Source organism: Sus scrofa, chromosome 6, assembly GCF_054392235.1.
Source record: "Sus scrofa isolate SSC_HxYL_T2T_F1_AM1 chromosome 6, Sscrofa_HxYL_maternal_Yorkshire_Landrace_v2.0, whole genome shotgun sequence".
In the NCBI taxonomy this organism is placed as follows: Eukaryota; Metazoa; Chordata; class Mammalia; order Artiodactyla; family Suidae; genus Sus; species Sus scrofa.
In genome coordinates this window covers 137,638,554-137,710,642 of record NC_139388.1, presented here as the reverse complement: position 1 = coordinate 137,710,642, position 72,089 = coordinate 137,638,554, and the positions used below count along the sequence as shown (strand labels likewise).

Sequence of the window (72,089 nt, the reverse complement as noted above, 5' to 3'; positions counted from 1 at the left end):
TAGTTAAAATTTGGTGGATAAATAAATGAGTACATGGACAAAACCTTTAAGGAGTTCCCATTGTAGCCCAGTGGTAATGAACCTGACTAGTACCCATGAGGACATAGGTCCAATCCCTGACCTTAACCTTACTCAGTGGGTTAAGTATCTGGCATTGCTGTGGCTGTGGTGTAGACTGGTGGCTACAGCTCTGATTTAACCCCTAGCCTGGGAATTTCCACAGGCCACAGGTGTGGCCAGAAAAAACAAAACAAAACAAAACAAAAAAAAACTGCATATAAATAAAATCACGTGTTTTCCTTTTATTATCTGATTGTAACATAAGTGGTTCTTCCTGCTCTCTTGAACCAGTCAGCATTGGAGTTCCACAACATTTGGTCCTGGAGAGTGTCCAGGAAATATATTTATTATTAATTTATTTATAGTCTTTCTGAAATTAAAAAACTATCTATGAGGTCCATAGCAGAGTGTGTTATATGAAAAAAATTATATATTTTCAAAACTTTCTATAAAGCTACATTTTTCTTATATTGACAAAATAAGGACTAAATCATTAAAAATATTTAATGGTAATAGGCAATTTAATAAGCTTAAAGTTTTCAATTTACTTTAGTCATAAAATATCTTAAACATTTTTCAAAATTCAGTTGTTTAGAATTTAGAGATTGAATTGACATTTCTTCTTTGCAGTAGACAGCATTAAAAGAGGCTTGCAAAAGACGTGAACCATGGAAACAAAAACCCAAGGGACACATCTATGTATTTCTTTTTAAACAAAGCAGCTCCAAGTACTGTAAAAACCACAATTAACAAAACTTCAATCTTCCCGACGACTCAGTTGTTAGGAATTGCGATTGCTATTTTTATTTTGCCTTTTTAGCACCAACTTCTAGAAGAAAGAGGCAAATGACAAAAATACCCCTGGGCAATTTTTGGAACTCAGAAAAATATCTTCTAGACTATACTATGCTGTCAAAACACATTCTTAACCGTTCTCCACTTTCTGCATCTCCATTTATACAACTGTGCAAAGACCACCAGTATTTCAAAAAGCATAGAGATCCTAGGTTTCATTAAGATCATTGGCCTCAACTAATTTAGGAGGAAATATGAAACACTGAGTTTAGAATTATTTTCTCATATTTTGGAAATTAAACTACATTTTCCAAAAGATTCAATCAGTGAGTATATACTCAATTTCGACAGCTGCCATTAAAATTTTTCTCTAGTCTATGCATTTCCCTTTCAATATACAAAATATGCAGTAATGACAGTTAACTATTATGCTTGGAAGACTATCTGATTTCTTAATAAAATGATTTGTCTGAAAAGTAACTCACATGGCAAGCAAAAGTTAACACTTCTCAGAGTATTTATATAAAAATACAATCTATAACAATAGACCAACACTAAATATTTATGATCATTTGCAAGACCCCTCAAGAATTAGAAGTCTTATTTCAAAAAGTTATCATGATAGAACCATTTTTTTGTTTGATTGTTTGTTTTAAGCATTTTTTTTTCATATATTGTCTCTTGAGTCTCACAGTCACCCTCCCCTGTAAGGTGTGTAGGGTGGATGATAATTATAATAGTGTATCAGTACAAGAATGTGTACTTTTAATTTAGTCCTGGTACTCTGGGTCAAATAATGTATTGAGTATTTTATTAATTTATTTTTATGATTTTCATTTCCATTATAATTGATTTACCATGTTCTGTCAATTTCTACTGTATAGCAAGGTGACCCAGTCATACATATATATATTCTTTTTCTCTTATTATCCTCCATCATGTTCCATCACAAGCGACTAGATACAGTTCCCCTGTGCTATACAGTAGGATCCCACTGCTTATTCAGATAGAACCATATATAAGGAAGCCTTAATAAATTATACTGAGAAGAAGAAAAAGTGTCTAGGAGTTCCTGTCATGGCACAGTGGTTAACGAATCCATATGCCGTAGGTGCAGCCCTAGAAAAGACAAAAACAAAACAAAACAGTATCTACTGGAATATCTAACAGGCAATGTTTTATTAATATACTTTCAAGTTTTGCCATGGGCTTGATATCATTGTAAAGTGAGAATCTCCTTGAATTAGTATAGTATACTGTATACATCCTCCCAAGTCTAAATTAATGAAGATTTGTTTTGTGTAGACTATTAGAGTGATCTACATAGTACCTACCTCATGGGCTTGTATACAGTAAATGAAAGAGTAGTTTGAAGAGTACAAGGCACAATAGTAATTACTTAACCAATGTTAAGTTATCAGCATTACAATCATTCCTACTATTACTCTCTGTGAGCCTATTTGATATTAAGGCATTTTTATTTGTACTTTTTTTAGAAGTCTTAATAAAGGATATATATTCAAATTAAAAAAATTATTTTCAAAATCTATTGAAATAAATTTATTTTTCTTTACCTTTTTAGATATTCATAATTTAATTTGCCTAGAGTTTTTTTAAAATTACTTTATCCAGGTTTTTGCATTAATGTCATGCTTTCTTTACGGAAAGCTGTGGTAGGTTTCTTTTTCTTTCTCTAGCAAACGTTTCCGAGCATTAGATATATACTTATCTATGGACATTTCTTAACATTCCCTCTGGATTCTTTTGGGACTTTACTTTGTGCCTGGCATTTTTGTAATAATTTTCCCATTTTTTCCCATATCACTTAGGTCAGTATAGGTATTCTACTGCTTTGGTAAATAATTATGGGAATTTGTATTTTCTTAGATACTTATTTCTCACAGTTTATGAAGTCAATTTTATTTACATGGGGCTGAGTTAAATTGTTATTCTTTTAATTTTTTTTCTGACTTTTCATCCCTTTTGTTTCTATATTCATATATGTTCTCTTCCTGTTTCAGAGCATCATTCTCAACAAATTATTCTGAGTTCTCTGCAATTTTGTTTTTCTCTTTGAGGACCGCAGAGATCTGGATGGCTCTCAGTGAACTCTCTTCCTCCCACCCCACCTCCACCCCCCTTGCAACTAGAAGATATTTCTGTGCTCATGCACAATTTTGTGACTCATACCAAGGACACTGATGATCTGGACAGGGGATTTGTCACCCCTTTTATGTCTCTAATTTCAGAATACAGCACTTAAGATTTGTAGAGTCTCTTTTTGCTACCTGAACCTGTCCTTAGTTTGGCCTTTTACAGTATTTGGCAGCTCTTTCATAGGTTTACGGTTGTGACTGACTAGCTACTGATTTCATTGTTGATGATGTGACTTTTAAAAAATTTTCTTCTTGTTGGAGTTCCCATCATGGCGCAGCAGAAACGAATACAACTAGAAACGATGAGGTTGCAGATTTGATCCCTGGCCTCTCTCAGTGGGTTAAGGATCCAGCTGTGGTGTAGGTCACAGACACGGCTTGGATCCCACATTGCTGTGGCTGTGGTGTAGGCCAGTAGCTGTAGTTCCGATTGGCCCCCTAGGCTGGGTAGCTCTATATGCCATGGGTGCGGCCCTCAAAAAATTTTTTTTTCTTCTTGTTAATTTTCTTATTGATATTTTTAGTGTTACAGAAGGAAGTAAAATAGAATGATTTTATTAAATCATATTCAACTGTCTTATTTTTTCATTCTTAAATTTAATCCATTATTTAAGGAAATTTTCTAAAATTTTACTAGAAAAGATCTTCTTTAAATTCTTATCTTATTTCTCCATACCTTTCTATTTATCTCTCCTTTCTTTTGATTTTCTTCTTTGCTTGTCTTTCCCCCAGAGTTGCTAAACTGAGAGATCAGGGACCCAGTCAGTCTTCATGATTGCATCCCTAAAACAGTACCTAGCATATACGAGGCTCTTAATAAATATTTATTGAATGACTACTTTCTCCCACAGTTGTTTTTTATTTCTGTTGTTGTTTAGCAAATTATTTTTAGTATAATAGTACTTGATTTTTTTTTTTTCAGTCATAATATTCTGAGTTCAGAATATAGAAGCCAACTGGCCATTTTTTCAACACAATATTGCCACTAACTGGCTCTATGAACTTAGGCAATTTATTTAACCTCTCTAAACCTTAGATTATTCATTTATAATATAGTTACAGTAGTATTCCTAATTCATGGGGTTGGAATTACATATAACATACTAAATGCTAAAGTCCAGGAAAGTCTAAGTGCAAAATAAATGTTTTTAGCAGCAATTGTGTATTTAAATGATAGCAAACTAAGAAAAAGTTTCTCAAAAAAGAATTAGATCATCACTAGGTTTAGGGGAGAAAAGGTGATTTGATCAGAAAAGTGAAGGAATTTATACCTTATGCCAAGGACTGACCCTGTTAGAACAAAATAAGTAGGACAAAAGTAATGGCCTCCAGCAATCTTGAGATCCTGTTCCCTTCTCACACTTCTGAAGTTCTAGTTTTTTTAAAACAATCATAACCTTAACCTTTCTTAATATTGCATTAAAACCATTTACTATGCCATGATTTTTTAATGCAAACTTCAAAATGTGCAGAAGGGAAATATACAGCTATAGAAGGTTAGATCATAAGAAAAGACATTGCAGGACATGAAATGGTTTTTGCAGCAGCCAGGAAAATTCCTTTGTCATGGGCTTCTCAGAGCAATCCCTTAGGCTATTTTCAAATTCATTCCTATGACTTCCATATGTTTTCATTCAAACAACTATCACTTAATCACAAAGTGAATGATCATCCAGGTTTTGTATCTTCCTTCTTCATCCTGTAATCTATTTGAAATCCTATGAATTACAGAGTTAGGTGATCTTCCTATCAGAACAAGGGAGAATAACACAAACTTATAAAATGGTCGATATCATCATTTTATCTCTATAGACTGAAACAAAATAACAACAAAAAGATTGAAGCAGAGATTAATTCTATAGGTTTAACCAAAAACCTGATATTGATTTATCCATTAATTTCTTCCACTGCCCAAATAATATGTCAGTGTCTCAGCAGTATAGCATCGTACCAGAATCAACAATTAGTTAGAGCAACTCCAATGGCAAAGGGTCTTATAAGTGTATTAAAGCCTCAGGTAACTCTCTAGCAAGGATATAGTTAATGACTGATGAATGAAATGGACTAAAGCAGATTTAGGAAGTGAAGGTATGGGAAAAGAGGTTACCTGTATAATTTTTGATGTGCAGGTATTTATCAAATCCTTCTCTTCTCCTAACACAGTAAACTGTCTAAACAGCTCATTTTATCCTATCAGTTCTGCTTGCCCAGTTCTGCTTACATATTTGAAAACAAAAACATTATATTTTATTAGATGCTATACATTTAGAGAAAACACAGGCACTAATGGTAATGGGAATTACTAGTAGTTATTCTACAACTCAATTTATTTATCTTTTCTCTTTGAATGAATATTTGATTTGTTTCCAGTGTAGAGTTATAAATGATTCTCCTTGTGCATGTATCTTCTGGTGAACATGTGTACTAATATCCTTGGTAAATGTACTTAGGAGTATTAGTGGTGGGTCATAGGTTAGGAACATATTTAACTTCAAAAGGCAATACCAAATAGTTTTCCACACTAACTTACCATTTCCTTAACAGTGTATGAGAGTTCCAGTTACAGTGCTTCTTCTCCAATAGATGGCATTGACAGTCTTTTTAAATTTTGTCTAGCATGACAAGTGTATACACAAAGAACATCCTTATGGTTTTACATCATATTCCCTCATTAAGTAAAGATGTCAAGCCCTTTTCATGTTGCTAGTAGGCTGTTTGAATAGTCTCTTTTGAGAAGTGTCTGCTCAAATATTTGGCCGATTTTTTCATTGGGTTATTTGTCTTTTTCTTATTGATTATAATAATTCTTTATATATTGTAGGTCATTTTTCAGTTCTAGGTATTGTGAAAATCTTCTTTCAGACCATGACTTGTTTATTTCTTAATTGTGTATATTTGGTAAACATAGATCTTAATTTTAAGTAAATCCAAGTTACTGTCTTTAATAATCAATGTTTTTTCCTGTCCATTTAAAGAAATATTTGCTTACTCCAAGGTAACAAACACACTATCCATTCCATTCTAGATGTTTTATTCTTTTTCTTTCTCTCACATTTAGTTCTATAAGCAAATGAATAAACATTGTGGTTTCATCATAGGTGTAATATTGTACAGTAATAAAAATTACTCATGTGTACAACAACATGATTGGATCTCATAGACTTCATGTTGAGCAAAGGAGTCTGGAAATGAAGAGTATATATGGTGTGTTTCCATTTGTATACAATTTAAGAATGGGCAAAGCTGATCTGTGATTAAAGAAGTCAGAATTGTGGCTATTGACTGGAAAGAGATACAAAGAAACTTTCTGGAATGGTGGAAATGTTCTGTATTTTCATTTGGGAGTGTAATATTTACACATGTAAATATTTGTTAAGCTATACACTTAAGAGTTTTACACTTTATATGTAAATTACACCTCAATTTAAAAAAATGAGTGCCTAAATTAAAACATGCAGGTGCTTTCTTAGATCAACTGATTTACTTTTCAAACTCTTCCTTCAAGTTAAGTATTTTTATGTCTGGTTTTATACCTCAAGCTGAAGGACATTGCTTAACACCACATCACAAACACAACCACCTTCCTAAGGCGCTCTGAGTATAAAGTTTGATTTTTCAAAATACTTTGCAAAAAAGAGACTATAAAGAAGAAACTGAAGCTTTTCTATTTGCAAGTGTATCTTCAGGTGTAGCTTTTGATAACTCATAATTGATTCTTCTCAGGATGAATTTTTTACATCTTAAATATTACCCACTTAGTTTATTTTGTTATCAGAGCCAGCATTTTAATTAACGACTTTTTTTTTTTTTTTTTTTTTTTTTTTTGTCTTTTTGGGGCTGCACCTGAGGCATATGGAGATTCCTAGGCTAGGGGTTGAATCGGAGCTGTAGCCGCTGGCCTACACCATAGCCGCAGCAATGCCAGATCCAAGCCATGTCTGCGACCTACACCACAGCTCATGGCAATGCCAGATCCTTAACCCACTGAGCGAGGCCAGGGATCGAACTTGTGTCCTCATGGATGCTAGTCAGATTCATTTCCACTGAGCCATGACGGTCATTCCCAATGATTATTTTTAAAAGATTAATATTTATTTACAAAATATTCATGTTTCTGAGTTGTGACAGACTAGCAAGACTTCACAAGAATAGAAAAACTTGGGAAAATTCTGTATTATTGGTGAATATCTTCAATTTTATGTTCTTCAATTAAAAAGAGAACCACAAGACTGGAGACATGGTGTGTTAGTTTGCAAGGGCTGTGGTTACAAAGTATTACAAACTAGCTAGCTTTATGTAAGAGAAATTTGTCTCATAGTTCCAGAAGGTAAAAGTCCTAGTTAAACTGTGGCAGGTTGGATGCTTCTCAAGACAGAGAGAGATTTGATCTAACTCTCTTTTCTTTGGCTTGTAGATGGACTTTATGTTCATATCAGGTTTTTCCTATATATACACTGTGTCTGAACATCTGTGAGAAGGACATCAGTCATGTTGGATTAGGTACCTCCCCCTACTTCAGTATAACCTCATTTTGAAAAAAAATTACTATAATTGATTTACAATGTTCTGTCAATTTCTGCTGTAAGTATAACCTCATTTTAACTTAACCAAGTACATTTTCAATGATTCTATTTTCAGAAGATCATATACTGAGGTATTGGTGGTTAGGGTTTCAACATATGAGTTTTGGCAGAAGCAAAACTCAACCCCTCATAAAATCCAATTCAGAGAAACCATAGTGCATTTTGAGAGAGATTTTGTTTGTTTTTGTCTTTTTCTCTCTTTAGAGCCTCACCCATGGCATGTGGATGTTCCCAGGCTAGGGGTCAAATTGGAGCTGTAGCTGCCAGCCTATGCCAGAGCCACAGCAATGCACCATCTGAGCCGCGTCTGCAACCTACACCACAGCTCACAGCAGTGCCTGATCCTTAACCCACTGAGCAAGGCTAGGAATTGAACCTGCCTCCTCATGTATGCTAGTTGGGTTCTTTAACCACTGAGCCATGACAGGAACTCCTGAGAGAGAGATTTTATATTAATGTAATATTAATCTTAATTTTTTATGAAAAAGAAATTGCTTAGATATATTTGAAAACTTTTGCAAAGATGCATCTTAAAATATGCAAAAGAGTAATTTATCAGTTTTCTAATTATGAATCATTATCTATATAGTTCAAATGTCCTTGCATTTTTCAAGTAACTACACTGAATCGAGTTTTTTCTGACCTTTGATTAAAATATTTGCATTTTAAAATTTTTCCATATATCTCACATATGAAATTAAGCAGAGATATCTGATTTACCCAGCTAACTAAAGAGCTCTTATATCCCTAATGGTTTAATCCCATGAATAAATACCTAATGTTAAAATTTGATTTTGGCATAGGAGTACATAAAAATTTATATTCCCTTTATATTCCATTCCTTCCTATATTTTTTACAATAAAATTATTGCTCAATGCTTTTAGAATTTACTGTGAATTAGATCTTAAGACTTTAAACTTATCCATAATCATAGACACATCATAGTGTTTTACATAGTGAGAATTACTTCCTTCAGCAGAATAAATTTCTCACTTTACCTCCTCATAGTTTATCTATTCAAGAACAAAAACATTACCACATACAGTACTGTAATAGTCATGTTATTATTCATTTGTATAAAGTCATAAATGCATAACTAGAAATAATTCAACTCACTTATGTATGCAACCAGAAAGTCTATGTTTGTCCAAACCAATAACAAGTTTTAGAGGTTTTTTTAAATCTGTTATCTCACAAAATGGAACTTTTTGCAATAGTTTTTTTCAGATTTTTCTCAGATTCATGTCTGTCAAATAACTAAGATGTATCCAATGTGTTTTTTTGTTTTGTTTTATTTATGGCCGCATCCATGGCATATAGAACTTCCCCAGGCCAGGGATCTAATCTGAGCTGCAACTGTGACCTATGCCATTGCTGCAGCAATTCTGGATCCTTTAACCCACTGTGCTAGGCCAGGAATCAAACTGGTGTCTCTGCAGCAACCAGAGTCACTGTAGTCGGATTCTTAACCCCACTGAAGCAGGGACTCCATATCCATAGTTCTTATGGTCAACATTTACCAAAATCCACATTTTCTTACTGTAGAAATTTGTTTTGGTGTGCTAGAATTTCTTTAGGGCCATTTTTGTATCTTCTTTGTATACTGGTAATTGGTACTTCACTTTTTTTTCTGTGAGACACATATCAAGGATTGTATTTACCTCAGTTATCTTGGAGCAAAAGGAACCAGCAGAATACAACCATGTAATAGACAAATATAAATACAGACTAGTAATAAATGGTTGCATTAAAATAAAGAGGTAAAAGTCCTAAAACAAGTCACCTGATTGACCCAATGGTCCTTCCTTTCTCCCCTGCCACACACACACATTCACTCTCTATCTTTGATTGCCTAGGTGATAGTCCCCATGTGATACTGACCTTGGGATTTTGTGCCATTTTTATATGCTGAATCATTAGTGCCTAAAATTCATTTGTTGAAGCCCTAAACTTCAGGATCTTAGAATGTGACTATAGTGAGAGACAGGGCCTTCAAAGAGATAATTAATGTAAAATAAGGTCATATGTGCAAACCCTATTCCAAAATAATTACTGTTATATTAGAGGTTAGGAGGCAGACCAGGGGATAACTGTAAGCACAGAGAGATGGCCATCCCTAAGCCAAGGAGAGAGGCTTTTGGAAGAAACCAGACCTACTGACATCTTGATCTTGAACTTCTAGCCTCTTGCACTGTGAAAAAATTAATTTCTGTTGTTTAAACCACACAGTCTCAGTTATCTTGGAGCAAAAGGAACCAGCAGAATACAACCATGTAATAGACAAATATAAATACAGACTAGTAATAAATGGTTGCATTAAAATAGTAGTTTATTATGGCAGCCCTAGCAAACTAATACACCACCAACTCTTTTTTTTCCCTAAGCAGAAGCCGCTCATGGATTCTTGTTAATTTGCATTGGTGGAAAAGACATTAGTAAAACCATCCTCTGTTTTTTCTGAAAGCACGTGCTTACCGTTAAGTTATAACTGAAGTTTAATAGCACTGTCCCTTGCAATTCTCCATACAATAATTAGATGTATGTAGCACTTTCCTTCCTGCAGAGTTATAGCTCTTTCAAGGGAACTCACAGCATCTTACTGATAGGGAAACAGAGTGGCTAGATAATTTCCCCAGTCACAGAGCATCTGACACACATAAGATTAAGATTAAAACAAAAAACAAAAACCAAAAAACCCTGTATTCAGAATTGTTCCTTAATGACACTAGCTTTTATTTATTCTTGGAAATCGATGTTTAGAAAGGTTACATAATTTACAGGAGTGAGATAGTGAGGCTCCTAAACTAGAGCTACAGATTCCAAAGCAGGTTTTCTGTATACTGCCCTAATTCACACTGACTAATGCTCAGACATGACCATTTGTATTTTCAGGTCATTACTACCTCCACAGCAGAAGCCAGTGTAATTTATGCTTTATAAGTCTTCAGGAGAAATCCTCATTGAATATTTGTTGATGCTTTGGGGACTCTATATGCTGTTCTGTTTATTTTTCAGCTCTAAACATCTTACAAATATATCAACACAAGGTAAAACTATAATAAAGCAAACGTCTCAAAGCAGTCCATATCAAACTTTTTTAATAAAGGATTATGGATAGTAATATATCTAGAAAAAGAAAAATGTTGAAAGAACAATAAATAAGTGATTGGCACATGTAAATAAGAGCAAAATGTGTTGCCTTTTTAAATTTAAGGGGCATTGTTTATCAAAAGAAATCATCTGGGAGTTCCCATTGTGGCTCAGTGTTAACGAGTCCAACTAGTATCCATGAGGACTCAGTTTTGATCCCTGGCCTTGTTCGGTGGGTTAAAGGATCCAGTGTTGCCGTGAGCTGTGGTGTAGGTTGCCAATAGAGCTGAGATCTGGCATTGCTGTGGCTGTGGTGTAGGCTGGCGGCTGTAGCTCCAATTTGACCCCTAGCCTAGAACTTCTATATGCTGCACATGCGGCCCTTAAAAAAATTAAAAAAAAAAAAAAAGGCATTTATCTCAGATGGATATAATTCCTTTGCGGCTGATAAAGGCAAATTCCAGAGCATTTCAGATTGAACAACACATCATTCAGAATTGGGAGAAACAAAAGTTTTGGGTTAACTGAGGTTTTTCTGATAGTGACTACAAAGCACCTTAGAATGTATTGTATTAAACAAAAGCCAAACAAAAATGAAAGCATCTGGCTGGTAAGAGTTTACCCTCCTAAAATGTAGAACCGCTTTATAGATCTGCTTGCTTCCTCCCTTAATAATATGCCTGAATTGGAATGTTGGTTTATTTATTGGTTCTGTTCTGTTTAATGGTATTTCAGTTAAGTAGTGTTTTATAAAAATAGTACAATATTTATCCAAGCATCCAATCTTTGTTTAAATCTAAGAAATAAAAGGGCTTCTTGTAAATTCTCAATTTGATTTATGGGGCACTTCATCAAGTAAAACTCTTGTTATAAATATGGGGCAATCATGGGGATAACTTGGGTGGGTAGCAACAATGGAATGAGAATGTCATTCCTGATCTTTGTAGGCTTTCACAGCTGGACTCCCCACCCTATAAAATAAAGTGGAGGGAGGTAAAGTCTCATAGCTATAAACTAGAGAGGGAGGGAGAATCATTTCCCATGACCCAGTGTGAGCAGAGCATTTATAGAAGCAATATTACTAAGTAGACTATTTCTACTAAGTAGAAATAGTTACTAACAGTTGTGTAGGATTTTATCATTTAAAAAATTATTTCAAAATATTACTCATTTCACTTCCACAAATACACTGTAGTATACATACATTTATTTGCATGGTGCAGATAGAGAGATGTGATTTATCTAAAATATGTTACTTAGGAAGTTACCTGGTAAGTGGAAGACTCTAGGATGGAATATACTTCACCAGGCTGGTCACACCCAATAACATGGACAGGTCGAGGGTCTGTTCGTAATATGTTACCAAATTTTTTCTGGCTGCCACATTGACTAATGATACCTGGACAACAACCAAGAGGACACCCTTCTCCATTACAAAGTTGGATGAAATGGAAAGAAAAAGAAAAAAAACGTAAGAATACCTTTCCCTTAAAAGCAGAAAGCTTTATTTTTTATTTCCATTTCTTATCATTGAATTTAGTTTTTCTGTCCTTAAACTATATAATGTTTAGAGTGAAAATATAAAGAAAAATTGAAGCTAAGACCATATAAAAATCTAATTTTTACATATAAAATGTTCTCATTTAGAGTAAATTAACATATAAAATCACCTTTAATATTTTACATAACTAAAAATATAAAAATGAAGTGGAATTTGATCATAGAACAAATGAAGATTTCTAGAGATGATAGAATTTTTCCTTTTTTCTTTAGCACCTTTGGTTATGCTGAATTAGTGAACTGTTACTCAACTTCTCTTTTCTCTGGGTTTTGTGTGGCATGCAGACTTCTCATAAACATATATAATATGTGATACAGATTATCTACTTTAATGACTTCACAGTTGGAACTACCAAGATTCTTAATATGACTATGGTGAGCCTGCACTGACTTTGTTAGACATTTATATAGACTCAAACTTTGTGGTGACACAACTACACTCTGAAATTCAAACAACATATTTCCATTTTAAATACTTAACTTTAACCAATTGTTTATGAACTAAAAAGACTGCAATGCAATCCAATGAAAAGTTGCCTTCTTTGGAAATTCTCATTTGTATACCATATGCTTTCAAAGAGTAAAATATTTATAATTTAATAAAATAATTCCAAACCAAAACCCATCCATTGCAGATGGAGTTGTTTCTCTATTTAGAATGGTTAATTTAAATTTTTGTTGAAGAGGAGATAATTCAGGAAGAAGCCAAACTTCTCCCAGTAAGACCACTTTTCTTCTGCATGTTGAAGGTAATTTTATAGCACTCCATTAATGGAAAGATCTAAGCAAAATTAACAGGCTTCTCCAGGTCCCTCCCACAGCCCAGCATGCACTGAAGTACTTTAAAGAAACTGTTTGCATTGGAATTCTCCCATGCCTTAGCACTTAAAGCTTTAAAATATCTTTGAAGCCCATCTGCTGCAGAGCTTTATTTTTAATAAAAATGGAAAGGGGCAGTCATAACTGCCTCTGATATAATATGTCTCTTTCTATAATTCTAATTTGTTGTACCTCAGAGGAGATTTTTGGATCAGAATTACTTTCATTCCTAAGACAGTGAATCCATTGTAACCAACTAGTAATACTAAAAATCATAGTAAATGGAACTATGATATCCCATAAATAGTCCCTTTTCCATCACTTTAGAGTTGTATTCTGTAATGTAGAATACATTAGTTTGTTGTCATTCTCAAATTGATACAGCTATCTGTAAATACAGTGTCCAGCTGTATTTTCATACTCAAATGTATTAAGTTGTACATTATGGAAAGAGACAGTTAATGATATAAAACATAAAAAAGAATAAAACATTTGTGAATCATTTCCCAATATAAATTTTTGGATATAAAGATAAAAATTTTAGTTTTGATCACTGCAAGTTTCCAACAAAAATTGTTCTCCTTGATTCTCCTCTCTAGAGTGGTCTGTTCTGGTTTTGCAAACAAGAAAAAACTTCTCACTTTTGAGGCAGTGAGATAATGGATAATGTTTGAGCTTTGAAAGTAATCCAGTCACCCTACTATCTTATGAGGCTTGGTTAAGTTACTACCTTCTCTGAGGCTTAGTTTCAACCTCTGTAAAATAAGAATAAGAGATCTAGTTCAGAGAGTTGCTGGGAGCTTTAGACATGTTAATATAAGTAGAAAGCTTGCAACATAAATAATCCTCAATACATGTTATATATAATACAGTTACAGAAATTTATTTCCCACAATTTTCTTTTTCCCATGGCTAGTTGGACACACCTACTCCTGTGCATTAACCTGGATAGAGATTACAGAGAGTGGTGCCACAGAATTAGTCCGTAGGGCAAGAGCAACCTTTTTTTTTTGGTCTTTTTGCCTTTTCTAGGGCCACTCCCACAGCATATGGAGGTTCCCAGGCTAGGGAGCTGTTGCCACCGGCCCATGCCAGAGCCTGAGCAATACAGGATCCAAGCCACATCTGCGACCTACACCACAGCTCACAGCAACACCAGATCCTTAACCCACTGAGCAAGGTCAGGGATCGAACCCGCAACCTCATGGTTCCTAGTTGGATTCGTTAACCACTGCGCCACAACAGGAACTCCAAGAGCAAATTTTTTAATAGTCACATTTCTCTGACTTCAGGCTTATGTAGGTGCTCTACATTTCCTTCACTTTTTTTCCCCCCATATGGCCACACCCATGGCATATGGAAGTTCCCAGGTCAGTTATTGAATTTGAGCTGCAGCCGTGAACTATCCTGCAGCTGCAGCAACACCAGATCCTTTTAACCCACTGTACCAGAGTCAGGGATCAAACCACACCTCCATAGACACCAGAGCTGCTGCAGTCAGATTCTCTACCCACTTCACCACTGTAGGAACGCCATGCCTTTCCTTTACTTTCATTAGCATCAGGAAATAGATAATAAAAGAAAAAGCACAGGGTTTCCCTTCATAAAAAACTGGTATGTTTCCAGAATCTTCTTCATAGCAACGGTGTAGATTGGGAAGTATCTTCAATTCATAAAAATGGAAAAGATTACATAAATTTCAAAATTTATTGTAAATGGCATATGATTCAGTAGGAATACAACAAATACTTTTTCATATGGTTTTTGTTTTTTTTAAAGAAAACTGGTTCAAGAACTTATACTTTCAGAAAGTTTAAAGGAGCTTGTGCTGACAAGCAACTAAAAACAAGCGAGGTAGAATGCAAAAATCATTGTTGCTGAAAATGATAAAGATTACAGGGCCACGATCCCTAGGAGAGGAGAACTGAAGGAATTAAGTTTCTGTAGCTGCATTTTCCTCTGGGAAATTGCCAAATCTGAGGGTAGGGAATAAATCTGCGAACACAAATTTTGCCTGAGAGACAGAAGAAACAGCAGTTAATGGTGATCTTTGGGGACTGAAAATACAAAATTGGCCAAGATGCCAGAGAGGATGATTGGGCAGAAAGTATCTTGACACACAGGCAACTTTGTCCCAGCACATCCTCAAAGAACGTCCAAAACTTGACCTACAACAGGCCAAGAAACTAATCTGAAAAACCTCTTTCTTTTCTAAAGAGATTCAAATTAGAATCTCTAGGTGGGGAGCTCTAGTGAACACAAGACATTCTCATTAGAATGCTTTGAATGACTGGGATCTGGAAATATATGTTAAACAGATCAAGAAGGAGCCTTGGTGAAATCAAAACCATTAACCTGGTCTTACCTCAGCTTGGTCTTTGGATTCAGAGATGATTTAGAAAATGTTTTGTTGGGGAAATATTTATGAAAACCCTGGGAAGGGCCTGGTTCCTTTGCTTCTTGGGAAACTGTAAATCCTTCACTTGTGGACCTCTCTCTGCTCCACTTTCCTGGAAGTGGCGTTAAGTCTGTCCATGATGCTGCCTGAGCCATGCACCTGGGTAGAACACGTGGCTGGCTTCTGTGGCATCTGGGTATGGTTGCATTTTCTCAGGACCTTGTGTGCTGGAGAGGGGGTGCTCAAGATGGGTGGAGGCTGCCCCTCTCTGTACACCTAGTGTTGCATGCCCTGCTTGTGTTTGAGGTCATGTATGTCAAAAATAAACCTGTTAGAAACTGAATAAAAAAAAAATCTGTCTAGCTGTAGAAAGGGTAGAAACTCTCTAGAGGACATTGATATCTTCTGGATCCTCTGTAGTTTTTAATATATAATATTCATGTTGGTATGGGTCACAGATGTGGCTCAGATCCCACATTGCTATGTCTGTGGTGTAGGACAGTAGCTGCAGCTCCAATTTGAGCCCTAGCCTAGGAACTTGCATATGCTGTGGGTGCAGCCCTTAAAAAAAAAAAAAATTTGCCACAAAAGCCAGGAGACAGAACCATAAAAGTATCATGCATGTGTATGAAAAGAGTAAAAAATATAAAAAATTAATAAGAAAATAGTATCTGAAAAAAAGTGAGAATTCTAGATCTAAGAATAATAATTTAATAACTCAAAAAGGAAAAGATTTAACAGCATATGGGTCATAGTAGAATATAAGATAGGCATACTGGAAGATAGATCAAAAAGGAATAGAAAAACTGATGCAAAGAGGATAAAAATAATTTTAAAAGATAAGAATTTTGAAATAGTAAGAGCATAAGTGACAAATGGGACAGCTACCAAAAGTCTAATCAATGAACAATTGATCAGACTGGAACAATATTCAAATAATGCCCATAAGTTTCAAAAACCAATGAAGGACAGAAATTTAGTTTGTAGAAGCTCTGTAAACCTGGAAAATTATAAATACAGAATAAAATAAGCCCTAGACATAGATACAAAACTGTTTAAAGAAGAAAAAGAAGTAGGACATGAAGAAGAAGGATAAGAAGAACAAGAACATTAAAAGCAGAAAAAGGAGGAACATATTCCATATTACCTTGAAAGGAGCAACAATATGATTAGCAGAAGACTTCTCAACAAAAATAAAGTCAGAAAATAACGGAATGGGTTCTGTGAATGTTTAAAGAAAATAATTGCCAACCAAGACTAATACACCCAACAAAAATATTCTTTAAGATAAATGCAAAATAAAAAATTAGATCAACAAAATAGAGCAAATGTGCCACTAACTCACCTTCAATAATAATAATAATAATAATAATAATAAGGTCATTATTCAGTCAGAAGGAAAATAATACTGTCTGTAGAATTCAAGATATATTCAGAATTTCAATGTAGTTTCTGTTTTGCCTGAGTAGTAATTCTTTGCTTCTTTTTGTTATTATTTGTCTGCCAACTATTTTTTCCATCTTATAGGTAGTGTCTCTTATAGGTAGCATGTAACTGGATTTGATTTTTGATTGTGTTTGCAATTGATTATCCCCCTTACCCACCATATACATTTCAAGAGTCTCAGTCATTTTAAGTTAGTATTTTTCTCCTCACATTTTTTGGCATTGACAATATAATTAATTAGGATTCATCCCTTCTTTTCTTAGTATTTATTCATGTATACTTTATTTCAGTATAAAGTGTGAAATGTGTGTATTGTATATATGTGAGCTATGCATATTATTTCTTCCTTTAATGATTATCCTTTAATATTTAACACAGTGATTTAAAAATATTTTTGCCACTGTTTTGTCTAGTTTTTAATAACACTAGACATATTTTGAAAACAGCTTCCAGTTTATGTTTTTCTTTCTTGTTCCAATACTTCCATGTTGATATTATCTGGTGTTTCAGTTTCATGTTGCTTCAGTATTTTAATATTTTGTGGCAAAAACTGTTAGATTTAACAATAAGTTTACCATGGTCCTCCATTCACCAATATTTATCTGTGTGTTATTTCAGATTCATTTTTTTTCATTTTCTTGGGTTATAATCTTCAGCATTTCTTTTTGTAGTTTAAGATTGTATCCTTTTTGTGTAGGAAAACCTATTTGAGTGTGTCTGGGGATGCTAACTCTGCTGCTATTTTACTTTCAGACATGGGGAAGGATTCAAGGTATGTGATGATGTTAGCAAATTATCTTGCTCTAAAACTGAGATAATGTGTAGATATTCCCAAAGCATAAAAGAGAAAATCAAGTTAATATTGAAACAATATTGCCATTATAGGATATGTCATTAAAAATAGTATTTATCAGGCCACGAATTTACATTGATATTTTTCGGCTAGCAGAAAACATAGAGTAAATAAAACAATGCTGTGGGCATTATTTTGTCCATATTAATTATTCTCTTCTATGGTCTTTCTACTTACTGTCCATTAGGGAGTTTAATTTATACATATCTCTTGCACATATATCTTTTTAACTTTTGAAAATTTGAAATAGTTTAAGTCATAATTTTGTTATTCCTCCATTGCCTGGCAAATATTGGTTTAAATGAATTTAATATCAAGTATTTAAAGTTATACTTAAAGGAGTTCCCATCGTGGCACAGTGGAAACGAATCTGACTAGGATCTATGAGGACACAGGTTCGATCCCTGGCCTCACTCTAGTGGGTTAAGGATCTGGCATTGCCATGAGCTGTGGCATAGATTGCTGATGCCGCTCAGATCTGGCTTTGCTATGGCTGTGGTATAAGCCAGTGGCTACAGCTCTGATTTAACCCCTAGCCTGGGAAGCTCCATATGCCACAGGTGCAGTTCTAAAAAAAATAATAATAATAAAGCTATATCTAAAGATCTTTTCACACAAACAGATCAATTTTTTTTTCTTTTTCAGGTTGAGCAGTATGATTGGTTTCTTAAAAATTATTTCTAGCTGCCAGCAACAAAGCATCACTATTTTTTTCTTCTCACTACTCTCATGTTTTCTGTCTATTCCAAATGCCATATTTTTTAACTCTCTGTTTGAATCCTTTGTGATTTTCCCACATCCTTCCACTTGACATACTACTTCTGAAAGACATTCAGCTGTAGTGCTCAAGATAAACCTCCATCCATAAGTCAACATCCTTCAATATTTGCAAAAGCTTCATGTTGAATCTGCAGATGTCTGGGAGCTGCATTAGACAGACTGGTAAAGAGACGAAGGATAATGCAGACAAATACTCTTAGGCTAAAATGAAATAAATTAAACCTTTTCAGATATGAGTGACCTTGTTTGAGATTTAATTCATTAATTTTTTTTTTTCTTTTTAGGGCCACACCCACAGCACATGGAGGTTCCCAAGCTAGGGGTCAAATCAGAGCTATAGCTGCTGGCCTCCACCACAGCCACAGCAATGCTAGATCTGAGCCACATCTGCAATCTACACCATAGCTCACAGCAACACCAGATCCTTAACCCACTAGAGTGAGGCCAGGGATCAAACCTGTGTCCTCCTGGATCCTAGTCAGATTCATCAACCAATGAGCCATGACAGAACTCCTAATTCATTAATATTGATCCATACTTCCTAAGATGTACCCAACTAAGGGTTGGTAAAGTAAGATATATGGATAAGAAATTTGAGTGGCAGCAGACAGTAGGAAGAAATTCAAAGCCAGCAACAAAGGAGCTAAGGGGATGTCCAAGGCCCAGGGAGATAATATGGCAGAGGAAAGACCCTATTTTATGCATAACAGTTATTCAGAATTTAATAGTAATTTGCCTATGATGATGAAGGTTTCTAGCTCTGAGGTCTCTAGACCTGAGTTAAAAATCCCCACTCCACAATTTAAGAGTTGTATTTTTGAAAGCTTTTGTTTTTTCATCTATAAAATGAGGGTAGTAATAAAATCTGGTTTAGAGTCATTATGAGGATTAAATGTGATTAATTAAATGTTACTTATTAGCTATTATCATGATAACCCATCTAAGCCTGAAAAGATAAGAATAAAATGTGAACAAGTAAGCTTAGACAGTGGCAGATTAGGACAGTTGATACTAATTGGGAATAAAAACAAGAGAATTAGTAAGCAAGTTCACAAAGAAGCCCAAACTACTATATTTCAGACTTCTAGAGAAAATCATTCACATCAGAGTTAATTTGAAAGGCACCTAATGGATTAGAACAGTGAACATTTTGCATAGTTATACCTAGTATCCCTAGTACAAAATGCAAATATTAACATAAGTTATATATCTAGGTAATTAAAAACAAAGGCATTTACACAAAACATTTGGTCATCCATTTGTATGTTCAGTATGATGAGACTAAAAATTTCTTCTAATCCAAAATATGTTGATGCATTATGTCATAATAAGAAATGCGGTCTCTGGAAATGTATCATGCACTGAGAACAACTATATTCCCCAAGAGAAGAAAGAAGCCCTTAAGTATGAGAAAGAATATCTTCTCAGAGTGTTGTCCCTTAGTATCTGGGACAACCCTTGTCGAATTCAGAATAGGATGAGCACCAGTGGGAAACCTGGCCCTTACAATTAATATTACGCGGAGTAAGGTCTTGATTCTTGCACTCAGGCCTAACTATCTCTAACTATAAATTATCTTTAAAAGAATGCTTTTGCTATGTCTTTCGCTAATTCACCACTTGAACTTCAGCCCTCTTAAGAATACCTTGGTGGCAAGCTTGGACTTAGGGCGTTTGACACATGGCACAGAATTGACTAGAAGTTTGGTTGTTAAATTCAACTTGCAAATGCAAGAGGAAGCTTGCTACAGAAGGCAGTTTTATTCTTTCTACTGTCCTTAATATAGGTGAAGGGAATCAGTGTCTCTTAGGCAACCATGATGAATGTTTGCCATAAATTAGCTAAAAGCTCAATGTGTAATTTATTCTAGGTTGGAATTTTCTCCCAAGTAGTTTATGCTATATACTGCACAGACATACATACAAGGAGAAAAGAGAAAAAAAAAAAGTCGAGTCATAATTACATTCACATGTTGGCTAATTGGGCCCTTCGGGGCCTTCTTCCTAATTATAAGAGGGCATACAAAGAAGAAATATCACTAAAAGCGAGTACGTATAGAATGAATATGAGTTTAAATGGGTTGTGCTGGCTATATAAAAGCTGTAAAACTTGATAGAGAAGGAATGCTATTACTTGCCAAACATCTCCTACATATTAAAAAAAAAAAAAAAATCAGGCCCACAGCACTGTCATTGACAGAATAGAAGATGAGAAAAAAATTATGCTGTTAGCTTTAAAGAGAACGCATTGAAAAAGGAAAGCTCTTAATCTAAAATCTAGATGTATGTTTTTTAGATCTATTTTAGAAATGCAGACAAATTATGATCTTATGATAACACTTGAAATAAAAAGTATATATTTTTTTGGCAAATTCAGTATCTGTAATATTTTTGTAAGACTTCTGAAAATAAAATTACATAGATGCATTACATAAATATAAGCTTGAAAATATTCATAGAATTTATTCATTTGTAATGTGTAAACGTTGATGATATTTTTATAGTAAAAGCAAAGGTGGATTTTAATCCCCGACATTGGAAAACTATACGTTATTGCTCTGATAACTCTTAAAGGAAAATTTACAGTTTTTTCTCTCAGATTCTCTTGGGGATTTAAGATGGCAGAAAGGGTGGAGAAAGAGTGTACCCATGTTAGAGTAAATCATGGAACTTTTTACAAGGTTGTAATTCATTTTATTTTACATCAAGTGGTACCCTTTCGACATGTCTATAAAAGTCTGAATGTTTATAGTAGATGTGTATATAATATTGCATTACACCTCATAACCAAGATAAACTGGCAAGAACCCTAAAGCTCAATAGGAACAAGATTGCCTTTATCTCTTAAAACTGTCATTTTAATTTTCTACACTAGACAATGCTATAGACGCAGGATGACTTAAGATCCTGGTGGCTGTTAGACCACAATCTTGTACTGTTTTGAATTTAGTACCTAATCAAATTGCTTTGCTTTTAGTATTCTTATCTTGATTTATGTGAATTGGTATAGGGTACCCTCCGTAGTATACCCGAAGGAACAGTGTATTTTACAGCATTCTAAATGCAAATCCTGCTCCCAGATTTACGCCATGGACAATGCAACCGCACGATTAAAAAATAATTTAAAATGAAACCCAGAAAAATTGAAATGACACTTTCAAGTCAAACAGTCTTTAGTGGCTGGCGCTGATGCACTATGGGCTGCCCATACTGAGCCAGAGTGCTGAGCAGGGTACAGTCCACAGCCTGCAATTTCAAAGTTACCTTCTGTGGAGCTGAAATTAAATGCCCAGTTAATACAAAGGAAAATTTCCCTCGTGCAAAATCTAATCAAATGTAATATGTCTACATTATAACTACCATTTCTATGACTATTATAATTCAAGTTCCTAATTATGAGTTCAGTTCATAAAAAGAAAATTGGCTTTCATTTGAACAGCATTTTCAGTCAGAAATGGGCAACACACATTTAAGTACACAGGTTTTCAATTCATTATTCTTTTCATTTTATTTCAATACCCATTATGGGCCCAATTCTACCCTCAAATACTGATATTCAATTCCCTATGCAGTCAGGTTTATACACAAATCTTGGGCTCAGCATAAGTAGGAAAAGTACAGAAATGATTCCCGAGGAAAAGATGAGGGAGAAATTAAACTATTCAGATGGTAGATTTGAAACAAAACAAAACAAAAAAACCTCCAAAACAAGACTAAATATACCAGATTCAATAATCTCAAACTAAGTATGTATGAGAAAATAATCAAATCCTTGGTTCCTATTGCTGTCTATTCAATGTCCCAGTATAGTTTCTCCATAGATTGTATCTATCCCATAGTTCTGTTCCCATTTATCTCAGTGCTAGCATAATTTGAAATAGTTTTACTTGGGACCATAGGCTATATAAATAGGCTCACCACTTAACTCTGGAAAACTCAGGGAATTATTATTTTAAGGAAGCATACAATATACAATTTAAAAATTAGTCATATCTAAAATTGCCCGCTTTTAGGGTGTTTTTGTTTTTTGGTTTTTTTTTTTTTTTTTTTTTTGTATGTTTGTTTTTTAAGTCTCAAAGCACATTTCCACATAAGACTAAATAAAGATCAAAATGTTTTCATTCTGAAGCCAGGCTATAAGATCTGATGTAACTTTTAAGATCTGAAATATGTCAAAGTGGGCTGAACTCTAAATACACCATCTTGTCTGCACATGAACCACAAGTTCAAAGTAAGCTGGAATCCAGGTTCTCTCTGACTCCAAACCAGAGCACTGATTTTAACTAAAAGTTGAGAGAAATTGTTTACTTGATTGAAGGCAAAGTGAAAAGCAGCTCGAGCTGTCTCACAGCTTGCAAGACAAAAAGTGATGTTGCTCCATTAGGATAGAAGAGGGGGATGGAGAATGGGGTACATGTTTTTCTGGCTTCCAAAGAAGCATTTGAATAGGAAATTTATGAAAACTGGATCAGAAAATCTGAAGGCACATCATCAGTAGTGCTAAGTGATGTGTATAACAAAGGAAGACAAGAAAAGATCATTAAAACATAAAAAGCCATCTTTGCATTTGTGAAATATGAAGTTGTAGATGTTCAGCTGTCAGGAAGTGTCTTTCTGTGAAGCCCACACATGCCTCTACAATAGCGTTCGGCAACATCTAGAAATGGAAGATATCAGAGAATGAATTCACTGGCTGAACAGACACAAAAAGGCCCACTTGGATATGCTTATTAAAGTAAAACAAAGTTCACTAGATTTTCCAGCTTATGAGAAATGAAAACCTGATCTAAAAGGAAATATCTCTGCTTACTTCATTTATTTGTTTCTACAGAATGTAGATTAAAATGAAATATGTGAAGATATGAACTGTGTCTAATTTTGCTAGCCATCATGGTCATAATTTCCAGAACATCATAATAACCACAAGTAATTATTGAACTTTTACCAAATGTGAGCTACTCTGCTCGTGATTTACATGCATTGTTTTATTTAATATTCACAATTGTCCTATTCAAATTTTAGAAAAATCCTATGAAATACATACTACTATTATTTTTATTTAACAGATAGGCAAAACAAACTTAGAAATCTATGTGTTTGGCTAAAAGTCCAACAGTTACTAAGTAGTTATCAGGTGCTTCACTGCATATCCTTAAATTCTAAGCTATATGATTTTACTCATTATTCCTATACCGCTTATGTTAATCTAGAATAGGTATGGCACTAGTCAAATTTTGATTTGATATTGTCAAAGCTACAGAAGAACTCAAGACACACATACCTTTCACTGTGTCTGTTTACCCTCTGCAATTTTAAGTGGATAAGCACAAAAGCAGTATACATTGAATAACTGAAAATAATAACAGATTCATGTTACTTGGAAAGGCATCACATTTACTACCACTGAGAGACCATCTCTATTTTGTTTCTAAGGAATCTCAACCAGCTACTAGTATTTAGATATATGAATTTCTGAATGACTCATGGTTTCATCTGTGGAGCATTATCACATGTCCAAAAGCCATGCCATAATGATTTTCTTTGTAGTTTTTGCAGAGAAGGTCTACTGAGCTGAAGTTGGTGAACTTTTGGTACTTAATCTTAAGCCACATAATTTCCACAAAGATAAGTCTGGTGCTCCATTAATAATGTATATTTTAAGCCCACGAGAGAATCTACAAGAATGTTACCACAGTAGAAATTGAGTTTTCAGGAAGTAACAAAGACAAGTATACCTCGTTTAAATGAAATAAGAACATTTGAGTTATGAGAAAAAGAACACAATGTAAAGGAAATTGTAACTTACCCTTACATTATTAAATAGTATCACTGTTATCACATAACCATCAAAGAATCTGATTTATTTCACTGACTAGTCTATGAGGAGCCTGCACAACATTTGGAAAATATACAATAACCCATAAATGCATGTCCGGTGCTTATAGAAAATATTAGCAATTTAAGCACTTATGGTATTTCAAAGTTCTAAAAAAACTATCTTTGGAAAAGTCTAGAGTTTATACTTTTTTAGGAAAGGAGACATAGTTTTCTTCCCACTTGAAAGTCTTTGCATATGTGATTCAAAATCAAATCTAAAAATTATGGTGTTAGTGGTACCTCAGGACTCAATGCTTGTATCATCTTGAAATTCAATACACACACAAGAAAACCCCTGAAATTAAAAATATTAAATGAAAGTAATTTAATACTAAATCCCATCAATTTAAAATACAGGCTCAAAATGAGAGAGAGAAAATCATTGGAAGCTAGCCAGTGTAGGAGAAAGACTGAAGGAAAAAGGCTCACTTCTGAATGGATTGATCATCTTAATTTTCTATCAATCTGTGTGTATTTTGTTTCTCTATAATAAAATAAGGTTATGTAATATAAGTAGCCAATTTCAAACAAACCAAGCACCATTTGCAAAGTCAAGAATTAGCTCACTTCTAGTAGTTTCATTTTTAAATTTAGGAAACTCAGATTATTGCACACAAAACTTCAAATTTCAGCAAGAGAATGAAGTACTTACTTTAACTTCAAAATGAATTCTCTTGTGATAATACCTAAAACAAAATTTTTTTTTTTCCCACTGTACAGCAAGGGGGTCAGGTTATCCTTACATGTATACATTACAATTACATTTTTCCCCCACCCTTTCTTCTGTTGCAACATGAGTATCTCGACAAAGTTCTCAATGCTATTCAGCAGGATCTCCTTGTAAATCTATTCTAAGTTGTGTCTGATAAGCCCAAGCTCCCAATCCTTCCCACTCCCTCCCCCACCTATCAGGCAGCCACAAGTCTTTTCTCCAAGTCCATGATTTTCTTTTCTGAGGAGATGTTCATTTGTGCTGGATACTAGATTCCAGTTATAAGTGATATCATATGGTATTTGTCTTTGTCTTTCTGGCTCATTTCACTCAGGATGAGATTCTCTAGTTCCATCCATGTTGCTGCAAATGGCATGATGTCATTCTTTTTTATGGCTGAGTAGTATTCCATTGTGTATATATACCACCTCTTCCAAATCCAGTCATCTGTCAATGGACATTTGGGTTGTTTCCATGTCCTGGCTATTGTGAATAGTGCTGCAATGAACATGCGGGTGCATGTGTCTCTTTTAAGTAGAGTTTTGTCTGGATAGATGCCCAAGAGTGGGATTGCGGGGTCATATGGAAGTTCTATGTATATATTTCTAAGGTATCTCCAAACTGTTCTCCATAGTGGCTGTACCAGTTGACATTCCCACCAACAGTGCAAGAGGGTTCCCTTTTCTCCACAGCCCCTCCAGCACTTGTTATTTGTGGATTTATTAATGATGGCCATTCTGACTGGTGTGAGGTGATATCTCATGGTAGTTTTGATTTGCATTTCTCTTATAATCAGCGATGTTGAGCATTTTTTCATGTGTTTGTTGGCCATCTGTATATCTTCTTTGGAGAAATGTCTAAAAAACAAAAATTTAATGATTTTTTTTTTCTTAGAATTCTGTGCAGAGAATGTGTTTATTAAGTCAACAGTTTTTAACCAGAATACCTTTAACAGGTCATGCTCCAGTCAGATTACCGCATTATATCTCAAACTCAAATTTTCAGAAGGTCTATAAGTCTTGTTCCTTTTGCTATTACAATGTTTTAAGGGTTCATTATAAATTTTATTTTATTTTATAAATTTTAAAGTAGTATATCCTAAAGTAAATTTTGTATATATTTCTTAGTGTAATTGAATCAAGTATTTTCAAGCCTTAGAACAATAAAATATACCACAGTCTGTTGTTACGTAGGTCTTTAATTTTATTATCAAGAGTATACTGACGAATATATCCGGATGTGTTTTTATCCCAGGTCCCATTTCATTAGTGTGAGAGCTTAAAACACTCTTCATTAATGACAAAATTTTGATGTTGCATATCTTTATTCCCTTGTCATATTTTATTATCATGGTGATATTAATTTTGACACAACTGAAAACTTATAATGGTCCAATATTAAGAATTGAAAGTCTTTTCATTACTTCTGGTTATACACTGGGCCTTTTAATTACAGATGTAAAACATAGAGACTGCATTCTATTCATAAACTCTAGAAAAATGATAGTTTTGTTACATGAAAAAATTGCACTGATACAAATAATACATTTGCCTTTACTACCCATAAAAACATATATTTATACTTCGCATCAGTCTTTGTATAAGTAAAAAACCGTTTCTTCCTCTTATATGAGAAACTATTTCCTTTTTTTTTTTTTTTTTTTTTTTTTTTTTTCCTTTTCTGGGCCAGACCCACGGTATATGGAAGTTCCTGGGCTAGAGGCCTACACCATAGCCACAGGATTGCAGGATCTCAGCTGTATCTGTGACTTATACCACAGTTCATGGCAACACTGGATCCTTAACCCACTGAGTGAGGCCGGGAATGGAACTCGCATCCTCATGGATAAAAGTTGGATTCTTATCCCACTGAGCCACAACAGGAACTCCTATGAAACTGTGTCATTAGCAAGTCATTTCTTTCTGCTGAGTTTGACTTTTTCCTACACTAATGTTAGATGAATGGACTCAGGAGTCAGATTGACTAGACTTAACTCATGGCACTGCCACTACCTGGCTGCATGCCCATGGAAATTTACACATTCTCTCCTGCATCAATTATTCATCTATAAAATGGGAAAACTGGAGTTCCCGTCATGGCAAATCCGACTAGGAACCATGAGGTTTTGGGTTCGATCCCTGGCCTTGCTAGGGATCTTGAAAGTGTGAGCAACCTTAAAGCACATATGTCAAAAGAAATTTTCCCATAAGAAATAATGCCGTGAGCTGTGGTGTAAGTCACAGACACAGCTGGGATCCCGAGTTGCTGTGGCTGTGGTGTAGGCCGGCAGCTACAGCTCTGATTAGACCCCTAGCCTGGAAACCTCCATATGCCGAGGGTGCGGCCCTAGAAAAGACAAGAAAATAAATTAATTAAAAAAAAAAAAAGTAAAATGGGAAAACTACTGGCCCTACCTACTGAGTGATCTTGAGGGTTATAGGAGTTAATACATGTAAAGTCAGAACTATGCTAATCACATAAGAAGTACTGTGTTAGGTGTTATTATTCAGAAACTTGTTCAAGAGAGATTTATTGAGAGGTTACCATGTTCTAGGCACTCCTCATTGTGCAGAGAGACTGTCTTAGTTCCTAAGGTTGATCTGAAATGCCATTATTAATGGCAAACCAGTCACTCTACTAGGAACTGAGTTTATCAAGATAAACTCTCTAATCTCAAAACACTTACATCAAGGGAGTAAAATGACAATTATAACACATTGTGATAAGTATTATGATGGAAATATGCACAGGGCATCCTTGAAAGCATACAGAAGAAATGTAATGCAGACCAGTTTAAGTCAGGTAGGACAAAATGTGACCATTTATGGAAGAGGTAATATGTGTACTGATTGATGTAGGCTAAAGGGATATTTCTTGAAAAGTGTGAGCAACCTTAAAGCACATATGTCAAAAGCAATTTTCCCATAAGAAATAATGAGAAAAGATTACATTGCCTCATTTCTAGGACACCAGCTACAGTTATAGGTTAATTGCTGATTCTGGTACTGATTAAAAGAGCAGCAGAGGTCTCCTCTACTGGCCCCCTAGGGCAAAAATCGCAAATGCTGCAAGGCCCCCTTAGGAAAGACTGGTCAATAAAACAGCTTCTACTCTGCCCTATGGAACGTCACAAAGTAAAGGCTTTATATGACTTATTAGAGCTAGAGATTCCTTATTGACCTTGACTACTAAAAGGCTGCTCTCCCGATCTAATTCAAGGACAATCTGAATGGATAAAGCAAGAAAAATAACAAAACAACAACAATGAAAACAATAAAGAAAGGAAAGAATTATAGCATAACATACATTCAAAGCAAAACCACAAAGGTGAAAAAAAGCAGTAGCAGTGAGCAGCCATTTACCAATGATTAGCTTAAGATAGAAACAACATTGATGAATAGTAATAAATGTACGTTAAAGCGTCTAGAAAAAAATGTATACACATATTTTAACTAACGAAGCCACTGCGTTTCCACTACGAAATTAAAATTAGTTCATTGTGTTCTTTTTACCTGGTCTGGAGGTGTTAGCACCATGAAAGCAAGGAGCTCCTTAGAGAAGCCAGGAAACCTATTTAAAAAAGGAGTTCCCCTCGTGGCTCAGTGGTTAATGAATCTGACTAGAAACCATGAGGTTGCAGGTACAATCCCTGGCCTCGCTCAGCGGGTTAAAGGATCCAGCATTGCCGTGAGCTGTGGTGCAAGTCACAGACACGGCTCAGATCCCGTGTTGCCGTGGCTGTGGTGTAGGCTGGCAGCCATAGCTCTGTTCGGACCTCTAGCCTGGGAACCTCCATATGCCGCAGCTCGGCCCTAGAAAAGACAGAAAGACAAAAAAAAAAAAAAAAAACCATAAGAAAGGAAGTCAAAAATAAAAGCTGACAGAAATATATTAGGTATCAGGATTTTAAATATATTTGAACAAAAAAAATACACATTTGGCATGTTACTATTTTTTAATAAAACAATATATTTTGACATTCACTTCAATTGCTTTAAAAAGTCTGTAATTTTATTTTTAGAGGAAAAAGAAACAACCTGTGTCTTAATACTTGAAATTAGAGTCAATGAGCACACAAAAATCCTCATCTGGAACATTTTAGATAATGACTGTGGGAGCAAATGCATATTTGATTGTATGATATTCCATTTGTAGGATCTCTAAATGAAATGTTTTATTCTTTCTATAAGGCAAGAAATGTGATTCTCAAAGTAAAGAGGTATAGAAGCCATCTATGTCCAATGACTGAGCATAGCCTAAATTTAGCTCGTGTCAAATGAGTAATTTAAATTGATTTATCATTAGGCTATTGGTGTCTTTTTCTGAAATGTCCTCAGGAGAACTTACCTAAAAATAAAAAAGAGTGCCCGATTCCTATTAGCAACTAATTCCTGTAAAGTGGTTACCCCTCTCAGACGGCATAATAAAAGCATAGCAGGAGAAATGAAAACAGGGAAAGACAGCTACCTCTCCTTCCCAGCCAGCACCTCTACTTACCAAATCCTCTCAAGGCTAACTTTGTTCTGAACCAGCTGTTGGAGGTACACAACTCTAACCACTATTACAACCTCTACCATCATATCTGTGCATCTGTGCCGTTCAATGCTCTGAGAAAGGGGTTCAGGGAGAAACCTGTCAATTTAGAATAAAATGCCAAATTAAACTGTCACTGAAGAGTTTGAAGAAATAAAGACATTTGAGAAAAAAAAAAAAAAAAGAATTTGCCACTAACTTAATCTCACTAAAGGGAATCTTAAAGTATTATATCAGAAGAAAAAACTACCTTTCAAAAGGAAACTTTAAGAGATTAAAAAGCAAGTATGCAATGAAATTGAGAGATATATGAATAAGTCTAAACAAATGTTAACTATATGAAATAGTTCAGTAATATTTAAGGGTTAAAAATATGATAGACTAAAACACCTGACAACAATTCTATGCAAGGAAGAAACTGATTATTATTCAAGTATTCTAAGCCATTGCTATTCAAACTACATTACAGGATCAGAACTAGTCCACAAACTGTCTTTTACTGATCTGTAACAAGGATAGAGAGAAATTGAGAATACGAGTTTAGAAACTTTAAAAGCAATTTGACAGAGTAATTTTGTACTCTGTTAAATCTAGTAATCCAAAAGGTAGGCTTATATTTAGTGTGTATTTTATCATTTCACTTTTCTAGTAACATATGCCCCCCCTTTTTTATAGATCTATCAATCCATGAAAAATGGAAATTTTGAAAAAAAAATCTTTTACCAATGATAATTTGAAAGTATTGTCCACGAGTCCTATGTTTGAGGAAGAGTACAGAAATTCTTTTTAGATAAATATAATTAGTGCAAATGAAATACAATTCCACAGGTAACAACTAATTTTTTTTTAAATCAAGATAGAAGGAAAAATGCAGAATTAAAAATAAAACTGCCAATCTAACAGGAAGGCAGGAAATAAAAAGAGAAAGAAATAGGATATATTGAAAAGGGAGGGTAAGGAGGAAACAAAATACAAAACCAACTAAATTGACTCAGGATTTTAAATGAAATATAAAAATAAATGAATTTATTTATTTATTTTTAGCTTTTTTGGGCCGTACCTATGGCATATGGAGTTTCCCAGGGGTCTAATCAGAGCTACAGCTGCTGGCCTATGTCACAGCCACAGCAACATGGGATCCAAGATGCATCTGTGACCTGCACCACAGCTCACGGCAATGCCAGATCCCTAACCCACTGAACAAGATCAGAGATGGAGCCCACAACCTCATGGTTCCTAGTCAGATTCATTTCTGCTGTGCCACAACAGAAACTCCACATTTATTCTTTTAATGATACAATATCAGACTAGATTTAAAAATCCAATTTATGCTGTTAGTAAGCTATCTGACATAGAAAAAAAGCAAAAAATTAGCAAGTAAAACAATGGAACCATGGAAAAACTATGTATCTGGCAAATACAAAGCAAGAAAATGCTGATGTTGCTTTATGTAAGGCGAAGTGGTGTTTTTAGGGTTAAGAACGTATTAACCTATATGTTAATAAGGATTGCAGCTCAACAGGAAGAATTTTACCAGAGAATACACACAGAGAAATTATTAGCATTAAATGTTTAAGGCAGAGGAGAAAGTTTGAACGTGAATAAGCCTAGCATCCAACTTAAGATGTTAGAAAAGCTAGAATATACTTAATAGATAAAAGAAGAGATACAAAGATAACAGAAAGTAATGATAGTGAACACAAGATAGAGAGGATCAACAATGCTGCATTTAGTGATTTATAAAGACTAATAAAAAGATTTTTTTGAGCACTCATCAAGAAAATAATCAGAAAGATCAAACTAACAATTATAGAGATTAAAAAGAGGTCATAATACAGATATAGTTTAGGATTTTTTAAATAATGGAAGACAAATACAGACAATTCCAAATAAATTTTAAAATTAGAAGCATCAAATCACTCTGCACCCCTAACAACTTGCACCCAAACACACATATATACACACAATTATTTAAAATTAACAAAAGGAAAAAGATAAATTTGAATTGACCTATAACAATGAACAAAAATCGAGTCAAAAGAATCAGTATCGATACATTTATACCATACATACTACAAAAATCCATCGAACCCACAAAATTTTATGAGATTACTATTGAACATGAAACATTCACAATCGACATAGTAATAGAAAAATTAGAATGTCTTTTTAATTGACAAAACAGAGGAACTTTTATGAATTCAAATATATTAGAGTGAAAAACTGGCGTGCACCAAACCAAATCATATGTAGGTATACATTCCTAAAATTCAGCATAGAAACAAAATAATCCATTTTAAAATGTACGAAAAAATTCCAAACTAAAAGTCACAGAAAAATAAAACAGGAATAGCCAATAAACATAGAAAGGTTTAAATTAATTATGAAGTTATTGATGTCTTATAGTACCTGTTATATGGGGAAATATGTATTAATCCAAGTGGAGGATGCTGTGAGGCAGTGCCCACATCCCCTTCAGGGTTCCAGGACTTTCATTCCCTCAGCTGCAAGAAAGCTACCATCGAAAATCCCTCAGCTGTCAGCCTCCTTTAGAGAAACTAAGGAAACACATCAGCTGAAGATAACACCTCATCTAAGCTTACATTCAGAAACCAATGACTGTCTGATGCAGGGCCATAAAGGCCTGTATTCTTAGTTCCAATGCAGGACAACAATGAACAGTTATGCCAGCTTTAGATTCCCCAGGATGTTGGGTAAGACCTCTATTAAAACTGCACCAGAGCACTTCCCAATTCTGCTTCCTGTCCTTCCCTTTCAAAAGTGTTGATCCTAGGAACACTGCCTAATACACCTCCTGCTTCCTAATCTCCAGCTGCCACAGGGGAACCCGGCTGGTAACAATGGGTACCTGGCATGCTCTGAGAACGAAGTTGATGGAATAGGATTTGGGAACTGGATTGTCTGCCCTGTGGTTGGTAACAAAAACCCCATCACTGGTGGTGAGGGTAATAGGTACGAGCTACCAGTGCAATTGTTAAAATATTCATAAGATGCAGAATTTGCCCTTACCTCCCTTACTGAGCACTAAGCCAATAACTAAGGCTCAGTCACAACATGATCAACACAGGGAATATAAGAACTGATAAAGGAAGAAAACTATATGCCTAAATGGAGCTACAGGACCTAGTCAGTTGGGTCAGGTTAGCTGGTATAGAACCAAATTCTATGGGTGCATAGTTAAGAGCACAGAATGTATGCCAACATGTACAATTTTTAAAATCACATTTATGAGCAAAATCAAGTTAAAAGAATTTTATCCTCCTGAGAAGTACATCACTATATTATGTAAATAATTACATTTTAATCAGCATATCATAACCATAGCATATCATGAAGTTATAGGAATATTTAGAACATAAAGAGCATTTCTTAAAAATACAAAATATTTTTTTTGTTAAATTTCTGATGAATTGACTTGATTTTAGGATAATCAAAATGACAAAATAACAGAGAAACCATATATAGCAGGAAAAACTCCATGAATGTTATTTTTCACAATGAAATTTTTGAAAACAGCATCAACAACAACAAAACAGAAAAGCCAAGATTATATTATCTTTTAAGTACCTAGAGACTATCATTTCACTTACCAAAAAAGGACTGATATGTCTGCTTTGACAGTTAGGTGAGATGTTACCTTATGGTGTGAAAGAACACTAGCTGGAACAGGTGCCTGAATGGAAAACCATCCAACATCATCTACCAGCAAAAGCTAGTACAGAGCATATACAGGGGCAAGTAGGCACCTGCCTGAGGTAACTGCACTGGGTCCAATCAAACACATTGGTAAATGCACTGTTCACAACCAGAGATCTGCTACCTTAGGAACAGTTTTAATCATTTTAGTCTAAAAATATTTAAATCATAATGAGTTTTCCGTCACAACCTTTAAAAAGGCACTAATACAACTTTTTTTTTAACAACCATCCTATAGAGTGAACTCGATAATAAATGGATGCATAAACCCTAGGTGACTATAAATTTGCCCTGATATCTAGGGTGATTAGAAATAAATAATTAAATATGGAATACCATATGTCAATAAATATGTTAACTTTAGTTAATCACACATATTTAAATAATTATATAGAATACCCATTTCTAATATGTCATAGTCAAAGCAGTTACTAGAATCCCTAAGAAAATGTGTTATTTCAGAAAAACATACATTCAAATACCATAATGTGGTCTAGTTATAATAAAGACAGATTTTTTTGTTTGTTTAATGACAGGTCAAAAAATAGTTGTATTTTGCTTAATTGTTGCCTATTTTTTTTTTTAAATTGCTCTTTTTTTGCTACCCTAACTTTTATGGCAGTATTTTAACATCAGTATTGAGGCAAGCAAAAAACAATTCTCCCTTTGAAAGAAAATATTTCAAACCTTTCATGTAGAGATGAGGTAACCATATATTAAGTTTGCCACATACATTTTTTTTTTGTCATGAACAGAGGTTACATTTCTAATTTCTCTATGCTTCAAATAACTGGAATCTGAAGTATTAAAAGAGCTCATACATATTTTGATGAGCATAGGAACAGAGTTAGGGTTAGGAATTGTGTACATGTGACCACTACTGTCCTATTTCTGTCTTGGTTGACTACTAGAAAAGAAATCAGCGATATTGCTATGGAGCTGCAATGGAGAGACAGTAAGAGGAAAAAATAGCCCAAGATTCCACTAGACTTTGTCTAAGAGAAAATCCTGTGGTGTAAGTATTCTTGACTAAAACAAAACCCTAGTTGACTTTGCCATGCATAACTTTGAGAAACTTCAAAAGAAAAATAGGAGAAACATAAAATACACTTTGGTATCAGATTATTATAAAAAAATGAATTCTTATATTCCTCTATAATACTCTGGCAATTCAGAGCAATAGAAAGAAAGCCAACTTTGAAGTGAGAATACTTTCAAAGGACCTGCATTCTAAGTCCTCCATAATTCATTCTGTAAGTGACTTGGTCTCATTAACTGTGCCTCAGTACATTCATTTATAAAATGTATTTTATGACTTAGAGTCTAATGGTCTTAGATAATGATCATAAATTACAAAATAATCTAAAATCCTATTTCCTATATACATGTTATTGAGAATCTGTACCTTAAAATGAAATTAATATAAAAATAAAACTTTTTGTTTGTTTTTATAGCCTCCTTTTCACTCCATTGGTGGGGAGAAACTTTCATGCTAGAACTATGGACATGGCCAAAAACTTGACACCTGACACTGGACAGATGAGATCAACAACAGTTTCTTAGTCACAGATAGTCACAGTCCAGGGAAGAGGATACTGAAAGGGGCTCACAGAGGTTCTACTTAGAAAAGAGTGAACAATCAGGGGCTGCTGGAGGCAGACCTTGGTGTTTCAAGAAGGTCAGGTGACACTCTGGTTCCTGAGAGAAGATGTGATTGACCTGATTCAATAGCTCAGTGGGCTGGCAAGGAACTATAATCCCTACTCAGAGAGAAGCAGGAACTGTGCCCGGTCCCCCTGATAAAAGCATTGTTTAACTACAGGACCTTATCCAGGGGAACAGCATGGAGAAGAGAACGTATAGTTAACCATCATTTTAGTTCCTTAAGTTTAGCTCCTTCACTATACTTGTCACCAAGAGAAATTTGTAAAATTAAATGCTAGGCAGCCTGAAAACATTTTGCAGTCTGTGAAACTGATCACCTAATTTGAAAACCGCATCATAAATAGCCTTTTAAGGAGAACTTAACTTACTTAGGATGAAATAAAGGATGATGCTTTTCATGGTAGATCTTTTCTGGCAATAATCAGTACAGTTAATTTTCTAAGTACTTCTGAAATGCACTCAAAATTAGGGTCAAATGTCTTGAAAACTTATTATTGATTTAACTCGTAAGAATGCCTTCAAAAAAAAAAAAAGCTATTTAAATGTTTAGATCTTGGCAGTTTCAGTGGGAAATGTTTGCCCTTTACTGATCCTTTATTCCCTGTTTCATAGATGCTAAATAGCCTTTACAAAAAGCATCCTTCCCTCATTAATGGATTTAGCAGTATTGTCTTTTCCAAAATTTTTTAAAACTTTTTTTTTTTTTTTTTTTTTTTAGGAGAAGGGCATTGTTAATTCTTTAAATTCTGTCATGCTGTTCAGTTATAGTCCTGAATCAATTACACCATACTTTTATCTCACTAGAAATGTTTTTCACGGATATTCTACCACTTGTTCAAAACATTGCTTGGCAGGACCATATTTATTCATTACTTCCAATCATGCATAGATGAAATACAAAGTTTTCTTCCTTGTGAAACAGTCATCCTATTTTCTTATTGGTGTTTATATAATTACTGCATTGGCCTAAAACCAATCAATTCGGCACAGAATTATATTCATTATTGGTTAGAGGCTTCACATATCCACGTTCTCCATACACACATAGTTTGTCTATTATGTGGAGGTTTAAAATAAGAAAGGCTTGTAAAACATGGGTTTACATATCGAATACTCTGTAGTTAAAAGTTCCCTTCTTATACATGTGTTATTACCAAAAGTTTATATAATGTTTTTTACCAAAACACTATACAAATATAGTGTTCTTCACAGTAATACGTCCTTGATATTTACCACTCTCTTCCTCAATACCAATTTTCTCTTTCTTAGAAGTTCTACTTTATTACTTTTCTGTATTGATTCCTTATGCTAGGTTAGGATGATTTCAACTTGCCACTTTATCCATCTCTAAATTATTCCTGAATCTAATGAATTAGTCATTGAAACTACAACATATTTAAGAGGCCCCTTTCCCCCCCTAATTTCTAAAAGCAGGAGTACATTTGTGTACCATTAACATTAGGAAGACTTGTTATTTAGCAAAGAATAGCATTTGTATTTGTAGGATTTTTCAATATTTTTCCTAAAATTATAGCAAAATATATTCACACGAAAGAAAGCTTTCAAATACATTGAATTTAATGAAAACATATAGAACATTTTGTTCTTTCATGTTTTCATGGAAAGTATGCAAATGCATTAGACCAACCAATGCTTTAGTCTTCACTGTTTTTACAGTTATCTAAAGTTCTTGATTACACCAGATATATAAATTAATTGTGATACTCATAATTATTCATGTATACTTGGGGAGATGCCATTTGAGTGGAGGAAATAAAGCTATCAAATTTTACTGTTATATTCTTTTTTGGCTTTTTTTCTCCAATATTCTCTGTCAATATGCCTGTGCTGCAATATATGGGAGGCAGGTTACATAGACTGCTATTTCTCACATATCTGTATAAGAATTGAGCAGGGGGTATCTGAGCAATACCATACTGAGAATAAAACAGGTCAGTGGAAAAATGAGTAGCATAATTTAAAAATCTTAGATTCTTGGAGAGAGGCTTGAGATGGCAGAATAGAAGGACTGGAGCTCAACTTCTCTCCTAAAAACAACAAAATTCACAACTAAAAGCTGAGCAATCTTCAATCAAAAGGACTGGAAACCTTAAAAAAGATACCTTACTCCAGAAGAAAAAGAGGAGGCCACATCAAGAGGTAGGAGGGGCGATTTCATGATATAAACAACCCCACACCTCCCAGGTGGGAAGCCCCACAGACTGGAAACTAACTGATTCACAGAGATAGACTCACCTACAGGAGTGAGAATTTGGAGCCCCACATCAAACCCTCACGTGTGGGGATCCAGCACTGGGAGAAAGAGTCACTGGAGCATCTGGCATTGAAGGCCAGTGGGGCTTGTGCGCAGGAGCTCCATGGGACTGGGGGAAACCGAGACCCCATTCTTAAAAGGTGCACATGGACTTTCACGTGCACTGGGTCCCAGGGCAAAGTCAAGTCTCCATAGGAATCTGGGCTAAACCTGACTGCAGTTCTTGGAGGACATCCTGGGAAAACAGGGGTGAATGTGGCTTGTTGTGAGGGAAGGACATTGGAAGAAAGCTTTTGGGAATATTCATCAGTGGTGCCTTTCTCTGGAAGTGGCCATGTTGGGAAAATCTGGCCCCACCCATCAGTCAGTGCTGAGAAGCCCCAGGGCAAACAACAGTCCAGGTGGGATCACAGCCCCACCCCTCAGTAAACAGGATACCTACAAACCCCTCAGGCACACAGCTGCCTCTAATCCCATCCAGAGACTAAGCCCCACCCACAGAGGGATAGGAATCAGCTCCACCTACCAGTGGGCAGGCATCAGCCCCTCCCATTAGGAAGCCTACAGCAAGCCCCCACACAGACTTCAGCCATAAGGGGGGCACACACCAGAAGTAAGAGAGGCTACAACTCTAGTATCTGTAAAAAGGTCACCACACCAAAAACCTATAAAAATGAAAGACAGAATTATAACTCAGATGAGGGAGAAAGGAAAAACCCCAGAAAATCAGCTAAGTGATGAGGAGGTTCTCAGCATTCAGGAAAAAGACTTTAGATTGTTGATGCTGAAGATGATGCAAGACATTGGAAATAAACTGGAGGCAAAGATGGATAACTTACAGGAAGCACTGAGCAAAGAGATACAAGATATGAAACTTAAACAAGAAGAGATGCAAAATACAATAACTGAAATAAAAAAGTCACTAGAAGCAGCTAACAACAGAATACAGGAGGCAAAAGAATGAATAAGTGAGGTGGAGGGCAGATTCGTGGAAATTACGGATGCAGAACAGAAAAGAGAAAAAAGATTGAAAACAAATGAGGAGAGTCTCAGAGAACTCTGGGACAACGTGAAACGCACCAACATCCGTATTAAAGGGGTGCCAGAAGGAGAAGAGAGAGAGAGAAGGAGACAGAAAAAATATTCCAAGAAATGATAGTTGAAAACTTCCCTAACATGGGAAAGGAACCACTCACTCAAATCCAGGAAGCACAACCAGTACCATATAAAATAAACCCAAGGAGAATACATCAAGATGCATATTAATCAAACTAACCAAAATTAAAGACAAAGAGAAAATCTTGAAAGCAGCTAGGGAAAAGAAACGAATAACATACAAGGGAACCCCAGTAAAGTTATTGGCAGGTTTTTCAGCAGAAACTCTGCAGGCCAGAAGGGAGTGGCATGATATACTTAACATGATGAAAGGAAAAAACCTCCAACAAAGATGACTTTACCCAGCAAGGCTCTCATTCAGATTTGAAGGAGAAATCAAAACCTTCACAGATAGGCAAAAGATGAGAGAATTCAGCAACACTAAATCAGCCTTACAACAAATACTAAAGGAACTTCTCTAGGCAGAAAAGAAGAGACAGCAACAGGAAACAAAAATGCCACAAATGACAAGGCTCACCAGTAAAGGTACATATACAGTAAAGATACGAAAACATCCGTGCACAATTATACCACCAAAATCAGAAATCATGAGAAGAGGTGGGTACAAATACAGGACACTGGAGATGAACTTGCAATAAAGAGAACAACAATTTAAAACAATCACATATACATATAAACTCTTATATCAAAACTTCAGAATAACTGCGAACCAAAAATCTACAATTGATACACAAACAAGGAATCTCTGGAGAAGAAATATATCTCATAGTAAATAAGTGTATAATCCACCATGAAGGGGGTCATATGACATCATTCTTGGAACGCTGAAGTCTTCTTAGATCTGATTCTGATTTCCTCTCCATCAAAGAATTTATGATAATTATAACTGAATAATGCAACTGTACAATTAAATAATACAGTTCTACAAATGTATTATTAATAACCATTTCTCTCCATGGTACAATGTAAGGTCTATAATATCTTGTTTATCACATCACCTAGAATGGTGTAATGCCTATATTGAAGAATCAATAAGATGTAACAAATTGTGAGGACATATTTATATAGTTACACTGTTTTTTAACCAATTTATGCATTTTATATTTTACTTATTTTCAGAGGGTGTATTGTTTTTGTTATTTTTACCAGTTATTCTTTTTATTATGCTATATAATATATTTAATGGTATATAAGGCCTTCTTCTTTATAAATTTTAGTTGTATAATATACACAATTTTAATATAATGCTAATTTTTAAAGAAAAATTGAAATGTAATAGATAATACTAAATAGTAAAGATGAAAGCCATACAAAATGGGATAAAGTATAGAATAAATTTCCTATTTGTCTCAGCGTATTTTCTGTTCCACTTTTCCAGAGGGAGTCACTTAATCTGTTTCTTAAGATCCATGATATAATAATCTGTGTGAATGTAACTGTGTTTAAATATATGTATTTTATTTTGTAAAAAAATAAAAAATAAAATAACAAAAAAATAAAAATCTTAGATTCTTATATTTGGAAAAAATGATACAGAAGAAGGTCTTAACTGCTATCTGAGTATAGATAGTTTCAAGTTTTTGTTGAGTCTAAAATGTTAATATTTGGAGATATCATATTAAGAAAAAGAGTATAAAGTTAGAAGTACAAAGTTAACTTCAGGTCCTTTGAATAGACTGGTAAAGGCAAGTGAAGCATAAGCTTCATCAGTTTTGCCATGCATCTCTACTTCTGTTTATAAAAATATTTACAAAATGCTATATCCATGACTGGATACATCCATTTAATTTAAAAGTTGGGTCTTATTTTGACTTCAAATCTGCCTTCCTCATTCTTTTTAATTTTTTTTGTTATAGTGGACTTACAATGTTCTTCAGTTTCTGCTGTATAGTAAAGTGACTGAGTCATACATATATACACACTATTCTCACATTATCTTCCATAATGTTCTGTCCCAAAGAGATTGGATATAGTTCGCTGTGCAGGACTTTATTGCTTATCCATTCGAAATGTAATAGTTTGCATGTAGTAACCCTAAACTCCCAGTCCATCCCACTTCTTTCCCCTCCACCTTCCCCTTGGCAAATCTGCCTTCTTTAGATGTTTACCCATTGTCTTTTGGAAGTACTCAGAACATTTGCCACTTTTTCATGATATCCATTTAAATGTTTGAATTAATCTTCTATCTCTAACCAAAGTTTTGTTTGTTTTGCACTCAGTGCATCTCTGATTCTCTCAATTATTGTTTATATCACATACATTCGCAGTCTTTCTGAATTCTTTTAACTTGACATTGTCCTTCTCAATGTGAAGGTTACAAACTAGATACAATTCAGCAAGTGTTAATGTAATAACAATCCTACTTTCCATCCCAATATTATTGTGATTCAATCCACCTTATTCCCACCCTCAATACCACCGCAGTGGAAAATAATGACATATGCTTAAGGTAATCAGGTTAATGCTAAAGATAGTTAACCAGAGCAGTCTCCTATCTGAGAATTTGCTGTGGTTTTAGGTTATTTTATTCTGCCTTAATGTTAAATTCTTTCTTGTTCAATCTATCAATTAATCCTAGAAGAAAGGACCATGTGTGGGTCAAATCTCTTGGCTGAATATTGCTACCTTTTTGAAATATCCCTCAGTGCTTCTACACAGGACTTAAAAGATGCCCTTGAATACAAAACAACTTGCAAGCCAGTTTTTAGAGTAAATTTAAGAGATGTTTTCTTATTTTGCAATGAACATAGCTGAAGAATATATTTTATTAAAATGCAACTGTATTGAATTCACAGGTTTACCTTAAAAGTAAACATCATTTTTTGCTGTATTCAGTTTAGCCTATGGCATATTTTAACTATCATATATGCCATGTCATCATCTTTTAATCATCTGAGGGAGTGAATAATGGGACTTAGAATCAAAATTATCCGTATGTTTACTAAGTAAAGTATTAGGGCACTTTTATTACTACTGTCTCCTGGTACTTACCTAGCAGAGTGGCTGGCATGATTGTTTTCCAGCTGGTAACAATACCACAGAGAAAGATTAGAGTTAGTATAGATGAAACCATATTGCCAACTCTGATGGAATCCATAAAGATATAAACTCCTTGTTTTACTCCATTGTTAAAAGATACGTTCTTTCACACAAAGGCTGTAGCTCTTCCTAACAAATGAAAGAGAACTAACTTGTTTTCTTTGAGATCTAATTTTATCATCAGTGTCAATCACAAAGACTAAATTGACTGAGTTGTAATTCACAACTCAGTCATTAAGATGATATAAGTAAATTAAGCAATTAGACATGTGTTCAATCATCCTTGAATGAATGATCCAATATTGAAAGGTACCAAAATTTGGAGGATGATTAAAGTACAAATGATTCAGTTCATTTCAGTTTCACAAAACTGAGTCCAGAAAATGGAGGAGAAGATAGTTGTTAAGTAACTAGAATCTGAGTGTCAATTCTGGCTGCACAGTCTTGAAGAAGTCACAATCGTATCATCTGTCTTTCTTCATCTATGAAAATAGGAATAATAGGAGTTCCCATCGTGGCTCAGAGGTTAATGAATCTAACAAAGAACCATGAGGTGGCAGGTTTCAATCCCTGGCCTCGCTCAGTGGGTTAAGGATCCGGCGTTGCCATGAGCCGTGGTGTAGGTCGCAGACGCGGCTCAGATTTTGCATTGCTGTGGCTGTGGCGTAGGCCGGCAGCTACAGCTCCAATTCGATCCCTAGCCTGGAAACCTCCATATGTCGCAGAAGCGGCCCAAGAAATGGCAAAAAGACCAAAAAAGAAAATAAGAATAATACCTTCTCTCCCTCCTATATAAAACTTCTAAGAAAGATAATGAGAAAGGTCAGCACAAGACTGGGAGTTCCCATTGTGGCTCAGTGGTAATAAGCCTGATTAGTATCCATGAGGATGCAGGTTCAATCCCTGGTCCCGCTCAGTGGGTTAAGGATCCGGCATTGCTGTGTTGTACGTCATAGACATGGCTCGGATCCAGCGTTGGATGTCTGTGGCTAGGCTGGCAGCTGTAGCTCCAATTCAACCCCTAGCCTGGGAACTTTCATATGCCACAGGTGTGGCCTTAAAAAGATCATCACAAGATTTATAGTTGATTGGGAAAGGGAAGCAAATAAACAAATAAAAAATACAAAAATGTAAGATGACACTGTGTTTTCTTAAGTTTATGAAAGTAAAATTTTGTTGTTCCTAGAGTATGGCTGAACCTATGATTTGTTCATTTCATCTATGACATCTCATTTAAACTTCACACAACCTGGCAGGAGACATATTAAATGTACATGAAAAATTAGGAAATCTTCTCTGAAAGGTTAAAGCAGTGCATTTAATAATTTCCAGGTCTGGGATTTTACTCTAGCAGCTCTATGTGATTTCAAAGTCAAAGTCTGAGTACTTTCTGTAATATCAGAGGACTATTTTGTGTTGATTCATTGTGTTGTAATCTGGTTCTTTGTATTATTGGTAGATTTTTCCAGATTCACCTTTGAAATCAGAAAGGTTAAATAGCTCTTTTTAAAGAAATATCATAGCAAAGATTTGTTTTATCTATTTTTCTTTTCCCCAATGAATTAATTGACAGGTTTGGTGTTATGTAAACAGAGCTATCATGATACATATAGGTCACATAAAACATTTTGAAATGAAAATCAATCCCAGCATTTGAACGAAGCTTTAAAAAGCAAGTAGAAGATAATAAATTGTGATCATAATTTTTGCCAACATAAATATATTATTCTTTGCTTTAGAGTGCAATTATCTTCAAATAAATCCATACAAACAGTATTTGGACACAATACAGTGAGTTATTTCTGCTCTGTAAGGTCCATTAGATAATTTCTGCACCACTTATATATAGACTTTTGTGTTGAGGTGACACTAAAATAAGACACTGTGGGTGATGGACAGTTACAGTGAGTCTATTCCATACCACAATCATTTGTAGAACTCTTGATTTGAAAATGCCAGCCAAAAAAGTCAGAGAGCTCAATGTTACTTGATAGGACATGGCAGGCCACAATAAATATCACCTGTGATCATTACATTTGTTTTTCTGGAGATGTTTATAGTAACAGGGGAAAGAAATCAATCCGTTTAAGAGGAGAGGTAACTGGACAAATTTTAAAAGAGAGATTAGGTATAAGATGCTTCTGATAGATGGCAGAGATACAAAAATATTAAATGAATGAATGAGAGAATGAGTTGCAATCAAGTATGAACTCAAATTTGCACACTACTAAGTACAAGATTTCTTTCTTTCATTTCTTATGGCCTGCACCTGGAACATAGATTAATTCAGACTAGGAAAGCAAGGAATCTGAATAGGTCTTTACAGACAAAATCCTGGACTATATGCTCTCTTTCCTACTTGAAAAAAAAAATAGGCAGTGTGAAGGGGTGGGTCCTCTGAGAATCATCAAATATTTTTCACCCTCTGACTGAAGTTCACAGACAGCTTTCTCCGTGGAGCACTTGATCAACAGTGTGTGTGAGCTGTGAACGCCTGGGTTGCCCTGCTGGGAGCAGGGTGCTCTGTCTGTTAAGGATGTACATTGCTGTCTGCAAGTTTTGTCAGCAGGAGTCTGAAAAAAAAAAGCCAAAGAAAATTCAACAGAAGTAATTCACAGGGGGGCGAAGTCCACACATCAGTAAAGTGGAGGTGGCAGAGTGTTTCAGCATCTACCAGGAACACTATCAGAAAAAAATGAAAGTGCTACTTTAGATTGTAAGGAGCAGCATGGGGTGAACTCCACAAAGAGAGAAAATAACACAAATTGTCTACCTGTGATAAACTAGTCAAGTTCCTGGAGTAGTGGTTTCAGAACATCCTTCCTTCTTCCTTCTGGTCAATTGAATGCCTTTCAAGTGGGGGTGATTCAGAGCAGGGGTTGTATTTAGAGTAATCAAGTGTTTGAAGATGAAACATTTAGAAATGTATAATGTCTAAGTGGTTATGGCTTGGGCAAAAGAAAAGAGTGGAAAGGAAACTACCTTCACATACATAAAAAGCATGTTTATTTTACTCTTCTAGACCTTTAAAACATATGACAAGCCATTTTGAGCAAATAAAAGGGATTTTCAGGCTTATACAATGTGGCATTCTGAAAGGTTGACATTCACCCCAAAGAGATTATAAGAGACTATATACATATATATATAGTGCCACCCTTCACCCTACTTCTCATTTCTTGATAGCAGTGCTTTCCAAATTAGCAAGGAATTTGATATGGCTCACATCATTATTGTGCTTAAAAGACAAAAATGGGAGCAAGGAAGTCAAAGGTAGGGTCTCTGTCTTATCTAATGAGTAGAAACGTGGTGTTATTTAGCCTGTGTGGCTTTGGAATTAAGTCATAACAAATACAGATATACTGTTCCTTTTTATTTTAAAAAAGCAAGAGCTTCATTATTCATGCATTCATTTAGCACATACCATTGTAGATTTTGGTATTCTATGTTTTGCATGCCTCTAATACAAAATCAAGTAGGAATGTCATTAAAATTTAAAAAAAGTATTATGAAACCTATCAACCACCTGACATTTAATTTAAATCAGAGCTGCCATTCATTTTTAATAACATTTATGAATCTCTGAGGTGGAAGAAATCAATACATATTTTTAGAAAAACAAAATCAGCAGGAAGCCGAAGACCCTCAGCTATACTTTGATTTTCTCCTGGAAAAGCAGCAAACAACGTTGTTTTGTTGTTCCCGTTATCTAAACGTTCCTGGATTCCTTTAGTCATACAGCAGTGTGTTGTTAGAGAAACATTTTTACTAAAAAGCTAAAGCCTTCAAAGCGATTGTTTACTCTGATCCTCTCACATCTTTTCCTTCCTCTCTCTCTTTCTCTTTGTGCTTTGATTACCTAAAAAGACAAACAAAAGTATATGAAAAAGATTCTGCTTCTTTTGTTTTCCAAGACTAACAGGAATCAAGGAAGTTGAATGCCAGAGTCTGGGGAGCATTTGCTGGAGGGAGAGGGGTAGGGACAGGGCCCACTGCAAGCACAGACGGAAGTGATTATGAGGGAAGGAAATGTTTAATAGAGAAAGTGGTTTTGAAATATATTCTGAGGCCTGAGGGGGGACATGAATTGGCACTTTTTGAAGACAGAATTTTTACCTTAAATGATGATAAGGCTGGTTTCAAGGATCAAGGAAAACATTTCTGAGGAGAAGGTGGATTTTCCTGACTAGAGTATAAGATGTTCTAAAAAAAATCAATAGTTGATTGTTATATGGTTATATCAATTATCAAATGATAAATGTTCTAGAACCTCAGAGAGCTAATGGGCCAGAGGCCAGATAGCCATCATACTAATGTAGCGTTTTTATAATTATATATCAGACTCTTTTTTAATGTTTATAGCAGCTTTATTCATAGTAAACAGTACCTGTTACCCTAATGTTCATCAGCTGATAGATGGGTAAACAATCTATTTTATCCCCTATTTTTCACTACTGAGTCAGTATTCCACTGTAACGTAATTGGATTTGTTTTCTTGTTTTATTTTTTTTCTTTAGTCCCAGAGTATTTTATATTTTAAGAATGTATTGGACCATGGTTGACTTTCAGTGTTGTGTTAGTTTCAGGTGTAAAGTGACTCAATTATACATACATAATATATATATCCATTCTTTTTCAGATTCCTTTCCCATATAGGTTATTGTAGAATATTGGATAGAGTTCACTGTGCTATTAAGTAGGCCTTTGCTGGTGCTCTATCAGGCCCTTCTGAAGTGAATCCCAATCCAAATTTCTATCTATAGAGACTATCACTCTCCCACCAGCCTGAGTCTGTTACTCAGAGCTTCTCACTTTTAGCACTACTGATGTTTTGGGTGGTAAAACTCTTTGTCATGGGGTCTGTCCTGTGCATGGGGAAGTTTACCAGCACGCCTGCCTTTATGCATTAAATACCAGTAGCAGCTCCCCATCTCTGGACATTGCCATATATTTCTTGAGGGGAAACAAAATTGTTGCTCATTGAGAACCACTGCTCTAACCTCAGTGAACTGCTGCACTACTTTTGGAGTAATAAATTCCTTTTTATTGCCTGACCATGCACGATGTTTCACTATTTTGTGCCGTGCCCATTGTTTTCTGTGTTTTCAGTGCTTTCTTATCTTTATCTAGCACACTTCTTATTCTGTAAGCCCAAACCTAATGTAACTCCCTGTGAAATTTCTGACCTCCCCAAATAGTAAGTCACTTCCTTTTCTAAACTCATAGAGCACTTTATATGAACTTTATCAGACTCTAAAATAATCATCTGTGTAAGCATAGATTTCTCTACTGCAATTCAGAGTATCTAAGGACAGGAATTTATCTCATCCCTTTTTCTCACTTGCACTACCCAATATAATATACTAGACCTCGGTACACCAAAAGAAATAACCACAAAAAACACCAGCAAGAACCAGGGCTGTTCTAAAACAAATAGTATGCACCGCTCATATTATCCTCGTGGTATTATTATGAGGTAAGTACTATAATATTCCCATGTTACAGACAAGGGACTGAGGCTAAAAGAGGGTAAGTAGCTTGTCCAAGTAAGATATAGTCAGTTTGAACCCAGCTGATCTGATTTTACACCTACACTTTGCAATACTAATATGCAATACCAGCCTCCCAAGTAAAGGGATTAATATGTACAAAAATAAAATTGTTAAAGCATTGATTTATAATGTGGGAAGATGATTTGGTATCACTGACTTCTGATGAAATAGAGAGAAATGTGCAGACCATAGAGATTCAGCTTGACATAATTTAGTAGCCCTAATATATAGAGACAATACAATTCCAGAGATAACGTGAATGAAATCCACTTTTTGGCATTTCAAATAATGTAGGGTTTAGGGTTGATAAAGGACAGTCAGACAAAGATTGGTCACTAAATTTAAGGAAAATTGAGAAAACTAACTGAATTTATAGGAAAGCCTGCTTTTATCTAAATCACACAAAGCAAAGCAAATAACTTTATTCTGTCAGTTGACACCAATTCTCATGCAAGCATTGGTGGTCTAAGTATGAGGCAAATTATGTCTTTCCTGTCTCTATTAAACCTCTGCAAAATTTTCATCCTACAATAAAATATAGGGATGCCCAAATATACTTCCTAAATTACTCACTTTCTTTAGCAGATTGTCTTAAAGTTCAGCGACTGTAATGAATAAAGTAAATTTGAGAGTAGTAGATTGCTTTTTTTCAACAAGAAGAAATCAAATAACACTGTATAGCATGCATTTATTTTATTGTTTTTCTTTTTTGTCTTTTTTTGCCTTTTTCTTGAGCTGCTCCCACGGCATATGGAGGTTCCCAGGCTAGGGGTTGAATCGGCGCTGTAGCCACCGGCCTACGCCAGAGCCACAGCAATGCGGGACCTGAGCCACATCTGCGACCCACACCACAGCTCACAGCAATGCCAGATCCTTAACCCACTGAACAAGGGCAGGGATCGAACCTGGAACCTCATGGTTCCCAGTCGGATTCGTTAACCACTGAGCCACAATGGGAACTCCTAGATGCATCTAGAAATTAAGATTCTTGGAGTTCCCGTCGTGGCGCAGTGGTTAACAAACCCAACTAGTAACCGTGGGGTTGTGGGTTTGATCCCTGGCCTTGCTCAGTGGGTTAAGGATCTGGCATTGTGGTGAGCTGTGGTATATAGGTCGCAGATGCGGCTCAGATCCCACGTTACTGTGGCTGTGGCCTAGGCCGGTGGCTACAGCTCCAAATTGACCCCTAGCCTGGGAACTCCATATGCTGCAGGTGCGGCCCTAAAAAGACAAAAAAAGAAATTAAGATTCTTAGTCTTCAAAGATCACCTCTGCAGATAATTTCTCTAAGAAGCACAAAGCTGTCAGAACATGGTTATATATGTTTAAGTATTACCTTGAAATTCTCAGCAGGTCTCACATAGTCATTGATGGTTGTGACTATCAAACTTGTATCTATCCCTTAGGTACCTCTGTTTGCCAATAACATGATTACAAGAATCAATGGAATTGTGTTACAACTGTGTAGTATATTCAGAAATTCCTTGCAGATATGGAAAAATACCAGACAAGTTATTATTTTTTTTTCTGCAGCCATTTGTGAATAATGCTATTCTTTTTAGTCTGCTAAGGTTGAACAAACTGCAGAAGGGATATAAATGCAGTTTCAAATTCATTTCTATTATTCAATGCCAGCTTCTTGCTAATGGGTAGGATCTAGTCATTCAGCTCTTACTAGCCTAACAGTGTCCTAATATTTAATTTTTTAGTTAAAGATTATGTACAAATTAATTATTTTCAAATAACTAAACAATACTCTGTTCTTTATCTACCACTGACCCCTGGAACAGATAATCCCTACTTTCCTAAATCTGTAAATTGATACTAGTGTAATTTAGCCCATGCCCTAGTCCAAGCTATTGTTCCTACCTGGGCAGGTGATCATTTGGTAATCCCACCTCTTTTCCTGTTGCAGCTCTCCAGTCCTCTGCATCATCAAAGTCTGTATCCATCATCATCTATATTTAGTTGATGGGAAGAAAGAGTGAGAATCACTTGAGGGAGATTTCTAAGGGCCAGGATTCTAAGTCACACTCATCACAATGTGCCTATTCTGCAGGTCAGAACTCAGTGGTATGGCAACTCCAACATGCAAGAAGAACAGAGACCAGCAGGAAAAGGAAACAGCTTGGTAAACACACAGCATTCTCAGCCACACCATTATAAACAAAAGCTTTACTAAATACTTAGAATTATTTGTCCCATACACATAATTATTTTTCTACATATACAAAGCAAAGTAATTAAGGTAAATGCCTCTTCAGATTTATTTCTCATTTTAACCATTAGTCATTCCCATTCAAATGTTGATGATATTAGTCTAGTCCTGTCATTTTTGTGTTTCCTTCTAGTTTTTGCATGTCTTACTCTGTTGATCTTTGCTCCTTTTTTCCAGTGGCTTAAAATGTCTTCTCTTTTTTGAACCTATTAGTGGTACTTCCTGTAACAACTGCATTAGTCTAGTAATAGTACCTCCTTTCACACTTTACATTAGAAAAGGGATGTATTGGACCTCAGAGCACTGGAGGATTAGCCACTGAAATCCAGAGAAGGGTAGAGATACAGCTGGACTCAGGAACAAGTGGAGCCCTCAACTAAATCCACCAGGGCTCTGTCTGTAATTCTCATATTTGCTTCTCTCAGCATGTCATATTCATTCTGTTTCCACAGAACAGCTGCCCAAATATGTCAGAAAACATTGTTTTTACATCTTAGGAAATCCATCACTGAAGAGTAACCCTTTCTCAGTTTCAATTAAAAAATTCCACTTGGTTGAGTCATATGTCCAATTCTGGATCCAGGAGGCGTTCCAAGGGAAGATCACAAAGGGTGATGGCAGGCTAGATCCTTGGGAGTGAGCTATCTGTAGAAGTCTGTGCAACATTTCCCAGAACAGGTGGGATGGGAGGGGAAAGGTAAAGTTGGGGAGGTGGGAAGTGAACCTCTGGTGCTAGGAGACAAAATAATCCTTCAACTTTTGTAGAAACTCAGATTTTCTCATGAAAATTTTCAGTCGTTATTATGCTGTAAAGACCTGCAAACCTTACTGGAAAATTTCTCTTTGTTATTAGACTAACTGAATGACATTATTTCTTCCTTTCTTCTTTCCTTATCTAGCATGATGTCATGATTTTTTTTTTTTTTTTTTTGCTTTTTAGGGCTGCCCTTGCAGCATAGATAAGTTCCTGGACTGGGGTCAAATCAGAGTTGCAGCTACCAGTCTACACCACAACCACATCTGTGACATACCCCAAAGCTCAAGGCAATGCCAGATCCTTAACCCACCTGAGCGAGGCCAGGGATCAAACCTGCATCCTCATGGATACTAGTCAGGTTCTTAACCTGCTGAGTCATAATGGGAACTTCCCATGATTAATTTCTGCTTTCTTTTCTGATTCTTGTTATTTTAATTTCTTAACCTCCTTGCAGCCTACAATATTGTACTGCCATAAATGCCATCTATCATTTTACATTACTCTCAACTTAATTATCTGAAACTGCAATCTCTCTTTGGCCACATAGCTCCTAAAAGATACATTTAGGGATGTAGTATCAAGAGTAAACCTTCAAACTTTTTTTGATTGTAACCCAAATAAAAATATCTTATTCCTCATGGCTTTGTACAGACTCACATATATGCACATATATGCACTTATGCAATGAAAATAAAAGTTGTTTAAAAAAATCTTCAATTTGGGTTTTTTGTTTGTTTAGGGCTACACCTGCAGCATATGGAAGTTCCCAGTCTAGGGGTCGAACTGGAGCTGCACCTGCCAGTCTACACCACAGCCACAGCAATGTGGGACCCAAGCTGCATCTGTGACCTGCACTGCAGTTTGCAACAGGGCCAGATAATTAACCAACTGAGTGAGGCCAGGGTTCAAACCCACATCCTCAAGGACCCTATGTTTGGTTTTTAACCTGCTGAACTACAATGGGAATTCCTAAAAATCTTTATTTGTGTAGTATCATGTTTGTTGTATCCTATTTCATTTAGAAAATGCTGCTCACAAAAATCTGAATTTATTTCACAACCTTGACTTTAAAGTAAGTCACTCTTAGAATATAGACTATATGGGTAATACTAGCCAGTGTATACCAGGCCCACTGGTTCCTGCTGAACATGGGGATCTGGCACTGCCTCAGTCACTCATCTTGGAAATTACAGAATGACCATAGCAACACCAATGCTAGGACAAACTAGAGCATCCTATCTTTAAGAACCAAAATGCCAACTTCTGGATCATTTCCTTTCCTCAAGTGGCTAATCATGACAGCCAAAGTAGTAAGAGTTCCAGAACAAAGAACTCTCTGTACTTGTATTTTCTTATTTATAAAATAGGAAAAGTAATACAGAAGTTAACCATCTAAAAATCCTAGATAATATATGCTGAACAACATGGGGGAGAATAGGTAGTATGTGTGCACTACTCTCCCTACCTATAATTTTTTTTAAAAAAAAGGAATGATGAAACTAGAACACACCCTCACACCATGCACAAAAATAAACTCAAAATGGCTGAAAGACTTAAATATAAGACAAGACACCATCAAACTCCTGGAAGAGAACATAGGCAAAACATTCTCTGACATCAACCCTACAAATGTTTTCTCAGGTCAGTCTCCCAAAGCAACAGACATAAAAGCAAAAATAAACCAGTGGGGCCTAATCAAACTTACAAGCTTTTGCACAGCAAAGGAAACCAAAAAGAAAACAAAAAGACAACTTACAAAATGGGAGAAAATAGTGTCAAATGATGTAACTGACAAGGGCTTAATCTCTAAAATGTACAAACAACTTATACAACTGAACAGCAACAAAGCCAACGACCCAGTTGAAAAATGGGCAGAAAACCTGAATAGACACTTCTCCAGCAAGCACATGAAAAGATGCTCAACATCCTTGATTATTAGAGAAACGCAAATCAAAGCTACCATGAGATATCACCTCACACCAGTCAGAATGGCCATCATTAATAAGTCCACAAATAACAAAAGCTAGAGGGAGTGTGGAGAAAAGGGAACCCTCCTGCACTGTTGGTGGGAATGTAAGGTGGTACAACCACTATGGAGAACAATACGGAGATACCTTAGAAAACTATACATAGAACTACCATATGACCCAGCAATCTCACTCTTGGGCATATATCTGGACAAAACTTTCCTTGAAAAAGACACATGCACCCGCATGTTCATTGCAGCTGTATTCACAATAGCCAAGACATGGAAACAACCCAAATGTCCATCAACAGATGGAACAGCAAAGGAAGATGTGATATATAGACACAATGGAATACTACTCAGCTATAAAAAATAATGAAATATTGCCATTTGCAGCAACATGGATGGAACTAGAGACTCTCATACTGAGTGAAGTAAGAAGGACAAATACCATATGATATCACATACCTGGAATCTAATATATGACACAAATGAAACTTTCCATAGAAAAGAAAATCATGGACTTGGAGAATAGATTTGTCATTGCCAAGGGCAAGGGGGAGGGAGTGGGATGGATTGGGAGCTTGGGGTTAATAGATGCAGACTATTGCCTTGAGAATGGATTAGCAATGAGATCCTGCTGTGTAGTATGTCTAGTCACTTATGATGGAGCATGATAATGTGAGAAAAAAGAATGTATACATGTATGTGTAAATGGGTCAACATGCTGTACAGTAGAAAAAAATAATGGGTAAATTAAAAAAAAATGAAAAGACAGGCTACAAGGATATATTATACAACACAGGGGGTATAGCCAATATTTTATAACTATAAATGTGAGTATAAATGTACCTATAAGTGAAATAAATTTTTTTAAAAATTGTGAATCACTGTGTTATATACCTGTAACATATAATATTGTACATCAATTATACTTAAATAAAAAAAGAAATATTGGTATTGAAAAAAAAGGAATGATTACATTTTCTTTACTGCTTTCAAGTAAACCTTCAGTGTAATTTATTTTAGTCAAGACTTGAGGAAATACTTTTTTCCCCCCTATTGAAGAAGTAGCAGAAGTCCATGGGCAAAAAGGCAGAGTGAATATTAGAGCAAGTTACAGATCAAGTGATTATGTTATTCCCCTTATATTCATATGATCTGAGAAGACTTCAGATAGGCAATAAAAGTATACTAATAATAGTTGCAATCATATATGTCACACTGACCCTGCTGTGTCTCATTTAATTCTCATAACAGTCTTACAATATGGGGATGGATATTGTTAGCCTTGCCTCACAGTTGAGTTTGGTTATGTGGATTTGCCCAAAGTCTCACTGCTAGGTTTTTGAAATCCAAATTTAAACCTAGGGCTGTCTCATTCCTTAGTTGGAGTTTTTAACCATAGACCCTACTGCTCCCAGCTCTTCCCCTCCCCACCTTCCAGCTGCCAAATTATGATTCACCACTTCCTAGATTGTTGCCACCATAATCTGATACACGTGCTCCAGTTGTCACATAAGGATTTTAGCAAAACAGTTCTTTTGATTGGCACATGTTTTTTCCCTCTGTAGCTACACGGTCCAGTGTGGTAAGCACTAGCCACGTGTGGCTATTTAAACTTAAATCAAAGTTAAAAAGGTAACTAACTTTCTATTTGGGCTAGCTACGTTTCAAGGGCTCAAGAAGAGCATGTGGCCTGTGGCTACCATATTGGACAGCAGGGATATTAATCATTGCAGAAAGTTCTCATGGACAACATTGTCCTTGACTTTACCTTAGAAATCAGATATAATTTCTACTACACTGCACTGAAGAACAACATGAGTCGTAGAAACTCTGACCATTGTATATATTTTTTGAACCAGTATAAGGTGATTCCATTTTATTCCCTCTCATCTTCCTTAGTTATGACTCATGAAAAGTGATTTCCTGAATCCTGAGAAAACCTCAGCTATGCTTATCAATCTATATGCATATGTCTAGCATTTATTCCATTCGTAGGGGTACCTTAATCTTAAAAACAATGATAGCTACCTTGTAAAATTGATTAAATATTTATTTAATTCTGTTTAGCTCCTATGGTCATGCCAGTACATCCTCAGAAATTAGTTAATGTAAATGAAATTCCTGGAAGTTTATACAACCTTGATGTGCCTGAAACATTCATTCACTCTCTTTCATCAAACTCACACTGAGTGACTACTACTGACAGGCAGTGTGACAGGCATAGGGAATCTATAAAAATAGAGTCAGGTCACCCTGGATCTTATAGGTGCTACAAAATATACCCTTCATGAGATCAGGCTTATCACTGGCTTTGAAATTTACTACATTTCTTGCACAATTTGCCACCCAATAAGCAACTCTAAGATATATATTTAAAGAAGTGAGTGAATGAATTACTTTTATTTGTAATTATTTTTTCATGTCTCGGCCATGCAAGGTATAATATAAAAAATAAAGGTGAAAGGAGCTGACCCAAATCCTAATACCATTGCGTTTGCCCACTCCCCATGGTTTTAATGTAATTTAACACAAAATTTTCTCACATAAAAACTTCAAATACATCTCAAATGTGTTACTTAGACACTGCTTTTCCTTAAAATGTAAGCTAAATTAGAAATTGAAACAGCAGGGCTAAAATTAGATATGAATTCCTTTGCGGCACTGGCCATCACACTTCACATACCTGATTCCATAGAAGCATTATTGGAATTAAGCCGAGGTGAACCCCAGATGTTCAAGGAACACTCACTCTTCCAGGCAAAATTAAAATAGAAACCCCTTGTTCTGGCAGCTGAAATGCTAACAGTTGGCATGAAGCCTCTTAGAGACTAATGAGAAAGACGAGAGTGCTAATACTACTTTGAGAGTCTATTTCATTATTCATCCTCTACTCTCTGTGGAGGCTTTACAAACATTAACTAATGCTCAAAAACATCCCTGGGAGGTAGTTTATCACTGATGTCTTTATCTTGTAACGTGGAAACCGAGGCACAGGGAAAGATGCATTTATTTGGTCAAGTTCTTTCTAAAAAGATATCAGCTACAAAAATCAGAAGCCATATTTTTTTGAAATTCCCAACTCTTGACACAGTCTTTCTTATAGTAATGGGTATACACAGAATAAATATTAAAGTAGCTAAGCTGTTTTCAAGTGAAAAAAATCACTGGGTTATTTTCAAGACCCTTTTAATCTGATACATTCAGATTTTCTGAAGGGGAGAAAAAATATGTTTCTAAATTAATCTTCCTTTGGTTAAAGTATAACAATATGACCTAGAATTACCATTCTGTGGTGTAAGAAAGAACATAGTGAATTTTTGGCTTTGTAAAAAGAGCCCCCGAATTATTTGACCTCCTCTCCAATTCACTGTGCCATATTTCACAATGCTATCAAGCAGTATTAAAGCATAATTTTGATAATGTAATATCTTAAAATATAATTATACTATGGCTTAGATAGTATTTAACTTTTTGGGATATTTAACTTTGATCCAATTTACTAATTTGAATACTTCTGCAATGAACATTCTTGCACATGAATCTGTGCCCTAATCTCCAATTATTTGTTACATAGTAGGTTCCTAGAATAGAATTCAAAAGTCATGATCAAAGGGTAGGGGGATTTTTAACACTTTTGCTATACTGCTAATGTTCTTTTCTAAAAGATAACATCAGTTTGCCCTCCCATTAATGGCATGTTAGTACTTACTTTGAGGCACTTTCCCCAAACGTGAATATAAATGTTTTTCAAATATATATTTTATAATTTTAAAAATTAAAGTATATAATAATTTTTTAATGTATAATTGCATGTGAATGTTTTTAACTGATGTTTATTCTTCCTTTTATTTCCCCTTTTGTGAACTGCTCTAGCCTAAATCAAACACTGAAATGTCCTTTGGGGAAGAAAAATGGATTATTCTTGAACCACTGTGTTAACTAATAATATATGGATAATTATAACAATGAACATAACATTTTTAAAATTTCAATTTGTAAAATATGTATGCTTTTTTTGACATCTATGAGTTTTCTTCAAATATAAAAATGACATTACTGGATCTCTTTGGGGATGTTTCAGGGTAATAAAAGGAATTCTTGAGAGTCCACTGTATCTGGCTTTTAATTCTGGGTTTGTGATTTGACATGCCATCAGATTTTCATCAAACAGTTTAAACTCTCTGTACTTCTATATATTTCACTGAAAAAATATCATACTATCTCATACATGTGTTGTCATGAGTAAATGGGCAGCATGCAAAGGGGCACGCAGCATGTGTGGCATGCAGTAGCTATATAACCCATATTAGACTTTTTCTCTTGCCTTAGATTTACTTAACTTCAATAAGGCTTTGAGCTCCTTTCCCAGTGGAGGCAATACATTTGTCGTTGTCCCATCAACTGCCTCAAATGAATTAATCTCCTTAACAAAATAAACAGTGTATTCCTAAGGCAAGATGCTAAAGTCTAGGGCTCTACCCAGATCCATACAGCCTATCAGCCAGTTCCCTGGAGTGAGAATTACATATCTACTTTATCCTCAAAAACATCACATCTCATTCAATGGAACTCTCCAACTATAATCATTCCAGTGGATTTAAACAGGGTTTCCTCTTTTAGTAATTTTCTGACCTAGATTCCCATCTTTATGTCTCTATGATCATACACAACCCTCTTTTGGTCAAGTGGGATTCAGTTAAACTAAACAAACCTGTTTTATTATTTAATTTTATGTATATATATTTAACGCACGAGATGCATTTAGCCTTGTACTAAAATCCGTATCTGTAATTTCTTTCCTTTTATAGATATTCTGTGGCTATTCATGGCTTGAGATATGGCTGTGTATTTTAACAATCTGAAATTGTCTGTTAATAAAAGCTATACTACAAGATTGTTGGTTGTCCACAATATTTTCTCTTTTCCGAGCGTTTCAAAGCAAGAGAATTTGTAGTTTGACACGTGGTGCTTAGAAAAAGAATATGTTTACAGCTTCCTCTGTAATAGGCATAGCCATGTGACCAAATACTGTTCACCGGGAGACCTATAGTTGCCTTTGTAAAATTTCTGAAAGATTCTTCTGGTATATATATGTCTTTTGTGTCTGATCTCTATCTTTTTCTTCCTTTCTCAAAACGAAAGATAGTGATTGGAACTGGATAAACTATTTCAAACTATGCTGTGAAAGCCCTATGTTGAGGATGGGCAAACAAAATAGAAGACTGCATCTGACACCACAGTGGTCCATACCAGCTCTGGACCAATGCCCTGCAGGTAATCAACTTATTTTAAAGATGCTCTAATTTGGGTTTATCTGTAGCTCATACCTGAATCTAAGCCTAACTCATCAGGCATCTAATGAATATACCTGTTAAATATATTTTATATTCATTCCATATTTCAAATAGAATTCTGTACTAAAAAATACAATAAAGTGGATTTTTTGGTTGAAATGTGAGAAATCACATGGCTTGCCTCAGCAACTGAGAAGCTTTACCACTGATAAACAGACCAAAAAATACTTTTTTTTTTTTCTGTCTTTTTTTGCTACTTCTTGGGTCGCTCCCACAGCATATGGAGGTTCCCAGGCTAGGGGTCGAATCAGAACTGCAGCCACCAGCCTATGCCAGAGCCACAGCAACGCTGGATCTGAGCTGCGAATGCAACCTACACCACAGCTCACGGCAACGCCGGATCCTTTAACCCAATGAGCAAGGGCAGCGACCGAACCCGCAACCTCATGGTTCCTAGTTGGATTCGTTAACCACTGCGCCACGACGGGAACTCCCAGATTTTTATTTGCATAATAACATTCTAGCCACCAAAAATTCTCCCAAATTCTCATTATTTTTGTGGGTATGGAATTCTCTGTGTCTATAACCCAATAGAAGACAGTGAATGCAAGAATTTAGCTCAGTATTTATAGAGAATTTAGCAGTCTTCAGAGAGCTTTGCAATGACTGTTTACTTAATATAAATAATAGTCATATAAAGTAGATAATATTATCCCAAAACTGCGTAAAATGAGAGGTCTAGTGCCTTGCCTGAGGCCACACAGCAAGTAGAGTAACAAAGTAGAGATTAAGATTTAAAGGTTTCTGACCCTATGTATTTTACACTTTGCTTTGTTCTATTAAAAAGCAACTACCTTACACTCTAGAAGTTTAATTTTTGTGAAGTTGAAATTGTTCCTGAATATGAATTTTTTAATATATTTTAGGCTTTTGAATTATCAATGCAGCTCATCCTATGTTTTATGGAACACATATAGTGTATTCATATGTAGCTTAAACCTCCCAATATTAACTGATACACATAAACCAAAATGAATAATTCATTTATTCAATAAAAGTATTATAGATAATTAACGATGCCATAAAATACCTGATATAAGCCAAGCTCCCTACCTTTAACAATTTCTGTCATTAATTTACACTTCATGATAAAATGCATAAATACTAATAAAATGTGTACGCTTTGTATATATATTTAATATATCTCACAAAAATAATGAATTTATACAATTACAGAAAATGCAGGTAATCTTTAAAACCATATCCAACTCAAACAATATGCTATGTTTATTCTCCTTTTATCTATAAAGGAGTTTTCAAGTTTTAGTTCACTGCAGTTAGGAGAGCAAAGTCAAATTGTGAACGTATTTGATTGATCCATAGTTCATATGTTATATTAAGAAAAAAAGTATTAAAATATTAAAATATTCCTAAGTTTTCAAACATGACACTTTAAGGGTTAAATGTTTGATTTAATCAAGAGATTATTTATACACAACAAATGTCTTGTACTCAAAGAGTGTTTTATGTGAGTATATATAAACACCAAATTTGTGTTCCTTGAAATTTGATATTTTCTTTGTGTGGGAAGAATTAATTCACTTTGGCTCTAAGCTATCGAGGAGTTAATGTCACAGGAGAAAAGGCTTGAGTTCTCATAAACCCTAAGAGGAGTTATTGTAGCAGATATTGGATAAGATACATTTCTAAAGGACCAATACCATTTAACAAGAGAAAGCGATATAGTCTAATGAATTTTGAGGCCCCTTATGTGGTTAACAATTTGAAGTGTTGTCTACTATTGTCCTTCTTATTGGTTATATTAACTTCGTTAAAATTATTTACTTGCTTTGCATTTAAATAGATTTTTTTTTTCACACGATATCTTTCACACTTCAATTCAGGCACAAAGTCCTACTATTTTAAGGGCTTGTTTGAGAATGGTAGCAGCAATTCATTTTATGGAATGAAAACCTCACAAATATCAAGAATCATCTAATAATGTGGGAGTCAGGTTGCTTTCCAAAGTCTTTGTGTTGAAACCAAGAAACTCAAAGAAAGAAAATGTTTTACTTCTTTTTTTAGCTCACAAAATGCATATTTTTTCTTTTGCAATAAGTACAATAGACCTTTTTTTTTTTTTTTTTTTTTTTTTAAATGATGAAGGTACCCTACACAGTTCTCTGGTATATATATTTAAAAGGCTGGGAAGTTTTCTCAGACATTTAAAATGTATACTTTCTACACTAAAATACTTGTTATTTTACCCCTGTGAGCTCAGTAAGTATTACAGTCTTATTCTGGTATTACTGATAAGAAGATGGAGGCAGACAGGGTTCAGATGACATATCCATTACAGCAGAGGAAGCAAATGACAGCTCTGGGATCAGAACTCAGAAGCTCCTAACTCACTGACTTAGAGTGTGTATCTTTGTTTAAAATAAAAATATCATTCAACAATCTGACTGTAAATCTCAACAGCACTTCTCATCATGCACCTGGATTCTCTCTTTAATTAAAACAAACAAACAGTAACCAAAAACCACTTCTATTTCTTATTTTTCATAAAGTTCCCCAAAATGAGAAAGAACTCATCTGGTGAGTACTTGTGTGTAAATCCTAAGTAGACAAGTTTCCAGGCAGAAAGCAACTCAAAGAGCTAACGCCAATGTTACGTGACATATTGTTGTGAAAGCTTCAAGGGAATTTGAGACTTGGATTGAACTTGGGAAAAACTCTGTAACAGTCCATCTGGTTATAGACTTCTTTATGTTTTTGCATAAAAATGTGTATACTATTAAAAGATAGATTTTTTAAAAAATCAGTGATTTTACTTAAATGCCTGGATAAAAAACTGTAATTTTAGAAAAAGAAAAACCTGTATGCCTACTATGAGTTAATTAAACTAAGGAAAGATAGCCATTTATTCCTTTTTTTTTTTTGAATGAGTATTGTCAATTCTATTCACTTTAATTAAACATACTGTTGGTTCATAAGACATAAAATGTAGAGGTTTGTACCTGAAACATTCCAATGTTCTCGAATTTCAGTTCCTGAAATTAAATGTGCCTATTGGCCTGCAGTTGAACAAGATAGAAAGAATTCTCCTCAATCAGAGAAAATTGCAGATGAAGTCACAGGGATAATTTCAGCCCAATAATTTGAAGGAATTTATCCCTACTTCCACACACACAAAAAGGTTTTATATTGAATGTTCCTCTCTAAATTACAGCCTACTGTAGAAGGATAGACATTCCTTTATTTATAGTGTGTCTTCAGAATTGGGACAACTGAAACCAAGTCATAGGTACAAAAAATGAATGTTGGAAATGGGGCAGGAGAAGAGAGGTGTGGTGAAATATGGGAAATGGGGAAGGAGGTAGCAGAAATTGCAATAATACTCTTTAGTCTTGATTACGTCCTCTCCTACAATCTGTGTGTTTAAACCAAAAAAAAAAAAAAAAAAAAAAAAAGATGAGAATGGGAAAAGAGCATAAAGGGGAGAAAAGGAGAAGGTAGGTGAAAATAGACACTGAAAATAGGCATTAAGGGAAAGCTACAGCTTGATTTGCAATTCTCAGGAGTGGCTGTTCCAATATCCACTCTCACCAATCACTGCCTGCTACATTAAGTACTCTAAATACACTGGAGGGTCCTTAAACTGTATTTGCTATAGAGCAGAATTCAGCATGGGAACCATAGTCAAAGAATTTTTCGTTTGCAAAAGTAAATCATTCTAACTCACCCTGTATGACTCTCTAGAATATAATTATAGCAAACCTCTGTGTGTGTGTGTGCATGCGTATTTGTGTAATACATTGTTCCTTAAATTGCTGATTTACTCCAAAGAAGGTTGGAGAATATCTAGTATATATACATCTGGGTTGTGTGTTTTAAACTATTTCCACCATAAATTTCACCCTTCTTTGCATATTAGTATTAAAATATTATTTTCTGCAATATTCAGAGTGTTGCTCATCACAACACCCTGTCTATTGGTTGGGGTCAGTGTCCCAAACTGCCTTAACAGTAATTTTCTCTAGAGTGCTTTTATGGTAATCAACAAAGAAGAAAAACACAAGGAATCATCAGGTGTGCATTCTACACACAGTGATAGACATATTATGTGAAATATTCATAATGTTACTTAAGATATTAAAATGAAAAAATAGATCCATATTAAAATGTATATTTTGAATATGTACTTCATAGACTCAACCTTTTCCAGCTGAAAAATAAGGTGAAATTGTACTATAATTTTATTATATAATATCAGATGCCAAGCCAGTTATTATTTTGTAGCCCCCAAAATAAGAGATATACATATTATTTTTTAAACTTTTTTATATTACTATTTTACTGTCTTTTTTCCATTTTTCATATTGTGCAATTAAATGCATGTTCTGTCTTCTGGCAAGGTGAATAAAAATTAAATATTCATTTAAATAATCTGCATGCTTGTGTTTAACAATCCACATCTAAAATATTATTAATGCATTAAATTATTAAACAAAAAATCATATGACTAAAACTTTCAGCTTGTAAAAGTCACCAAGGTAAGTCATGGCAATCTCTGTGTCATTTAGTTTTCTATTATATAAAGTGAATTTTTAAAAAGGTATGTAGAGTTCATTTACATAAAAATAGCTATACCAGAGTAATTATTTCATTATGCAAAAATGAAACAACAAACTTCATTAATTTATCACAATAAGAAAGAATTTTCTAATAACACTATTAAGTCTTTTAGGTTTAGATTTTCTCTTAATACATCCTCTTATCTTTCATGAAATTTAAATACCCAGACATTAAACGTGTTTTCCTGCTATAAAAATAGCTTGTGTGTACTCCTGTGCTTATTGACAATGAGTAATACAGATTTATTGAAAATAGTAAGAATAAAAAAAGCCACAATGAGGAATCTGATTATGGATATTCCATTTAAAATAAATCAAGCAACATGATGATAGCATTAATCTAGACTTACTAAATGCTGTTTTTCACTTATTTTATTACAAGCCCTAGAGATATTCATCAAAAGGATATTTCTAATAATTATAACATTTATAAGGAATTAAAAGATTCGCTGAATAATAAAAATATACCCTAAGACTCATTTGTGAATCTATTCACTTGTAGCCAAAGCTACACCCCAGCAAGCAAGGATGATCTTTTCTGCAATGTCTAACACAAACTATGGCACTTTAATAAATGATCACATTTGAAAATGTAAATGCATTTCTCCCAAGGAAAGATCAAACAGAACTCTTGTTTAATTCATGTTATGAATATACTTTTCAGTTCAAATACACTTTCAAGATGTTTTCCTGGTGAAATTCATATATCATATATACATAAACATATAGAAAGTGAGTGTGAAAAACTGTGTTGGAGAAGTTTTACACTTTGCCAGTCCTTTAATGAGAGTCAAAGAACACCATCAGGAAGACTCAGAAGCTTGTGTGAAAGGAGACTCATTTTAATGAAAACCTCTCTCACTCACATCATTTGTAGAATTATACTGAACAGCTTAAATTCCTCATCTGTCACTTGGAGTTTAAGTTTTTTGAAATATATCCTGGACCACAAAGTGCCCCTTTTCCTTTTTTTCCATTTACTACTACTGAGTTTTTGTTCAGAAGACCATCAGTAGGTTCTGACAAGAAAGTAAAGCCTGTAGTTCCCTTTGTGACTCAGCAGTTAACGAACCGTGAGGATGTGGGTTCGATCCCTGGCCTTGCTCAGTGGGTTAAGGATCTGGCATTGCTGTGAGCTGTGGTATAGGCCACAGACATGGCTTGGATCCTATGTTGCCTTGGCTCTGGCCATAGGCCAGTGGCTACAGCTCCGATTGAACCCCTTGCTTGGGAACTTCCATGTGCCTTGGGTGTAGCCCTAAAAAAAAAAAAAAAAAAAAAAAAGAGAGAGAGAGAAAGAAAGAAAAGAAAACATTAAAGCCCTACCTATAGCCTGTTTCATGAAGGACTGATTGTCAGTGTCATTAAATGTCTCCCATCTAAATAGATTAGTTAAATGGTAGGTGGTCTGAAAGAGAATTCCTTCAGGCACACACCATTTTTTCCAAGTTTTAAAATTTATCTCCTTATTTAGATGACCAACAGCCCATTTCTGACTTGACTTTGGTTGATTAATTGGTCTAGAAAACCAGTAGTAAACCATATGTATTTTTTTAAGTGTAAATTCACCAGAACAAACTACTTAAAGTCAGTATAAAATACAGTAAGCTGTAAAGTGTTTTCTGTCTGAGAAGAAGGATGACAAAACTTTCGTAGATCAAAATGTGAAAAATACCATTACTTATTTACAGCCAGTTGGGACATATTCCCACAACTTGTTTTGTTTCTGTTTTCCACAACTTTAGGACTTCTGACACACTACCACTAAACGTATAACTTTCTTGCATCTCAGTTGTACTCAAGACTAAAAACAAATTTTCTTTTTGTTTAAGGTATTAAGAATTTCCATAGAAATCCAGAAATATTAAATATTGGGTTTGATCAATCAGTTGAATCTTTGTTGAGGATTTGAAGCCACTGTAATTCATTATTTTTACAAACTGGATTGCTTCTGCTCTAAGTTCATGTTTCTTATTAAAATGATCAAAAGTCTCATCACCAGAGTATTTTAGTCTCTAATAAGTAAAAACTTGTGCAAGTATAAATTAATACTAATAATATGTTTTGATTATCTTTGCTGTAGTTATTTATCTACGGCTTGGTCCCAAGAATATTTTGCATAATTTATTTCTAGGCTTTTGTCAGCTACCATAGAGGGCCTCTTAATATTTCTTTCCACTTTATTCTTCCTTATATTCAATACAAATGCAGACCATTTTATCCATTTGGACCCTCAAAATGTTCTTGACCATATTCGTGCTTTAGTTTATTTCCTTTCTACAACACCCCCAAAATAAAAATTCTGAATTATCTGATCCATCTAAACCACTGATAAATCTGCCTTTCTCTCTGCAAATAAAATGATAGATAGATTCTAAAAGATAGATTCTTTGGCTGTATGGTTATCGGGGATTCAGTTGAAAGATTGCAGAAAACATTTTTCAGAAAATAATGCCAGCAGACGTGGCTTGGATCTTGCGTAGCTATGGCTATGGTGTAGGTTGGCACAGCAGCTCTGATTGGACCCCTCGCCTGGGAGCTTCCATATGCCGTGGGTACATAATCCCCCCCCAAAAAAAAGGTCAGAATCCTTTTAGTTCTCTCATATACCCCCCTGGAAAAAAAAAAAAATCTGACTTGTTAATCACACTAGACATTCTGAAGACCACCTGGCAGTACGACAGGTACCTCCACACTTTTGAGCACTTTCAGTAGGCACTGGTGTGCTTGGAGGTTCCATGAGGCCTTTTAGAATAATGAAACAATGTCGCATCTCTAAATCTGCCTGCACTTGCTGGAAATGCCTCCTCCCTGTCAAGGAAACTGCATAGAACCCATCACAGTCCTCCAAGCTATAGTCCTTTAGCTAGGTCGTTTTATCCTAGAAAACGATACCTAGCCTTATAAGGAAATCCTCAATCTCCCAGCCTATCATGCCCTCTTTCCAAGTTGCCTCTTCTGAAGCTTTTTTTTTTTTTTTTAAATTGGTTCTTGCCCAAAATCCCCCAAGAAGAATGATGCATAGCTTGTGAGACACTGTGCCACCAATCCACAGATTACATTCCTTTGAATAAAGGAACATTATACTGAGTAGTATTATTTTTGTCATTTGAAAATACCATTTAGTATAAATTAATGGACTCTTTTATTTGGGAGTATTTAGAGTGCAAAATAACAAAAAGAAAAAGAAACTACTCCTGTATTTCAAATCATTTAAGTGGTATATGTTTTCCAGCTGTTCAAAAGTCACCTGTATGAAAAAAATTATTTTCAAGAATTTGCAAAATAAAATACTAAGTAGAGGATTTCTGATTTTAAGAATCTGATCTTAAATGATGGATGGAAATTGTAAACCTGGCATAAAGCTTGAATGGTAATGATACTGTGATTTATAATAAAGAAATCTATATTGCATCTTCATCCCACTTCCTGGCTCAGAGCTTCTAAAATCTCTGGAATTTCCTAAGTGATAACAGCAATAAAAGAGTCTTGTGTTATTTGTGACAAGACCCTTTCAACCACACCTGAATTTATATTAATGAGGTAACTCTAGGAAAGCCCCAAAGGATGGGGTGGTTGCCAGAGGAATCATATGATTAGAGTTTGGAATTTTCAGTTAAAACCCACCCCACCTTCCTTTCCAGCGGGGGAAAAGGTGCTTGAGATTGACTCAGTTGTAAGTTACCAATGATTTAATCAGCCATGCCAATTTAAGGAGGGCTCCATAAAAACCAAAAGGATGGGTTTCATAGAGCTCCTGGATTGGTGAACACATGGAGCTGCTAAGAGAGTGGTAAGCCCTAGAGGGCAGCTACCTTGCCCTTGCCCTTGCCTTTATTCCTTCTGACTTTTCCTGAATTATATGTTTTTATAATAAACTATTAACCTAGTAAGTAAATTTTCCCTGAGTCCTGTGAACCTCATCGGTAAAATAATCAACTCGAGGAGGAGGTCATAAAACCCTCCTGTTTATAACCAGCTGGTCAGAGGCACAGGTAATCACCTGGACTTGCAGTTTGCTTCGGAAGTTGGAGAGGGTCATGGTCTTGGAAGACTGAGCCCTTAACCTCTAGGATCTATTGGTAATGCTAGTTGGTGTCCCATCTGAGTTGAATTTTAGGGTGCCCAGCCTAGGTAGCAGAATTAGTTTGGGTGGGGAAACTCCCCATATACCCAGTCCAAGAAGGATTGGAAATGAAATACTGATGGAATTTAACCTGCCCAATAAACTGTAATCATTGCAAGGGCAGGGTCATGAATGTTTGATAAACCCATGCAAATAATCAGGACCTATTAAACTGTTACGTGTTAGACTATCTTAAGATACATTTTTTTTCCCATTGTTAAAAAACGTTGAATATTATTTCAGACGTAGCGAGGTGCAGTACAAATCAAGACAAAGATGCAAAGTACTTTAACACATGAAGATTGAGATTTTTAAATAAGCATGTCTTTCATATGCCTGGAATGATTACTTTTTATTTATTTATAATTTTTTTTCTTTAGGATAAATGCATCTTTTTCAATACTACTCCAAATCTCCAGTTACAGAAAATTATCTAAGTGTTCCATGGTTCAATTCAATTTTAACACTAACTCCACAGCATTAGTATCAGACCTCACAGGCTTAGGCTTCCGTTACCCAAGACTGCCTTCACTACAGATGCCACCTGTAAGTATCAGGTCATCTCTATTTCTCACCAGAAATAAATCAAGGTTCCCACAACCACCTTTGATAATTTGCTAAAATAGCTCACAGAACTCAGGAAGACACTTTACTCATGTTTATCTAAAGAATACCAATGAACAGTTAGGTGAGGATTTATATAGGGCCAGGTTCAGAAGGATCCCTAGCTCAGGAGCATCTGAACTCTTGGAGTTCAGGTGTGCCATCTTCCTGGCACATGGGTATGTTAACCAATCTGTAAGCTCCCCAAAGAATTTCACCATTTAGGGATTTTGGTAGAGATTTCTTTATGAAGGCATGGTTGATTAGATTATTGGCTATTGCTAATTAGTTCAATCCCCATTTACTCTTCTCTCTCAGGCAGTTGATGAGTAGGACTGAAAGCTCTGAACTTCTAATAAACGCTTGGTCTTTCCGGTAACCATAATCCATCCTGAAGATATCCATCAAGAGTCACTACTACACTATAACAAACACCATCCTATCACCCTTACAACTTAGGAAATTACAAGGGTTTTAGGAGTTGTGTCCCAGTAACAAAGGACAAAGACTATGTTTTTTATTGTTACCACAGTCTGTCTGTCTGTCTATCTTAGAATACAATAAAATGCTTTTACCTCAGTATATATCCATATTTTCAGCATTTAGTGATCTTGATCAGAAAAGTAGAAAAATACATCAATTTGCCAGGAAGGCAAGCTCTATAATTTCAGGAGTCTGTCATGAAATTATAGGCATGCATGCTAGGTTCTTTCTTAATCCCTGCTGAGAATAATGACAAACAGTAGCACCAAAACAAAGCATATACTGAATTCAAGGTTCTTCTTATTCCAGTTGTCAAATTCCAAACACTATCCAAATGAATAGCAAGGATGACAACATGAGAGCCCTGTTATTCAGAACCTCTTAATCTAAGAAGAACTTCAAACTTAAAAACTTAATTTTTTTTTCAATTTTCAAAAACAAAAGCAGCTATAGGAAAATAAAATTTATTCAGAGAAACTGTTTTAACAAGTGTCTTCATGTGGCCTTTCTCCAAGTTTAACCACTGAAGACTTTAGGAGCTGGCATTTGAGTAACCCTGGTAACTTTTTTTTTTCCACCATGTCAAAACCTAAGCTAAGAAAGTCCTGGCTAATGATGACAGCAGAGCATGGCAGTGCTAGGGACATAATATTCATTTCCCAGGCTAATGGAAAATAATTAAATATGGTTCCAAAACTAAATGAGAGGTCAGAGACTCTTTCCAAATTTATCTAATGGCCTCTGGTCAAAACTAGGAAGAGCCACAAAAAGTACTGGATGGTGACAATGCAAAAAGGAACCTGAGGGGAAAAGAAAAAGTATCACACCTTAATAAAGTTGGGGGAGAGATGATATGGGAAAAGTCCTGAATTCCCACCACAGGCCAATTTCAGAGGGCAGCAATACATGCTTCCCCCAAGGGTAGTGGAGGAGAGTGGGAAAAATACAATAGTTGGGAAGGTAAACGCAGTTTAAGACTTAAAAAAAAAAGAAACCAGGGATACAGAAGAAGTACCCCCATACATCCAAAAGTAGTCCCACAGGTTGTAAACTGAAACTTTAACATCTAACAAACCACCCAAGCTGGAGAGCTATTGCAGAGAGAGAGGGAGGTAGGGAGGCAGGGGGAGCTGATGGGGGAAAAGGCATAGATTCCAGGCCATATAATCAGAAGCAAGATGATTATGTGATGTCTCTTTTCTCACTTGAGTTAGATCTGACCCACCAGTTTTGATGGAAATCAATTTTAATGTATTTTCTTAATCCAAAAGTTCAACTAAATGTACAGTGGTTACACTTGACAGGATTTCTTGTTATGGCACAATTTATATATTTCAAATGAACAAAAAATAAGTATCACTTATAGTATCTTAAGATAAATCACTCTGAATGGGAGTTTCCTTTCCAGTACCTTAAGGTCTATACGACATCTCTAGAAGATTTACTACTGTGAAAAATGAAGGCTGTTTAAATAGAATAGATGGGGAAGGAGGGCTTGTATTTTTTTCTCTTTGATTAATTGCTGTAATACTGTCCTTCAGGTGGCTGAGGGAGTTTCATATTTTCTTTTGATATTATTAGGTGCCAAAGCTTTTACAGGACAACTTTGATGCTATAGGAATTCTGCCATTTTGCTAGCAGCTATTGCTCTTGAGTTCATAACAACGTTAGAACTATTGACTCCATTCATATTAATTATTATTATTAATCTTACAAGGGAAAGATGGTCCTGAGTATTTAGGTCCACATTCCATTTAAGACTAGATATTTACTTTTTGTAAATTTTTCTCAGAGGACAAATTAGAATCCCTGGCCATTTTGTGTCAAGTGTGTCATTTTTTGGACCCCAGATAATTGTGCCATCACCCACCCTTTTCCTGCACTCTTTGAGTTCTTCCAACATGAGGGACATCTATTCTTGAGCCTGTAGTGGCCTCCGTCTTGCATCAGTGTTCTCCAAGTCCAGACTATTTATTTTTAATGTATAAACAAACACACAGTTTGTGACCACCAAAAGCACCTAATTTAATCCATTCCTCAAGTTGGATGGTACTCCTAAGATTAGTCATGTTGCATATAGATGCCCCTGGTCACAAAAGGAACATTATTGATGAGTACTATTAGCAGTTAGTAAGAGGGTTTTTGTTTATTTTTTAAGTTTTCCTGAAGGAGAATGGCATGAGAGTCAAGTAGTAAAGTATTGGATAAACATTGGCTCTGGAATCGACAAACCTTGCCTCAAATTATGTTTTCTCCAGCTGCATCACTTATAATCCAGATATGTGACATATAACCTTCAGTTTCCTTACCTCCAAATTAAAATTCAGCTTATGTAAGTTTTGCCTATTTTTTAAAAAGATAATTGCAAAAGCATATGGCACTAGGTTAGAATCATGGCAGTAAACGAAGTTAGAAAACTAAAGTGATGGCAAAGATTGTGGGGCACTTAAGTGAGAAAAAATGCTTTGTTTTCCTGCTACATAGGTTGTATACCTACACAGTCAGAGTTGATCATAGTGGCTGACTGTTAGAGGCCACTAATGAGAGTTTCAAGGTCATCCTAGACATATTCAAAACAAGGGGAAAATGTAGGAAAATGAGAGGTTCTGAAATAAACGTTTAGAACCTCCATTTATGCTTGATCCTTTAGACAAGTCTCAGAACTATACTTTAACAAACATAATCAGGTTCTGTAATTTGAATCTCCATAGGACTTCTTCCCATATGTGGTAAATGCTTTTTCAAAATTAAAGCTCTCGAAGACCAGGTAAAAGGAATCTTCCTTCTTTTAATAACCATTATTCTCCTCTAATGCCCATAATAATTCATTATTTTGCAATTTCATGTAGGCAAAGTCAAAGTCACATCACAGCCAGTCTTCCTCAAGGCTGCATATCCTTCCTCTAGCCTCCAGCTGTTTGACACAAAGTGCGAAGTTCAATAAAAAACAATTTAGAAAAAAAAATCTATGCATCTTTCTGCCAAGTTTTCACATTATGTCTCAATAACCAACTGTCAAGAAAATGTCAAACAATAAACTGACATCTTCAGAGGTGAAAATTGTCAAGGGTCCTTTTATTCCCCTCCTTTAATATAATAGGTCTTGCATAGATTTCCTTCTCCCTACAACAGAAGAGATTTTGAACTTTCTCCAGGAAGTTTAAGAGAATGATTATTTTCCCATGAAATGAGTCATTAAAAGGCACATAGCCATGCTGAACTACATAAATGTGAGTATCCGATTGAATACGATGAGGCATTTTATCAAGTTTTTCTGGCATTATTTATAGCCATAGGAAAAGAACTTTAACACTGTTAAGTATGTTGTATAGATGAGGAAAACTTGCTAGTAAATCAGTGAACCGTCATTTCATTAAATGTGCTACACTTAAAAGTCCCTCATATATCACATTTTAAATCCCCACTGAAAATTCTGTATGGTCATTATTAAATGTTCACACATTCAAATGAATAATAACATTATTTTTTCTCATTACAATTAAACTTTTTCCAGAAGAAATTATATAAACTCATGTTCCTCAATAAAAATTATTATAGTGGGAATGTGACTGTGGTGAGTAATATCCTGTATACTTTTAACTGCCTGTGATGCCACATTCTCCAGAATCCTTGGAAATTAAAATAAGTGCATTTTTCCTATGTATACATTGAGTTTTGGCCCAAGATAACAATCATTTAGTTCATTTATATTCTTTCATATCCTGTGACCTTGATTTGAGCATAGATCTTTCAGCTTTCTACCCTATTTAGCCATGTTCTAAGTTTTTAAGGCATACATTCTCAGGTTACAATCAAGAATAGGAGTTAAACAATAGTTTCTACTTGGAGAGAGTAAAAAAAAAATAACAGGGATTCTAGGTTAGATAATTTTTTTTCTTTTTTTTTTAAATGTTGAAGTACAGATATTATAGAGGTAAAGACCCAAGAATCATCACAAAATGAACAATCTCAAGAGACTATCAGCAGAGTCAAGAAATTCAAGAGGATTTCAAGAGGTCCTTCCCAACCACAGTCTCAAGAGGATCCCTCCTGGCCCTTCCCAAATACTGTCAGTTCTTTACACAAAAGGTGACCAATATCACATTGTAATGCCATGGATGGTTTTGAAACTTCTGTAAATACAACTGTATGGGGTGCATGTGTATGTGTTAAGACAGTTTTTAAGAGTAGTTTTAGATTCGTAGAAAAATGGACTAGAAAGTAGAGAGATTCTGATATACTCCCTGAACGTACACATGAATCGACCTCTCCACTTAACACCTTCCACCAGAGTGGTACATTTGTTGCAACTGATGAATCTATATTGACACATCATCATCACCTGTGTCCATAGTTGACAGTTTAATTTTGATGTAGTACATTCTATGAGTATGGACAAATATATGACATGTATCTACCATTAAAGTATCCTAATGAGTGTATTCACTCCCCTAAAAATCCTCTGTGTTCTGCCATCCCCCCACCTAACACTGGGCAACTACTGATTTTTTTTTTCTGTCTCCTAAGTTTTGCCTTTTCCAAAATATCATGTGAATGAAATCACAGAGTATATGGTCTTTTCAGATTGGCTTTATTCACTTAAAAATATGCCTTTAGGTTTTCTCCATGTTTTTCCTTGTCTTGAAATCTTGTTTATTTTGAGTGCTAAATAATTTTCTAATGTCTGAATAGAACACATTTTATTTTCCATTCACCTACTTAAGAACATCTTCATTGCTTCCAAGTATAGGTGATTGTGAATAAAGTTGCTTTAAACATCTCTGTGAACGTTTCTGTTTGGATAAAATTTTCAGCTTCTTTGGGTAAATACCAAGGAGAGTGATTTCTAGATCATCTTTTAAGTTTAGTTTTGTAAGAAATGTGACAAACTGTTTTCCAAAGGGTCTGTACCATTTCCATTTCCACCAGCAATGTATGATATTTCCTGTTGCTCCATATCTTCACCAGCA

The 72,089-nt window shown here is 35.2% G+C and overlaps 1 long non-coding RNA gene and 1 pseudogene across 1 annotated transcript; both read right to left on the bottom strand.

Annotated features, from left to right (window-relative positions):
- Window positions 1–23,337: 23,337 nt before the first annotated feature.
- On the bottom strand, window positions 23,338–49,106 carry LOC146402831 (uncharacterized). Its single transcript, XR_014805170.1, has 2 exons — window positions 48,896–49,106; window positions 23,338–25,986 (listed from the first exon to the last, which is right to left on the bottom strand). It is a non-coding gene; the product is annotated as an uncharacterized LOC146402831 (long non-coding RNA).
- A 19,528-nt stretch (window positions 49,107–68,634) lies between these two features.
- LOC100511089 (ubiquitin-conjugating enzyme E2 variant 1 pseudogene) overlaps window positions 68,635–72,089 on the bottom strand; it is a 13,630-nt pseudogene continuing 10,175 nt past the window's right edge.